This window comes from Helianthus annuus, chromosome 15, assembly GCF_002127325.2.
Source record: "Helianthus annuus cultivar XRQ/B chromosome 15, HanXRQr2.0-SUNRISE, whole genome shotgun sequence".
NCBI classification, from domain to species: Eukaryota; Viridiplantae; Streptophyta; class Magnoliopsida; order Asterales; family Asteraceae; genus Helianthus; species Helianthus annuus.
The window spans coordinates 30,334,088-30,405,856 of NC_035447.2; the positions used below are offsets into that span (position 1 = coordinate 30,334,088).

At 36.1% G+C, this 71,769-nt stretch overlaps 6 protein-coding genes across 9 annotated transcripts; 5 read left to right on the forward strand and 1 right to left on the reverse strand.

Moving 5' to 3' along the window:
- Positions 1-10,225: 10,225 nt before the first annotated feature.
- Positions 10,226-12,926, forward strand: LOC110913531. The gene is made up of 3 exons (XM_035984286.1): positions 10,226-10,452; positions 10,709-11,943; positions 12,052-12,926. Exons 1-3 carry the CDS (start codon positions 10,226-10,228, stop codon positions 12,924-12,926), a joined length of 2,337 nt encoding a protein of 778 aa, XP_035840179.1.
- Positions 12,927-29,194: 16,268 nt separating this feature from the next.
- Positions 29,195-35,113, forward strand: LOC110911268 (serine hydroxymethyltransferase 3, chloroplastic). The gene is made up of 12 exons (XM_022155872.2): positions 29,195-29,389; positions 30,440-30,654; positions 31,936-32,131; positions 32,213-32,387; positions 32,483-32,600; positions 32,683-32,795; positions 32,890-33,012; positions 33,084-33,188; positions 33,283-33,369; positions 33,450-33,557; positions 34,511-34,583; positions 34,673-35,113. Exons 2-12 carry the CDS (start codon positions 30,441-30,443, stop codon positions 34,948-34,950), a joined length of 1,590 nt encoding a protein of 529 aa, XP_022011564.1. The 5' UTR covers positions 29,195-29,389; position 30,440; the 3' UTR covers positions 34,951-35,113.
- A 2,285-nt stretch (positions 35,114-37,398) lies between these two features.
- Positions 37,399-39,989, reverse strand: LOC110911267 (pentatricopeptide repeat-containing protein At5g42450, mitochondrial). Its single transcript, XM_022155871.2, has one exon. It carries the CDS (start codon positions 39,659-39,661, stop codon positions 37,460-37,462), a length of 2,202 nt encoding a protein of 733 aa, XP_022011563.1. The 5' UTR covers positions 39,662-39,989; the 3' UTR covers positions 37,399-37,459.
- A 522-nt stretch (positions 39,990-40,511) lies between these two features.
- Positions 40,512-41,774, forward strand: LOC110913528. The gene is made up of 3 exons (XM_022158348.1): positions 40,512-41,067; positions 41,122-41,249; positions 41,391-41,774. The coding sequence occupies exons 1-3, from the start codon at positions 40,512-40,514 to the stop codon at positions 41,772-41,774; spliced, it is 1,068 nt and encodes a 355-aa protein (XP_022014040.1).
- Positions 41,775-44,600: 2,826 nt separating this feature from the next.
- Positions 44,601-47,532, forward strand: LOC110911266 (chaperone protein dnaJ C76, chloroplastic). 2 transcript variants are annotated; one of them, XM_022155870.2, is made up of 6 exons: positions 44,601-44,760; positions 44,859-45,030; positions 45,792-45,984; positions 46,625-46,731; positions 47,016-47,223; positions 47,297-47,532. In XM_022155870.2, the coding sequence occupies exons 1-6, from the start codon at positions 44,687-44,689 to the stop codon at positions 47,419-47,421; spliced, it is 879 nt and encodes a 292-aa protein (XP_022011562.1). In that variant the 5' UTR covers positions 44,601-44,686; the 3' UTR covers positions 47,422-47,532. The 2 variants fall into 2 exon arrangements, with proteins under 2 accessions (XP_022011562.1, XP_022011561.1); XM_022155869.2 differs by having other exon boundaries at positions 44,641-44,760; positions 44,841-45,030.
- Positions 47,533-51,361: 3,829 nt separating this feature from the next.
- On the forward strand, positions 51,362-56,269 carry LOC110911265 (glycosyltransferase BC10). Of its 3 annotated transcripts, none has more exons than XM_022155868.2 (12): positions 51,362-51,972; positions 52,671-52,787; positions 52,884-52,984; positions 53,101-53,172; positions 53,306-53,387; positions 53,490-53,570; positions 54,361-54,399; positions 54,614-54,679; positions 54,779-54,928; positions 55,056-55,184; positions 55,986-56,072; positions 56,117-56,269. In XM_022155868.2, exons 1-11 carry the CDS (start codon positions 51,739-51,741, stop codon positions 56,034-56,036), a joined length of 1,122 nt encoding a protein of 373 aa, XP_022011560.1. In that variant the 5' UTR covers positions 51,362-51,738; the 3' UTR covers positions 56,037-56,072; positions 56,117-56,269. The 3 variants fall into 3 exon arrangements, with proteins under 3 accessions (XP_022011560.1, XP_022011559.1, XP_035839910.1); XM_035984017.1 differs by having other exon boundaries at positions 51,374-51,665; positions 51,745-51,972; positions 55,986-56,267; XM_022155867.2 differs by having other exon boundaries at positions 55,986-56,267.
- The last annotated feature ends 15,500 nt before the right edge of the window (positions 56,270-71,769 follow it).

A 71,769-nucleotide genomic window follows, 5' to 3' on the forward strand; every position in this document is an offset into this window, starting at 1 on the left:
AAAAGTTACGCCGATAGAAGACGCAAGCCCCTTGAATTTGACGTTGGCGACTACGTACTCCTAAAGGTATCACCTTGGAAGGGTGTAGTCAGATTCGGCAAGAAGGGGAAACTAGCGCCTCGATATGTTGGACCTTTTAAGATTCTGGAAAAGATCGGAAAAGTCGCCTACAAACTCGAACTACCGGAGGAACTCAGTAACGTCCACCCGACTTTCCATGTGTCGAACCTCCGAAAATGCCTAGCTGACCATGATTTGATTGTACCTCTCGACGATCTTCAGGTCAACGAAACGCTACACTTCGTGGAAAAGCCTGTCGAAATCATGGATCGCCAAACCAAGCAACTCAGACGCTCACGCATCCCTATCTTGAAAGTTCGATGGGAAGGCAAACGAGGCGCGGAGTTCACTTGGGAACTCGAAAGCGACATGAAGGCCAAGTACCCGCAGTTGTTCAAATGAAGATCTGAAGCACCAAATTGGTAATTCACGGTGATGTGCAGCTTCGAGCCTAATTTCGGGACGAAATTCCCTAAACAAGGGGAGACTGTAACACCCCGTGTTTTCGAATGTCAAAGTCAAAGTCAAAGTCCAAGTCAACTTTGACTTTCTTTGACTGTAATTAGTCGATTTCATGTTTTAATTGTATTATGTGGAGTAAGTGTTGTAATCAAAAAAGAATCGAAGTAATCGAATGTTTGATCGACGCGAACCGATTTACGACTGTGAATAGTAGAAGTAACAATGCGATAAAGTTAACTAATCAGTAATCAAACCGATCTAACTATCATCGAACTCGAATCTCGCATTACGCGAACTTTGGTTGTTGTTATACGTGTGTGTGTGCCTTATGTGTTACCTGTGCGTGTTTACTTTATGTTTTGTAATTTATGTGGTGATCAATCGAAACTCAAACCGAATGCAATCGAAATCGAATTACGACAAATGGTAACGTAAGAATAGGGTGAAGCATAGGTGATTGTATGTTAGATATAGTAGTTGGGACTGAAAGTAATTTGAATAGGAAACTCTATCGTACTCGTATCGCCTTCAATCGAAATCGAAATATCGAAAATCGTCGCACCAAACACTCGAACCAGGCTGTTAACCGATCAGGCTGTCAGCCGATCGGACAGACTGTCCGATCGGGATGCCAGCCGACCGACCAGCTCTTTCCTCTTTTGGAGCCTATAAATAGGGTTGTCATTGTCATTATTTCCACTTTTGGAAAGCTCTGACCGACCAACTCGTGCCCCCCCTTCTTTTCTCAGATTTCTTCCGATTCCGGTAAGTTTTCATCCTAAATCTTTTACTTTCTTGATCAAAACATGCTCCTACACCTTTCTATCTTTCAATTTTTGATTTCTAACCGTGAAATCACCAAGATCTAAGCATTCTTGGATGATGTCATCATGGTGTTCTTCAAGAACATCATGTTTTGGCTTCAATCCACCATGAATAGCTCGGATCTAACCGATTTCCACATAAACAAGCTAAGATCTACCAAAGATCTAAACATTTACATTTTGTGAAGGATTGAAATAATGCCCCTTCATTTACTTAATTATGAATTACACACAATACCCCACTCATATGCACATAAAACTTTATCAAATATCAAGATCACACATCACATACCGATCACATCTACCAGATTACACTACTCGAACATCGATGTACAATCTATCTATTCAGGCAACATAGTTAACATAATTTACATATACTCACTACGGGTGAACATACTCACTAGTACAAATACATGCTAACAAGGTCAACGAGTAAAGATTTGCACAAACAAACCACTACCACAAGTTTGATCCGAAGGAAAGCTGCTTCGAAGAGAGGAGTTTCGCTATTGCCGTCGCACAATTAGAGAGCGTTTAGGTTTGGTTTGTTATGTCATGATAATGAGAGTATAGGAAAGTCACTACACATGAAATATAAGGCCAAGTTCCAACAAGTGGGCCGACCCTTACCTACTCAGTTAGATCACAGGCCACATTCGATCAAAGCACTCGGATGGAATGGTCGGTTCATTCACTTCGGGCCGAGGTGAAATTATCGCAAGGGTCACTAATGCGGCCCAATTGCTGGCAGCCCAAAGTGCTAACAATGCTCGCTCCTTGGGTTAGTTATTCGACACGTAGAAACGTTTTAAACGGTTTCTGCAGTTAAGCAGTTACACACAAGCAAACATGTCAATCACGTCATACATTTAGCAATTACATTCTATCGCAAGTGTTTACTAATTTTTATCATTGCAAAGAATATGAACGAGAATAACAATAAACAGGATTGCATGACTAAGAGACACTGACCTTGAATGTTCGGGTTGTCACAGATCGGCTAGCATATGACCCCACACTTAACAATTTCATGAGTATGGTATTGAACGAGTACTGTTGATCGAACAGCTGTCGTCAACATTACTCTCGGATCATGAGATACTATGCTTCAACACTAGTCGATTTTCAATTCGTTTGTCATACAGGAATGCCACCGATCGAGCATGCTATTCGATCGAGTAGCTGTTTGAACGAGTGACATCCTATGAGGATACTACTGAAGTTCCTAACCGATCGGTTATGCTGACGATCGAACGGATCGTTCGATCGATCGACCTGAAGTAAGAACACTTCAGTGTTCTCAAATACTACAACGACAACTTCAAAAGGACAAGCCATCATACACAAACACATCCTTCACAAAGAAGAAACATCCACTCGAACAGTCCAACCGAACGAGCCTACGGCGATCGGACAGGCTGCCCGAACGGATTGTCAGCCGAACGAACACCCACTCGATCGAACCAACTGTCGATCGACCAGCTGTCCAACCCACTTACACTTGTTTCCTTCTACGTGTTATTCATCGTTATGTTATCGAACTGTTCAGGCTAACCCTACTCCAGGCGCTCCTTCAATCCATCAAATCAATCGCTTGAGTAACTCGACCCCTTTGTTTTAGCACTTTTGGTGTTACATACGTTACTTATCAAAATCACTATCGAACACATTCTCAATTGTTGAACGCTAACCAAATCGCATGTATTACGTGACTAAATGAATGCTTGTTGATGTGTTTACACGTGGAATGCTGTCTACCTGCCTTAACGACGTATACTATATTTGACTTAGCACCCATTCACACGGGGTGTTAGGACAATTACTTGCATGGATTACGTGGTAATCATGGCGAACCGTCTCGGACGGTCAACCCGCAGTCATTGGTATCGATAGGTCCATGTCGATAATTAACATGCTTCGTTTTCCTCTGTGTACGTGCTGGTTATGCGTAAACTATTTCGAACTCTATATGCTATTATCAAACTTGTATGATCACCTTTACATTATATGTATTGACTTTATTTTAACGTATGTGACAGGTGTTTAAAAATGTTTGCTTGCTAGGAAAGCGAGGCTAGAATAAAGCTCTAGAGGCCCCCAACAAATAGTTGTCTGTCAGGAAAGAGCAACTAGAGCATAGTTGTCTGTAGATCTTGTCAGGCTGGGTCTTTAGGAGCATTTGAACAATATTTATTTGTCTTATTTAAATATGAGTTGTCGGAACAGAATATTTGACTAGTTGTTATCTGTAATAATTTGTTTGTTATTTGGGACACGGTATGGGACGTGTCAATTTAAACTGAATAGTGATGATAATTGTTATGGAAACTTCTGGACAATCTGTTTCGCTCAGTGCCATGCCCCGATGATTCCGCCATCGGTTGGGGTGTGACATATTCCTTAAGCCAAGTCATATTTTAGGGCTTTAACGTCATGATTTAAAATCACTTAAAATGAGATTAGATGAATAATCATCCTCATTAACCATGTCATGATTTCTCATGAATTTTGGTTATAATGGATGAAATTTATAAGTCTCATTTCCTTTTGTCAAATTCTCATTTGCATGATAACAAAAGTTGTGAAAATGTAAGGTATCATCTAGTTTTATTTTAGTAATGTTTCAATCCAGATATTTAGAACAAATAAAATGAGAGTTTAAGGTAAGTGTGACTTTATGTTGACTATGTAAACCTCCCAACCTTCATAACATTGCTTAATTATGATACTGTATTCTGATTAATCTTCAGAATATATAAGGTATCGAAAGGCGTTGTTAGAAGACTGCCTATTATGGTTCTTATAGTCTTAACATTTAATTTTATCACTAACTCTCATTGCTTAATTATGATACTGTATTCTGATTAATCTTCAGAATATATAAGGTATCGAAAGGCGTTGTTAGAAGACTGCCTATTATGGTTCTTATAGTCTTAACATTTAATTTTATCACTAACTCTCATGTTAGTTATTTGTTAACTTCTGGTAAGGAAACGTTTAAAACTAGAGTCAACGAATCATGTGTTAATAGGAATATTAAAGAATTATCAGACTTAAATATCATTAGTAAGTGACTGTCTAATTAATTTATCCAACTGTTCTTTATAATAATGGATAGTCTCGTTGCTTATGCCTAGTCTAATGACATAATTATGCATTGAGATTTTCCCTTGAAGAACCTTAAAGTTGGAATTAGCACTTGTAATTTGTCTATGGACCTTAGAATAATCCTCTTTTAAACTATTAGTGGTTGTAAGGTGAATAACATCTTATTTTCCAGTTTCAAACATTTATTTCTATGTACATATGTTGCTTATCAACACACTCATTATACTTTGGTATTTTTGAGTGTTATAATTGATTTATAAGGCATCAAATTGTGCAAATGGAAAACTTAGTATGTAATGTACTGGAAAAATGTACTTATTTCCATGCGTAAGCCCTTAACTTTATGGGTCATTGTATTGTACATTATTATGTATTCACATATACACTTATCTTTATAGTTTATAATTTTAAATGAAGGCATGCATCTTAGGAGCTCTTGTGATTATTCCACAATAATAGATTAGTCTTAGGAAAAACTTAATCTGGAATAACCTTTTAGTGATAACACTTATGTTAGAGAGTTCTTGATTATCATAAGAGACATCATGTTCGATCTATCCTAATCATCATGCTCTACTTTTCTTCTGTAGTGCTTTATCAGAATAGAGCAATAGGATTATCGTGTCTTAAGAGATAATCAATGATTTAATTTAAGAGTTAATTCTTATAGAAACTTTAAGCAAAACATATTAGATTTAGGAATTAGAGTGGATGAGATATAGACTTATAGAAGAAAATTATAGTGAGTAAAAATTATGGGTACTAAGAATAAGGCAGACGAAATGATCATAAAAATTAATTAAGGGATCATTAATATAAGGATCATTGTGTAAAGAGGTTGTGATATGTCTATTACTAACATCAAAATAATAGACTATTTAAAGTTCTACTTAAACGAAGACAAATCAGCTTTGGCCAGAAGTGTAATCATTTAAGCATGTGTGCAAAGTGGTTGTAACAAATCAGCTTTGGCCAGAAATTGAAACAATCACTTTAGTTATGCACTCGTTAAGTATGCCATCTATGAAGGAATTAAATCAGCTTTGGCCAGATATTAAGACATTCATGTTTATGATGCACACTTAACATAGCTTTCGTAATACTTGAACGATAAATAGATGCATCAAATCAGCTTTGGCCAGAAGTGATACATCAAAAGCTCATTCAAGTTAAGCCATTTTGGTTTTGTAAAACATTACTTGATCCTTATTAATTTGCTAAGTAATTACAAAAACCAATTATTTAGTAGCAAACCACATGGGGGTGTAGGGGGACAGCATGCCCCCGCACGGGGTTCGGGACGGAGCCCCGAGCTAAATCTTAGTTCACATTAAACAGCCTAAAATAATGAGGTTTCAAGTGAGATCTCGAGTCAGGTCTTGACTGAGTTATGAGATCTCGAGTCAGTTATGGGGTCTCGAGTGAGATCTCGAGTCAAGTCTCGACTCAACTTGTAAAAATTATGAGGTCTCGACTCATTAAGGTCTCGAGTCGTAACCTCAGTCTCGAGTCGTAATCATGGTCTCGACTACTGTGTTTTATGAGATCTCGAGTGCTTGATGAGATCTCGAGTCGCAACCATGGTCTCGAGTTGTGACCTTATGGTCTCGAGTTGTAGCTTTATGGTCTCGAGTCGCAACCTTATGGTCTCGAGTTGTGACCTTATGGTCTCGAGTCGAGACCTTTGTCTCGAGTTGTAAAGATTGAAGCCCTTAGTCGAAACCTCAGTGGTCTCGAGTCGAGACCTTATGATCTCAAGTCGAAATCGTTGTATCGAGTTATAAACATTTGAGAACACTTATGCTTTCGAGTAGAGTCCTTATGGTCTCGAGTAGAGACCTTTTGGTCTTGAGTCGTTATACAAATGATCTCGAAACTCCTGTTAACAGTTGTTAGGGTGATAAGTTTGAAATTAGAATTTTAAGGGATCTGGTATATTTTATTTCCTGTTTTAAAAGATATTTTATATTTATCCAATAATTTCGAAAATTATATCTAATAACATTAACATATTTTTCAAAATCTTAAGGGATAAAAATTAATCAAATACAGGAAAAACACCATCTAATCCTTAATTCATTCCAAAATAAGGGAATTTATTCGAATTTCACTAAGAACATGAAGAACCCTAATAAATAAAATAATAATTCTGGAACCCGAAACCTGAAATTTAAGGCTTTGTTTTATACAAATTTCGGACAGTTAAGATTTACCATTATGATTCCGAGTCATTAAAAAAACATTCTTTTCCCCGAAACTGAGGACTCGAGTTATGTGACTCGAAACCGGCTATGAATTTAATTAGGCTTTTAAAATTCCGTTTTCCAGATTTCAATCCCAGAATTAATGGATACGAAAACAGAACTGACTAATCAACATATGCTCTGATACCACATGTTGGTCATTTCTGTTTAGACATAATGGAAAACATATAAACATACCTTTGATTGCATCAGTACAGGCCAGCAGAGAATCCAGATGGAGATGCAGCAACAGTGTTTGACATGATTGTCAGATTGATCTGGTTCCTCCTTAGGGTGCAATCTATTGATGGTGATGAAGAAAACCGAATATGGGAGTTCGGTTATGGAGAGGAGGTCGAATATGATGTTATGAGTAATTAGGTTATATGTCTAACCCTAGAACCTCTACATAAGTCTCCTTATATATGCACCTAGAAGGAAACCCTAATTAGTTAATAAGGGTAATTAGGCCCATCAACAATTACCAACTAATTATTTAATATGATTGTTATATATTTTGATCCATATAATGTAAATGATTACAATGGCTACTAGATTAAATATAAAATAAATATATTTAATCTTACAAAAGAAAGAAAGTGGGTGTTGATTAATCAACAAAATTCGTAATTCAATAAGCCAGTGGGTGTTGAGATTATGAGCCACAGGTACAACATCCTATTTTGGCTTATGATTGAAGTTTCTAGGATTTTGAAATTTGGGGGGTTTTTGATTTGTGGGTTTTGAAATTAGGGAGAGGGTGTGGGGTGTGTGGTGTGGGGTGTGGGGTGCGGGTTGTGTTGTGCTGGTTGGGTGGTGGTGGTGAACCAGTGGTGGCTGGTTGTGAGGGGTGGGTGGATGGTGGTGGCAGGTGGGAATGGTGGTTGAGAGGGAGAGGAAGAGGGGAGAAAAGAGTGTTTTAGTTTTTGTTATATACTAGGTGTTGCCCCGCCCGCGTTGCGGGGCGATAGCCGAATAATTTTCAACCAACTAAAAAAACAGTACCATAGTTTTGCTAGAAAGAAAAAGTAAAAAGAGTGTTAGGCAGCTCCTTCACACGATTTTTAGCTGGGGGCAAAGTCATATTTTTATTTTTACTTGTGGGAAAAATTAAATTTTTTCCCAAGGATAAAATCCTAATTTTTAGCTTGGGGAAAACAATAATTTTATTTTGCATTAGGGGCAAAAAAAACGTAATTTTGAATTGAGTGTGTGATACGTGGTTGAAAACCGGTGATCGTTTATGCTTAAGTTGATGTTTTTACGTAGCTTTTAATCTTGAATAGCCTACTTTTAATGGGATTTGTATTTTACAGGTCTAAAAGAGTTTAAGGAGCTAAACGGAGCACCGGGACGCGAAACGGATCAACCGGGGATGTGAAATGAAGAAAACCGGGTTAATCACTAAGATTGGATGTATTTTGGGGAATGTTGATGGATTTAAAATGAATATATTAGAAGATGGCATGATAGAGGGCTGAATTACGAGAACGTGGGCGAAAACGGTGAGTAAAACGGAGCTATAACGAAGAAGTTATGAAGAAAACAGTTTTGGACCAAACCGACAAAACCAGGCAGCGTCGGGGACGCCCAAAAGGGCCGTCGGCGACGCCCTCTGGATTGTTCCGTCGGCCAGAAACCTCCGTAAACAGCTAATTAAGCCGTCGGGCGAAACTGAGACTTCCAAGGGCCGTCGGGGACGCCCTAAATGGCCGTCGGCGACGCCACCTGCATTCTCATATCGCGAAAAACTTGATTTTTGAGTTGGGGACGAGTTATAACATCAATTTTGACCAAGAAACGGGGGTTACACTCTATTTTTAAGTTAGAAACACATCTTGGAGCCATTACTCATCATCTATCACCTACCATTCAATCATCAACATCTCCTACCCGAATCAAGAATCATCCATCATCATTCAAGGCAATCTTGATTCCTAACCCTAGTTCACCCAATCATTCACCATTCCACCATCACCATCCATCACCAACCTTCATCATTCATCAATCATCCAATCAAGCTTCAAGATGACTCCATCCGCATTCCAAACATCCGGTGATCAAGCTTCGTCAACCATGAGCGGCTAATCATCTCGGTTTCACCCCGGTGTAGGTAGTTGTTGATTCTAAGGTTTCGAATTGTTCTTGTTTTAACTTAGTGACAATTTGTATTTGATTTTTGAAACTCTTGATAAATAGTGTTACATTTGTTGCGAATTCGTGAATTGTCGAGCGATGTTAAAAGCTATGACTTCGCGAAACGGTGATATGTAATTGTGCATTATCATTGTTAGGATTTACTTGTGTTGATTACAAAGTGTCTTTTTGTCCGTTCTTCGGGGCGTTGATAGTTAGTAGCACCTAAGTCACGGTACACTAAATCCGTTAATCGAATGCATTTGAGTTGAAACTAAAACTTGTAGAAATCCTAGATTAATAATTACCGAAACCGGGTGTGATTCCTTTTATTTATTATTGTTCTAGTAATCATTTTCTTGCAATCATTAATTAGTATTTGTCAATCATTCTCATCAATCCATTTAGTTAAAAAAAAATCATATCTTTCTATTAAACGAAAACCCAAAAATACTTTAGCAAGCTTCATAAATTGTGATAATTGTTTATAATTCATTCGAATCCATACACAAACCACATACTCTTCGTGGATCGACCCCTTACTACCACTAACACATTGTTAAGGGTAATTTGGGCTTATAAATATTATCTTTGACCGGAGCGCGACACTCCGATCAAATTTTGGCGCCGTTGCCGGGGAGTGCGTGCGCTTTGTGTTTGGATATTGTTTGAATTTTTTGTAATTAACTGTTTAATTTGTTTAGCTTTCTTTTTGTACTTGTCTTTTTTTTTGTTACGCGGGGTGTGTTACTTGTGCAGGTTACAGGTAGTGCATGCATACGCGAAACTCCAGGAGGACTTCACCTTTAGTCTACGAACCGGAAATCGAAAGAGTAGCAAGAAGAAACCGAACAAGCCGGTTAGAAGCAACCCTTGCTTCTAATCAAACCAACCAAACACCACAACTCACACCAACCATTGAAACCAATTCAATGGCAAACCAAAACTCCAACCAAAACCAGAACCAATATCAATACCGAAGTAACTTCAATCCCGCTCAAAACGCCCAACCTATACCTCAAGAGCAACCGGGTGGTAACGTCAACTCTAGACCACCCACACCACCTTTCAGAAACCAAAATCCCAATAACAACCAACGAACACCCCAACAACAAAACCTTCATCGACAAGCTTCTTTACCCATCAACCTTGATGATGGGTATGTCAATTCCGATCGTAGAGGTAATCGTGATCGTGGCAATCCCGCGGATGAAGACCCATTTTTCAATATTGATGACTTGAGGAATGCAATCCCCGATGACGAACCTTATAGTGTTCCCGGTTATCAATCGCCGGAACATGTAAGCATTCATACAGAAAACTCGGATGATGGGGGTTACTATGATGATCGAGTGGACGATGATGAAGATTGGGGATACATAAATCGGGGTAATGGCCATAATGCAAGAAGATATGAAGATGAAGAATTTGGCTATCAAAATGCCAACTACGTTGGGGATGACGATTATGGTTATGGGGAAGGAAGAAATGATGGTTACGAGAACAACCGTCAACCACGAAATGATTATCAACGAAACCGGAATGGTGGGGGTCGCAACAATAACAACAATGCTCACCATAACCGGATCCCTCATTTTGTGGGGGTGGCAATCAAAGAGGTAACCAAGGTAGGAATCAAGGAAGGGATGAGAGAAGGGATGATAGAAGGAATGAAAGAAGAGATGATAGAAGGGATAACCGAAGAGTGGGTGATCAAGAAGTTAACGGTCCCTATCGTCGTCAACAGCCTCCATGGGGAGTGAATGATCATTTTAGGCCGGTGGTCACCGAAAATGATTCACCAATCGTTTGTGAGAGGAGGATGTTTGATTGTAAACCACATTACATCAACATACTTCCTCATTTTAATGGAAGGTCTAACGACGAACCGTACACACATTTGGCGGAGTTTTCTTCCATTTGCAACACTATTGGGGGGCATAACTTCGCACTAGAGGAGGTCAAACTTCGCTTGTTCCAATTTTCATTGAAAGACAAAGCGAAGCAATGGTTCCTTACACTTCCGGCCAATAGCATTCGCACATGGGGAGAAATGCAACAAGCTTTTCTGGATGAGTATTATTCAATGGCAAAGACCGACGATGCTCGTGATGAAATTAGGTCTTTTTGCCAATTTTCGGGCGAACCGTTGCATGAAGCCTTCACAAGATTTAGGGAGTTGATGCGAAAGTGCCCACATCATCAAATAGAAAAGTGGGAATTGGTCAAATGCTTTGTACGGGGTTTGGACGACAACACATGGAACCGACTTGAATCAACGAGCAATGGGACCCTTCTAAGCAACCATGAAGATGATGATTGGGAGTTTTTGGAGCGGATGAGCAAACGGTCGAAGGAAAAGGAATCGGCCGACCGAGCCAAAAAGCACCCTACCTCAAGGTCATGGCCCGATCGTGATGCAAGTTCTAAGGATCGGATTGATATGTTGGAGCGGGAATTGGCCCGCATGAAGAAGAAGGAAGTGGGTGCGGTACACTATAGCGTATGTGAAGAATGTGGTGACATCGGTCACCGGACCGAGAATTGTCAAGCCACCGTGGAGGTGAATCAAGTGTATGGGGACCGAAGGCAATATGATATGAACTCTAACACTTACCACCCCGGGTTGAGGAACCATCCTAACTTTAGGTATGGTAATGCCTCTAACCAAATGAATCCGAATTTCCAATCTGGAAGTCAAGGCGGGTATTCGCACCAAACTCGCCAAAGAGGTTACAACCAAGATGGTCACGGGTTGACGAATAATCAAGGAGGTGGTGGTGATTTGAATGCAAAGATGGATGCAATGCTTTCGATGATGCAAGAGTCCAAGAAAGAGAATGAAATTCGGGACAAATCGCATGAAGCATTAGCAAAACAAGTGGGCCAACTTGCGGAGGAAATGGCACAAATGAGGGGGAGCATGGGAAAGCTCCCAAGTGACACCACGGTGAACCCTAAGCATCAAAGTTCAAGCACGGGCAATGTGAGGAATGTGCATATTAGCGCGGTAAGTCTTCTTTCAAATGATGAGGTTTGTAGTAGTGTTGAAAGCATTCCACCACAATGCGTTGATGGTGTAGTGGGAAATACAAGAGATGAGTTGGAAAGTAAAAATGAACAAGAAACGATTTCACAAATTAAAATTGAAAAAATGAATAAAAATTCTTTTTGTGAAAATTGTTTAAATCAAATTAAACCGATTAATGCATCAAAAGTTGAGGAACGGTACCCACCGAAGGATGAGAGGTGGGAAAATTTTAAACAAGCAAAAATTAATTTACCGTTACTTGATAACATTAAAAAGGTTCCGGCTCATGTGGAATGCTTAAAGGAGTTAAGCATCGAAAAACGGCACAACAAATTACCCGAACCGGTTGATTTGATATCACATGTTAGTGCCGTTCTATCGAGTGCCATTCCTCAAAAAGCTCAAGATCCGGGAGATCCACTTATTCCAATTCAAATTGGAACCTTCAAAATTGAGAGGGCGCTCCTCGATCTTGGAGCTTGTGTGAGCATTTTACCTGGGAGTTTGTATGACCAATACGATTTTGGTCCATTAAAAAATTTTGATATTCCCGTGGTATTGGCCGATCAGACTCCCACGCATCCAAGGGGGATGGTGGAGGATGTGATTGTTAAGGTGGATGATTGCTACTACCCAGTTGACTTTTTGGTAGTAGACTATGTTGGGTGTGTTGAGGATACCCAACCGGTAGTTATCTTGGGTAGACCGTTCTTGGCAACTGCTAATGCCATAATAAATTGTGCAACGGGAACGGTAAGCATGAAGTTTGGGGACCGGGAATTAAATTTAAATGTTTTTCCAAATTTCACTAACCCGCTCGGTGAGGATAAGTGTCTTAAAAAGGACATGAATCCAAACAAAAAGGTGTGTGCTATGGTTGGTAGGTTTGGAGAAACAAAGAAGAAGACGGTCAAGAAAAAGAAGGCGAAGAAGTCACCTCTAGAAAAGAAGAAGGAAGAGGAGGTGAGGAAGTTTGGACCGTTTGGCAACAAATGGTATGAATCACCGGTGGATGATTTCGAGGAGTTCGTAGGCGGCAAGCACGCCATTCGACCACCATGAGGTGGTAAGTCAGTTGTTGTTGTATATTTTCTTTCGCAATTAGTTTTAGTTTTTCTTTGTACTTTTGTTGTTGTATGACGTTGTTATTTCATTTTAGTAGTTAAATGAACGTTGTGGGTGTGTTCCCTATATAACCCTCACGAGACCTACTCGTCCTCCCAAGCTATTGGGGGGTTTAAAAGGGCTTGTTGCATACGCTAAATGCAACCGTGATTCCTACGAAAGTGAGTTAGGATTTGTTATTGTTGTACATTATTTTTCCACAAAAATCAAGGTAATTTAACGCATGATTTGGTAACACTTTCATAAAAATGGTAGAACTAAGTACCTAACAAATTTCAATGGTTGTGAGAAGCATGCTTCTACACAAGGGTTAAAATTTGTAGGTATATCATGTTCGAGGGATGACCTTTTTTGTGAAGAGAAGAAGAAGACAGGAGCATCTAGCGAAAAAAAAAATCAGGTGCATGCGTTTCCTTTTTACCTTGATTTTTTAGATTAGTAATAAGTGGATTGTAATTGTATATTATTTTTCGGGGTGGAATTTTTGGGAAGTTAGCCGTGTCACATCCCTTGTGCATTTTAAAACTCTGGTTCTTACACATTGAGGACAATGTTTACCTCAAGTGTGGGGATGGGGGAGTAGTAAAAGTTTTCGATTTTGACCCGTTCATTTAAACACTACACATTGAGGACAAAGTTTACCTCAAGTGTGGGGATGGGGGAAAATTTCAAAAAAATTTTCAAAAATGTCTTGTTTCGAAAGCGATCTTAAAGCACAAGTAACTAAGTCAACGAGGGATGTCACAACCCATTTGGTCTTTTGTCATGGTCAAGTTCAAATTAATAGCATGACGGGTATTTAGCGGGTGGTTATTTGGGAATAATCCGCCTAAGAAACTAGTATATCATGCATATCACATATCATACCCTTATACGTGAGGTTTGAGCCACTTTTATATCATAGAGCTACATTTACATGTTTCTTTGTTGAGTGGACCATTAGTCGCGTATTGTAGAACTTGCAACTTTTGATACGTTCGAGACCATAGACCGAATACAAGCAAGAGAATGATTAAGGCATTAGGTAAACCTTTTCCTTTTACACCATTTTTATATCCTTACCCAAAATTATCCCCTAGTAGCCAACTTTGAGCCTAAACCTTTCGTTTGACCACCTTATAGCCCATAACCTTAAACCTTTTTCTTTTAAACCCGTGTGATGGAAATTCGATTATAGGAGTCGAGTTTGTATAGTTGTATTTGATTGTTTGCATAAAAAAAGAGCAAAATCAGAAAATGTTATGAAAAAGAATTGAAAATCATTGAGAAAAGGACAAAAAAAAAAACGAAGTTAGTGGTTGTTGAATAAAAGGCTAAAGTTGTTGCCTCGTAGTGATGTTTATAGTTTAGTTTTGTCTAGAGTAGTCATTTGTAATAAAAATCGAATTTTCATCACCTTAGCCATTTTATAATATCCGATTTCCTACCCGTAGCCTAGCCCCATTACAACCCTTACAAAGACCTTTTGACTTGTGCTTAGTATTCGTGATCAATGGTGGAGAATGATTGAGTTGCAAGCCTATGCGGGTACGTGTTCTAATCGGTTTTGAACGATTAATTAGTGAAGTCCTAATACATTGTAAACATTAGCTAATTTATAAGCCGAGTGGAGAGAACATTGTGAGGGATATGCATGATTTGTTGGTTTCACGGACGGGTTAATCTTGGATAACCATTTTTATATGTGAATTCACTTTACCGTTAAATATGTTGAAAATTGTAAAGAGTCTGAACTTTAGTATGACAATTGACCTTAACCTTCGTCTCGAGAATGGGGAGTGTATTATTTGTTCGACCCACGTGAAAGTGAAAAACAGATTTGCTTGAGGGCAAGCAAACGACAAGTGTGGGGATGTGATACGTGGTTGAAAACCGGTGATCGTTTATGCTTAAGTTGATGTTTTTACGTAGCTTTTAATCTTGAATAGCCTACTTTTAATGGGATTTGTATTTTACAGGTCTAAAAGAGTTTAAGGAGCTAATCGGGAGCTAAACGGAGCACCGGGACGCGAAATGGATCAACCGGGGATGTGAAATGAAGAAAACCGGGTTAATCACTAAGATTGGATGTATTTTGGGGAATGTTGATGGATTTAAAATGAATATATTGGAAGATGGCATGATAGAGGGCTGAATTACGAGAACGTGGGCGAAAACAGTGAGTAAAACGGAGCTATAACGAAGAAGTTATGAAGAAAACAGTTTTGGACCAAACCGACAAAACCAGGCAGCGTCGGGGACGCCCAAAAGGGCCGTCGGCGACGCCCTCTGGATTGTTCCGTCGGCCAGAAACCTCCGTAAACAGCTAATTAAGCCGTCGGGCGAAACTGAGACTTCCAAGGGCCGTCGGGGACGCCCTAAATGGCCGTCGGCGACGCCACCTGCATTCTCATATCGCGAAAAACTTGATTTTTGAGTTGGGGACGAGTTATAACATCAATTTTGACCAAGAAACGGGGGTTACACTCTATTTTTAAGTTAGAAACACATCTTGGAGCCATTACTCATCATCTATCATCTACCAATCACCTACCATTCAATCATCAACATCTCCTACCCGAATCAAGAATCATCCATCATCATTCAAGGCAATCTTGATTCCTAACCCTAGTTCACCCAATCATTCACCATTCCACCATCACCATCCATCACCAACCTTCATCATTCATCAATCATCCAATCAAGCTTCAAGATGACTCCATCCGCATTCCAAACATCCGGTGATCAAGCTTCGTCAACCATGAGCGGCTAATCATCTCGGTTTCACCCCGGTGTAGGTAGTTGTTGATTCTAAGGTTTCGAATTGTTCTTGTTTTAACTTAGTGACAATTTGTATTTGATTTTTGAAACTCTTGATAAATAGTGTTACATTTGTTGCGAATTCGTGAATTGTCGAGCGATGTTAAAAGCTATGACTTCGCGAAACGGTGATATGTAATTGTGCATTATCATTGTTAGGATTTACTTGTGTTGATTACAAAGTGTCTTTTTGTCCGTTCTTCGGGGCGTTGATAGTTAGTAGCACCTAAGTCACGGTACACTAAATCCGTTAATCGAATGCATTTGAGTTGAAACTAAAACTTGTAGAAATCCTAGATTAATAATTACCGAAACCGGGTGTGATTCCTTTTATTTATTATTGTTCTAGTAATCATTTTCTTGCAATCATTAATTAGTATTTGTCAATCATTCTCATCAATCCATTTAGTTAAAAAAAATCATATCTTTCTATTAAATGAAAACCCAAAAATACTTTAGCAAGCTTCATAAATTGTGACAATTGTTTATAATTCATTCGAATCCATACACAAACCACATACTCTTCGTGGATCGACCCCTTACTACCACTAACACATTGTTAAGGGTAATTTGGGCTTATAAATATTATCTTTGACCGGAGCGCGACACTCCGATCAGTGTGATATCGTAATTTTGAACCGAGGGAAAAATCGTAAATTTTAGCTGGGGACAAAAGCATATTTTTATTTTGAATTGGGGGCAAAGACGTAATTTTAAACTGGGGGAAAAACCGTAATTTTAAAGTGAGTATAAAATAATAAACTGATGTAAAATCGTAATTTTGAGCCGGAGGAAAAACAAAATTTTATTAATTTTGGCTGAGGGTAAAAGCGTAATTTTTTTATCGAGGACGAAATCGTATTTTCGGTTTAGCTGGGTGTAAAGTCATTTTTTTTTATTTTGAACTGGGGGAAAATCATAATTTTGAACCGAGGGTAAAATCATAATTTTGAGCTGGGGGCAAAAGCATAATTTTATTTTGAACTGGGGGCGAAGACGTAATTTTAAACTGGACGCAAAAACGTAATTTTAAAGCGGGTATAAAATAAAAAGTTGAGAGTAAAATCATAATTTTTTAACCGATGGCAAAATCGTAAATTTGAGTTGGTGGCAAAAGGGTTATTATATTTTTTAGTTGGAAGAAAAGCGTAATTTTAAACTGGGGGCAAAACCGTAATTTTAAAGTGAACATAAAATAATAAAATGGTTTGTTCAATAGAGGAGGGGCGGCCGCCCATTTCGACCAATGGCAGGGAAACACTATTCCCTGCCATGCTTGATGTCCCGCCCGCGTTGCGGGGCGATGACCGAATAGTTCTCATTAAATTAAAAAAACACTACTATAATTTTGCTAGGAAAAAAACTAAAATGATGATAAGACCATAATTTTGGGCTCAGGGCAAAACTGTAATTTTCAGGACTATTAAACGAGTGTTAGGCAGCTCCTTTAGACGAAAAAAAAAAATAAATCGAGTCAACCAATTAAAACTAAAAACTTTTATAGTTTTGTTAGAAAAATTAAAACAATGGGAAAAACGTAACTTTGAGCTGAGGGGAAATCATAATTTTGTTTCAGGGATAAAATCGTAAATTAAATGGACCAATGGGGTTGAGGGCAAAATCGTAACTTGACTGTGTGAGAAAAAAAAACTAGTGGCAAAACTGTATATTTAAACAGGGCAAAATCGTAATTTTGAACCGATGGCAAAATTGAAATTTTTAGCTGAGAGCAAAAGCGTAAATTTATTTTTAAATGGGGTAAAAACATAATTTTCAACAAATGGCAAAATCGTTATTATAAGGAAAAAAACCTAATGGCAAAACTGTAAATTTAAACGGGACAAAATCGTAATGTTGAACCGATGGCAAAACTGAAAATTTTTAGCTGAGAGTAAAAGCGTAAATTTATTTTTAAGTGAGGGTAAAAGCATAATTTTGAACTGATGATAAAATCGTAGTTTAAAACGGGATAAAATCGTAAATTTGTTGAGCCAATAAGGGAGTGTCATGCATGAGTATAAATATAAACAGGGGAAAATCGTAATTTGGCAAAAAAAAATAATAATAATAAAAAAAATAATTGGGTGGCATGTGGCCGCCCAAGTCAGCCAATCCCAAACAAACACTATTGCCGGCGATGAGTTTTGTATAAGTTGAATAATATTAATATTAATTTTTAATTTTGATTTTTTATTTATTAACTTATTTTTAAAGTAATTGGTAAAAAGACTAAACTGCCCTTAAGTGATCAGATTTAACAGGAAAAATTAACTGGGTTTGGCTCAAAGAACATAACGTGCAAAATTAGAAAATATAAAGTACAAAACTTGAAATTCACTCTAAATATGTGATACCTTTGTTTTGGAAAGACATCCCAAAACTCCCACAAAATCCTGTAAATGTCTTCGTAAGTTCTTTGCAAAGTTAACTATGCAAGTTCTTCATAAAGAAATAAAGCTTTATTTGGTTACACTATCCTGTGTTCCGTATCTCATTTGTTAACATCATTGTCATAGTCGGGTAAAAGGCTGAACTTAGTATGTAACTAAGAGATAACTAGTAAATAGACCCCCGCGCGTTGCGGCGTTGGTATATTGCAAATATCGAATGGATTAGCGCAAGTGCTATGTAACGTGACCGGTGCGCCATTGGCGGGCGCCCCCTCCCACCCCAAGGAAGTTGCGCTCCTGCGGTGCGCAACAATCAAAAGGGGCTTATTATAGCTTTAAAAAATAGAGAACACACGAAATGTACAGTAATTCGAATTTATACGATTCGAATGAAAATATATTATATTTAACGACACTCAGTATGGTATATACAAAACATATTATACTTGCACTGACTCATTTCCCAAGATAAGTTTTCGTCAAAAAAGAGATCAACTCGAATTTATACTGATACATACATAAAAACCCGCACGTAAAAAGTTAAATTTTTTCAAGTAAAAGAATAAAGGGGCAAAATCGAAACTTTTGAAACTCAAAGAGGTTAATAACAAATTAGTTCTTTAAAGAAAAATTGGCAAACAAAAATCATTAAAAAGGTTAGATCTAAACGTAGATCAACTCGAATTTATACTGACACATACATAAAAATCCGTACCTAAAAACTTTTTTTTCAAGTAAAGGAATGAAAAAGGGTAAAGTCGAAACTTTTGAAATTCAAGGAGATTAACAACAAATTAGTTCTTAAAAAAAAAGAAATTAGCGAACGAAAATCATTAAAGAAAATAACATGTTAAAAACACATATTATATATGGTACATGAGTAAAGCTAGAATATTAGAAACATGAGGGATTAAACGTTGATGTTTGTAAAGCCAAGGGACTAAAGTTTCAATGTGGTGAAACTTTAAGAAAAAACATAAAACTAAGAGAAAAAGAGTTAAAAATGTAAACTTTGAAAGTATAGGGGGTGCCAGTAAAATGAAATAGGGGCTAAAAATATAATTTTGCAAAGTTGGGGTTGGATTTATTATATTGTTGATGTGTGTAAAATGCAACATATAAATTACATCAATTAAGACATAAAACTAACCCTTTTTAAGTACTAATGTTGGAAAAAGAGTGTTTTTGTCTTCCTTTTGTATTTTCAGGATGAAATGAGCTCAAATTCACAAAAGAAGCAAAAAGACAACTAATTCTAGCATAAATACAAGAAAAGGAATAAAAGTAGACTGCCCGAACCCTCAACGGCATCCTCCAAAGCAAAGAAGAGAAAACAGAAGCCTGAACACGCCCCGTGCTCAGCCAGCACGGGGCCGTGCCCAAGAAGCAGCAGAAAAGACAAACTTGTAGAAGCTTCTATTGCCCACCACGGGGCCGTGTCCAGTGAGCACGGGGGCGTGGTGAAAGTACAGCAGGCGCATTAATTGTAATTGCGAAATACAATTAATGAGGATAGAGAGTGTCAGACGGGCACGGGGGCGTGTCCAGCGGACACGGGGCCGTGCCCAGCCTTCTGTTCAGCCTATAAATAGGAGTGCTTGGTTTCATTCCATCTCATCCCTTGGCACACCACCTCTCTCACACTTCATCCACCACCCACCACCACCATAACACCATCATCCACCACCATCATCCATTGTCCATCGTAGAGTGTGTGAGTCGTCTCGGGATCCAAGATTGATAGTAAGAGCTCTTGACAATCAAGGCCATGTTTGCCTAAGTCTTTTACATCACTTGGTGAAGACAAGTGTTTAGTATAATACTTTTTATTTTTAATCTTTTGCACTTTTTATTTGGTTTTGTATTAATGACTTTAATAACTAGTTGCTTATGTTGAAGGTGATCTTTCCTTATCGTTTGTCCGTGGTGTCTTGGCATTATTTTACTGTCTATATAAAATAAAAGATTTTCACCATTCATATCTCCACGGTCTATATGGAGGTATGTTGGCTACCTGGTCGGGGGTTAAGGGAACGGTTTGGTAAGGGTCTTGCTGTCAACAACACGATATCGTAAATTCACAGCTTTTATTAAGGCACCAGTCGGCACGATTGACTTCAAACGAGTACAGAACTGACCAGCACGGTTACCGGTTTACAATCATAAACAGTCTAACTCAGATCAACTGAATGATCTGTTACAAACAGAAAAAAGGAACCGTGATCTCACAGCTCTTGAATAGACAAAAGAAAGAACCCAACAGATGGTTCTAGAGAAAGAGACAGACACTTCGATGAATGGGTGTATTTCTTGTGTATTAATCCCAAAGCCAGCATCTTCTATTTATACTGGAAAAGGGCTGAAGCCCAACTTGAAAAGATGAGGAGCCCAACTTGAATAGATGAGGCCCAACCGAGATCATAAGCAGCAGCAACGGTTACATCATACAAAAAAGGAAAAAGGTAATATGAAATATGGAAAGATATTGAATTGGTAATAATGTTTAAAAAGGGAATATGAAATATGGAAAGATATTGAATTGATAATAATGTCTAAAATATATAATTCAACACCCCCCCCCTCAATTCAATATGCGAAACAGTTAAATAAACCAAGTTTTTCACAAACCTTATCATGAGCTTGAACATGCAACCCTTTTGTAAAGCCATCTGCAGTTTGATCTTCAGACGAGACACCAACGGTCTTAATGACACCTTTTGAAATTTTTTCTCTTAAAAAGAAGAGATCAATTTCAAAATGTTTTGTTCGATCGTGAAACACAGGATTAGCAGCTATTGAAATAGCTGCTGTATTGTCACAGAAAAGAGAGACAGGAAGTTTAACATTAATTTTAAGTTCACTTAAAATGTTAAGAAGCCAAATGATTTCACATGTTGCAGCACACATAGCACGATATTCTGCCTCAGCAGAAGATCTAGAAATGGTAGACTGCTTTTTGCTTTTCCATGAAATAAGAGAGTTACCTAAGAAGATACAGAAACCAGTGATAGATTTTCTAGAGTTAACACATTTACCCCAGTCAGAATCAGCAAAGGCTTTAAGTTCTAAGGAATCCCCTTTTTTAAATAATATGCCTTTCCCAGGAGAACCCTTGAGATATCTTAAAAGCCTTAAAGCGATTTTGAAATGAGCATTAGTGGGACTGTGCATATATTGACTTAGATATTGAACTGAATAGGCAATATCAGGTCTAGTATGAGAAAGATATATTAACTTTCCCACTAATTTTTGATAAACAGATATATCACGTAAAGTTTGATTATCTTTTTCACACAAGTGGGTTAAAATATGATTAGGTTCAATGGGACTGTTGACTGGTTTACATCCAGTCAGACCAAATTCAGCAAGCAAGTCAAGACAATATTTCCTTTGTGATAGACATAAGCCATCTTTGGTTTTTAAAACCTCAATTCCAAGGAAATATTTTAGCATTCCCAAATCCTTGATCAGAAACTTAGATTTAAGAAGAGATTTAATTTTAGAAATCTCAGTAGAACAACTACCAGTTATGACTATATCATCCACATAAACAAGTAAGACAATAAACACGGATTTGCTTGTTTTGACAAACATGGAGTGGTCGCACTTACTTTGTTCAAACCCGAGTTCAAGCAAAACATTTACAAGCTTCTCATTCCACATCCGAGGGGCTTGTTTAAGACCATAAAGAGATTTTTTAAGTTTACAAACTTTATTACCATGATTAGGATTGTAACCATCAGGAAGGGTCATATAAACTTCTTCATTTAAATTTCCATATAAAAAGGCGTTATTTACATCAAGTTGATGTATATCCCAACCATTGTTAATAGCAATAGTTAGAACACATCTAACAGTTACCATTTTCACAACAGGTGAAAAGGTTTCAAAGAAGTCTATACCCTCCTTTTGACTGAAACCCTTAGCTACAAGTCTAGCCTTGTACCTTTCTATTTCGCCAGAGGCTTTATATTTTATTTTGTAAATCCATTTACAGCCTATAGCTTTCCTATTGGGAGGCAAATCAACTATTTCCCAAGTATCATTTCTATGCAAGGCTTCTAATTCATCATTCATAGCAATAACCCAATTGCTATCCGATTTAGCTTCAAAATAGGTTTTAGGTTCACTACTCTTATTAAGCATAGAAGCAAAGCACATACTTTCAGAATCAAGATTAGCATAATTCAAAACTTTTTCAAGACCATATTTAACTTTACCATCAATAATAAAGTCATCAAGTTTAGATGGAAACTTTATATTCCTAGAAGATTTCCTTAAAACACTGCTAGGTTGCCCTGTATTATCTCCCTCAGAATTGCTAATGTTTTCCTCAATGTCTAAATCATGCTCAGCCCTACCAGTTTCTAACTCAACACTACTTGGTTGCTGTGTGTCAGCCTTTCCTAAAGCATTGTCAGAGTCATTAACTGGTTGCTGAGAATGATTAAGGACTGTAGGATTCATGCTTGTGTTATCATCATTGGGAGTGGAGTCAGATTTAGTATTTTGGGTGTCATTTTGACCAAATAAGTCAAAAAAATTCAAGGTATCAACTTCAGAATCTGAATCAAGAGAGTTTTTCTTTTCTTTAAAAGGAAAAACAGATTCATAAAATCTGACATCCCTAGAATAAAACATAACTCTTTGATCTAGACTCCATAGTTTATACCCTTTTTTTCATTTGAATATCCAACAAGAACACATTTTTCAGCATGACTATTAAACTTATCAAAATTGTTTAAAACAGTGCTAAAACAAAGACACCCAACAATCCTTAGCTGACTCAACTCAGGAGCAAAACCAAACACAAGTTCATAAGGAGACCTACCATTTAAGACAGAAGATGGAGTCCTGTTAATCAAATAAGTAGCAGTTAGGATACACTCAGACCAGAATTTAAGAGGAAAACCAGCTTGGAACAATAAGGCTCTAGCAACATTTAACAAGTGCCTATGTTTCCGTTCAACTATCCCATTTTGTTGTGGAGTATAAACACACGAGGTTTGGTGAATAATACCATTATTGTAACAAAAATCTTTCATTTGTTTGTTTATAAACTCAGTACCATTATCACTTCTGAACATTTTAATGTGTTTATTGAATTGGGTTTTAAGCATGTTGAAGAACCCTTTTATATTGTAAAACACTTCATCTTTATTTTTCATAAGATAGACCCAAACAGCTCGTGTGTAATCATCAACCACTGTGAGGAAGTATCTAAAGCCATCCCTACTTTGAACCCTATAGGGACCCCATACATCAAGATGAACAAGATCTCCTAAAGACTTGGTCTTATGATCACTTAAAGGAAACGGTTCCCTATGTTGTTTTGCCCTATGACATGTTTCACAAGGTTCAAGTTTAACATTCTTTTTAATATCTAGTTTGTCTTTTAAAACATGCAACACAGGTTCAGCAGGGTGGCCTAATCTAGCATGCCAAAGATTAACATCAAGACTAGCATTACACACCTTATCAGACATAGTAGAATTACCACAGAAATATAGACCATCAAGTTGACTACCAGTCACCAGGACTTTCTTTGTTTGAGAGTCCTGAATATAACAATTATGTTCATCAAAAGAAACAGTCAGATTGCAATCTTTGGCAAGTTTATGAACAGAGACAAGATTAACACAATAATCAGGAATAACAAACACATCATATAAGATGACCTTATCACTTAATTTAACATCACCAATCTTAGTTACTAAAGCACTTGTCCCATTGGGATGTTTAACTTTGATGTTATATTCTGTAACATCCATTTGATTTATAAGATTAGTGTCATCTGTAATCATGTGTTGATTTGCCCCTGAATCAATTATCCACCCAGCCTTTTTCCCATTATTTCCAAAGTTGGAAAAACAATAAGCAGGTTTAAAATCACATGTAGGTTTAAGAACATCAGCGTAACTGTTAAAACAGACATAATTGGACCTACCAGCAAAGTTATTGCCTTGAGTTTCACTTCTGGACTTATCATTCAACAGGCTAAGTAATTGCGCAATCTGTTCATTTGTTAAACCATTCACAGTAGACGATGAAGTAGTTTCAGAAGCATCAACAACCACATTATTACTAGCCCTGCCTCCCTTATTACCACTTGTTTTAGATTTCATCCAAGAGGGGTAACCAACCAGTTCATAACATCTATCAACAGTATGTCCAGTCTTGTTACAATGTGAGCATTTAAGATTTGGGTTAGGGGGTCTAACATTTTTCTTTTTTGAATCAAATGATTGACTAGTTTTAACAGCAAAGCCGACAGGATTATTAGATATTTTTTCAGAAAAATTGTTTGAATTCCTGTGAGATTCTTCTCTGGAGACAACAGAGAAGGCTTCCTTAACAGACGGAAGAACTTCCCTAGTTAACAGAGTAGTTCTTACAGACTGGTAAACACTGTCAAGACCCATTAAGAACTGCATCAATTTAATCAAATGATTGAAATCATTAAATTGTTTGGAAGCATCACAAGTACACGTAGGTAGAGATAGAATTTGATCTAATTGTTTCCACATGCAGTTAAGTTTATGATAATACTCAGATACAGGCATGCCATTTTGAGAAAAGGAATTAATTTTTTGATACAAATTAAAGACTACCGACCCATCAACCTTATCATAAGTTTCTTTTAGCTCTTTCCACACAACAGAGGCAAGCTTAGAATAAACATGACCCAAATATAATTCTTCAGACACAGAATTCAAAATCCATGTAAGAACAATAGAATTACAACGATCCCACTGTTTTCCTAACACTTCATCCGTAGTAGATCTGGCACAGGAACCATCAATAAACCCTAATTTATTTTTAACTTGTAAAGCCAGGTTCATAGCATTAGCCCAAACATTGTAATTATCGGTGCCTTTCAATTTTATATTAACAATGGTCAGATTAGCGGAGTCACTAGGATGAAGGTAAAGTGGGTCACCAGCATCAATTTTACTAACAAGAGTGCCACTAGTGGAAACAAGAGAATCATTATTCTTATCAGGCATGATAACAGGCAATCAAAAAAACAGATCAACATAGATAATTAAAAAAAACAAATAATCAACAAGAATGCAACAGAGTGAACCCTCTCTGTGTCCCAAATCAAACCGGTCTTCACTAACCCGGTATCAATATGCCTAGACACACTGACACAGTGATGCAAAATAATAGAAAACAAAGGGAAAGGGTCAGAATACTCTCACAGTGGGTGCGAAAACCTTTAGCGGATCAGGCTTGTAACCTTCACTTAGGGTTACAAGTAACTGATTAGAAGACAAATATCACAGTCTGTTGGTTTGCCCTTAAAAGAGACCAACGAGACCCCTTCACAGCACAGTAAACCCTCGATGTTAGGGTTCTAATTTTTTAAGGAAACACCGAGCCTCCAAGCAGATGAACACCACACGGGAAACGGAATCGGCAGATTCACAGACACTACCAGGAGTCCGAGACAGAACAGTGGCCTTCAATGAACAAACGGTTCTGATCGGAAACCCTAGAACGCAGCGGCGGTCAACGGAAGAGGAACCCCAGGAGCACCTAGTGCTCTGATACCATGTCAACAACACGATATCGTAAATTCACAGCTTTTATTAAGGCACCAGTCGGCACGATTGACTTCAAACGAGTACAGAACTGACCGGCATGGTTACCGGTTTACAATCATAAACAGTCTAACTCAGATCAACTGAATGATCTGTTACAAACAGAAAAAAGGAACCGTGATCTGACAGCTCTTGAATAGACAAAAGAAAGAACCCAACAGATGGTTCTAGAGAAAGAGACAGACACTTCGATGAATGGGTGTATTTCTTGTGTATTAATCCCAAAGCCAGCATCTTCTATTTATACTGGAAAAGGGCTGAAGCCCAACTTGAAAAGATGAGGAGCCCAACTTGAATAGATGAGGCCCAACCGAGATCATAAGCAGCAGCAACGGTTACATCATACAAAAAAGGAAAAAGGTAATATGAAATATGGAAAGATATTGAATTGATAATAATGTCTAAAATATATAATTCAACACTTGCCCTTGTTCAGCGTTTAGAGGTCCTGCAAGGGACCTGGGTCAAATTTAGTAGGATCTCCTTCAAATCTTCAATACCCATAGGTATTGGATGGCGGGGATCCAAACTCTTTGATCCCCTCATAAGTTAACTACTATTAATACTATAACCCGGCTATTTAGGACTGTATCCCTGCTGACTCAGACTACTTAGCCGAGGGTAACGTCACCGCCAAAAGCGGGGCCTACCATAATTTGCATTAATAACTTAATTCATTATCTTCCAATAATCCAACCCTTTAGGATTGTATCCTTGCTGACTCAAACTACTGGGTTGAGGGTAACGTCGCCTTCAAAAGAGGGGCCTACTACAATAACTAAGATAATCTCTTAAACAAGTGCAAAAGTGCGAAAATAATCAAAGGTTATACTAATACACGAGTCGGAGCCAAGTGATTCATCTTGTCTATCTGTTTTTATTTTTATTTTATTTTTCAGCATTTAGTTAGTTTTTATTTTCTTAGTTTAAAAACATTTTTCTCACTTTTTGATTTGATTAGACGTTGAGGATAAACCGGTATTAAAAGCTCTTGTGTCCTTGGACGACCTCGGTATCTTACCAACACTATACTACGTCCACGATGGGTGCACTTGCCCATATGTGTGTTTAGTGTTAGTGAATATCGTGTTTTATAAATTTAAGACTTGGCTAAAGGTGTAAAAAGGGCTTAATTATACATCTAAATTATATATACACCGACACACATCAATTGTATAGCGTAAGGGCTAAAATATTATTTCTCAATGTTAAGGTGGCCTTGTATTTTATTGAAAAGTGGAAGGGGTGGCCTTGTATTTTAGTGAAAAGGGGAGGGTCGGTGGCGTAAAAGCCACCAACTTTGTGCTTTAAGATTATGTAGAATTCTGTGAGAGCAGACTCTAGGCCTAAATTACACTAAATAAATCATATTCTATCCTATGCGTGTAACACCCCAATCGCGTAATACAACAACACGTGACGGAAATATCGGGGAGTCACGTTACAAATTGCTCACAACCACTGGTACTATATTGTTTCATTATTGTTAACATTGTTTTACAATACAAAGAATACATGTAATTGTCTTTTGATTAAAGAAGTATAAGGCCCGGATACAATCCTGTGTTGCATGCTTGAATAATCGAAAACCTGAAACATATGTGAAAATGAGAGTCAACATAAAAGCTGGCGAGTACATAAGTTTTATTTAGCCAAATAAATGGCAAAACGTTTAGTATTGCAATATTTTGACAACTACGAGAGTTGTCAATTGAAAATGGACTCTTTGAAGCCAAGGAATGGGCAAAAAGGTTTAGTACTGCAATACATAACTTGATTGTGAAAACTTGTGACAAAAGAGTTTTGTATATGACAATATGATTATTACTAGGTAATTTTTATGCTTTTAAAAATTGTACTTTGGTCTTTGTAATCACATTGAAATCGGTCATAAAACTTGCGAGTGTATTATTATAAATCCAATCAAGGATTAATAATAAAAATATTGAAATCGGTCATAACTTGTGTGAGTGTTATTAGAAATCAAATCAATGATTTATAATAATACTTTGGATATCCTTCTAAGAATCTAACAAAATTTGAGCATAAGCTATGTAAAGTAGAACGAGGCAAACTTGAGTTTATGAGCTTATTTGGACTCGATTCTTTACATCCCTACTAATATGTCAGTATGGTTGCACATGATATAGATTACAAAGCATGCAAGTAGATTGCTTTGGGAGAATGGGCAAAGAAGGGCCAATGTTGCTCGGCACCACGAGATGACGTGGCACCAATGGGAACACAAGAACATTGTTCCCTTCTTTAAGTATTGCTTTATGTGACTATAACATATAGCCTTAAGAATAAACATACATTTAATAACGGTGTTAGACGTGAACGCAAACAATAGTGATACGCGAGTTCATCACCATCTAACATTATATGTATTTATGTAGTATCAATTTGCAACTTTTCTATGCATAATGGTGCTGTACCTCATGTTAGGGTGTTTTAATTTATTTTTATTACTTTTAATCTAAACTTTTTGTCTTTTACAATTTAACATCACAAAATTTGATTTTTTTACTTTTAACTCAAAAATTTTCATCTTTTCCAATTTAACTTCACAACTTTTCACTTTCAACCTGGTTTCATATACTTTTCATCTTTCGCAATTTAACCTCATAACTTTTCAGTTTCAATTGTGGTTTCATATACTTTTTCTCTTTCGCAAATTTTCGTTTTACGTTTCGTTCCAAATTTTGCAAGTTAACACAACGCAACGTGGGTGTTGGGTTCAACATTTTTATGTTTCGCTTTATGTTTCGTTCTAAATTTTGCGAGTTAACACGACGTAACGTGAGTGTGGGGGGTTCAACGTTTTTACGTTTCGTTCTAAATTTTGCGAGTTAACACGATGCAACGTGCGTGTGGGGTTCAACGTTTTTATGTTTCGCTTTACGTTTCTTTCTAAATTTTGTGATTTAATACGACACAATGTGCGTGTGTAAGTTAACTTTTTTATGTCTATATTTTCCTGTTTGACAGATTTGTCACAATGTGCGGGTAGTTGTTTTTTCTATATTTTACGTTTCGGTCTAATTTTTTTCGCGTTAATACGCCTCGACTTGAGTTTTGATATTCATTGTCGATAGATAATATGACATTGGTGCTATTTGATATGTTTTTTTTCCCAGCAATTCTATTCTCGTTAACTAAAACTTGTTAACATTACTGCGGAAGTTTCATAATCTAAAAATAATTCATTTTCTAAACTACTGAGGCTTCATAATCTAAAAATAATAATTCATTTTCTGTTAACATTACTGCGGAAGTTTCATAATCTAAAAATAATTCATTTTCTAAACTACAGAGGCTTCATTATCTAAAAAATAATAATTCATTTTCTAATTTATTTATATTATTTGAACTTAAAATAAATAAATTTTGTTACAAACTTTTTAATGGACCAGAGGGCAGAATAAATTCTTAAATAAAGGGTCCGATATTTTCACCATTATTTATTGCTCACCTTCTCCACTCAGCGCCGCTACAGCAGCAGCAGCAGCGAACCCTCTGCCCCTTTTCCGCCGAAGCAAAAGTTTCAATCGGTTATCGAATCGAAGTTTACTCGATAACTTATACACATATATACCAACAGGTACCCCTATTCTCCATCTATTTTAATTCGATTATTAGTTACATGCATACATATATCTATTACACCAACACACTTTTCTCAACCACTGTGCTTGTTTCTCATTGAATTGAAGGATGTAATTTCTGCAAAAACTTTGCATTTCTTAGCTTATTGCATGCACTAGTGTTGTTTTGTGACATGATTATGTCTCTGTTTCTTAGCATTAGACTGAATTTGATTTGTATGCTTCGTTATTTGTAGAAAGATTCTGAGGTTTTGTGTTATTGTGACGGGGAATTATATGTTAGGATTGAGTTTGCGTTTTTCTGACGCCTCTAATTTTGGATTTTGGGGCTTGTGTGACTGCTTAGTATTAATGACCTAATTTGCAGATTTTTAGCTGTTGAGTATTGGATAAGGAATGTACGGGTGTAAACGAGCCAAGCAGCTCATGATCGGCTCATAAATAGCTCGAATTGAGCCGAGCTTAAACGAGAATCTAGCTTGTATACTACACGCTCGCGTTTCTAAACGAGCCTGTTATATATATATATATATATATGTGTATAACTTTTATTTAATATATATTTTTATAATAACTTTTACTCTTTATAAAGTTATGACAAAAATAACTAAATAAAATATCGTATGTTATATATAAAAGTTATAAATAAAATACATATGATATAGTAATATATGCTTAAAATTAATTGATAAAAAACAAAAACGAGCCGAGCTCTTGAGCTTTAGAAATAGAGCTCGAAGCTCGAACTGAGCCGAGTTTGAGATTTGGAAATCGAGCGCGAAATGAGCCAAGTTTTCGAGCTTGGGCTTGGCTCGGCTAAAGTGGTGAAAGTTAAAATTAGGTTATGGATGTCAGAATTTGCAATTGTATGGACATATAGGCTGTGTTTTACACTTCTGCATGTGTTTCATAAGATGAAAACGTTTGTAAACTTTGGTGTTTATTGATTTTACACATGCTATATGATATAGTTCTTTGAATCGAGTGACTGGTTCTAATTCTGTATTCGTTTATTGTGACTAATATATTATGAATGTGTTAAGCAGTATGCATACCTGTACTGGAGTTATCATGGGTTCACTTCAACAGCCTGTGTCGATTAAGGAATCTAATTTCCTTCCAAAAGGACCCGGTGTCAGTGGGCTTCTCCGTCAACTGAATATTAGATCATTTAAGCCGTGTAGATCTTTAAAAATCGAAGGTAGCTTGGCTACCGGAAGGTCATCCACCCCTTCTGTGCCTGTCACAATTCCCGAAGGAGGTAATTTCTTAGAAATCCATACACCTTTTGGTATGACACCGATAAAAGTATCGCGACTTTGCTATTTAATAGGGCTGTAATCGAGCTGAACCAGGTTGAGCTCGAGCTCGAACTTAAAGGAGCTAGCTTGGCTCGGCTCCTTTACTTTATTGAGCCGAAAAGTCGAGCTCGAGCCAGCTTTTTTTATTTTTAAATTATTTTTACAGATATTGATATAACATAAAAAGCAAAAAGAGATAAAAAAAATTACAAAGATATTTGTATTATTTTTGTTTTTTTAATATTATAAATACCGAAAGGCTTATTAAAAGTAGGGGTGTGAATTTCTGACACGACCCGAAAACACGACACAAACCTAACACGAAATTTGTGGGTTTGGGTTTAGTCTAAACGGGTTCGGGTCAGTTTTAGGTTGAACCCGCAAACCCATTTAGCTAAACGGGTCAGGTTCGGATCAACCCAGTCGGGTTAGCAGGTTGACTGGTTTAACCCATTTCTATTATATTATATTTTTTAAAATATTTTTTATGTCATAAATTAAATTAGGTGTGTATTTTATGCTATAAATATAACTTAAAAATGGAAGTTGACATAATTTTTTATGATTTTAATGTAATTTTATTATATAAATTTGTGTGTTTTTTGTAGTAGTGTCAATTTTAATATATTAATTTGCTGAAAAATATTAAAAATAAAAAAAAAAAACGGGTTGAACGGGTCGGATTCGGGTCAGTATGCAAATATTCGGGTCAGGTTCGGGTTCATATGTATAACACGATTTTCGGGTTTGGGTCGGGTTGAACCCGTCAACCTGCGAACACGACCCGTCTAGCACCCCTAATTAAAAGTATTATATGCATAGTTTTTGTTTATTTTCCCATATTTTTATTGATCAAGTAAACTTAAAATGTTAACACTTCAACACCTTCTCATATATATATTTTTTTTATTTTAATACATTTAAAATTAAAATTAATCTATATAAATTAAAATAACTCGTGCCGGAACGCGAGCTGACGAGCCGAGCCAGGCCTAGCTCGAGCTTGGCTCGTTTACAACCTAGCTTTTTTCTAGCTTTTTCCGAGCGAGCTGTGAGCTTTTTGAACAGCCCTAATTATCAACAGTTCATGTTATTACCAATAAGAAATGTGTAAGTTTGCTAGATATACTTCTAAATTTTTAATTATATTTTTGTGTGTGGAGAATATTTGTTTACAATTCATGGAAGATATTCACGACAAACAACGAATTGATCCCCTTAAATCTTTTATACTTTCATAGGTAATGGAAGCAATTTCGTAGATCAAGAACTGAGTAATGCTGACCCTGAAGTTAGTGAAATAATATACAATGAGAAGCAACGGCAGTTTAGAAGTTTAGAGCTTATTGCATCGGAGAATTTCACGTCCCGAGCTGTTATGGAAGCAGTTGGTTCATGTCTTACTAACAAATATTCTGAAGGACTTCCTGGCAAAAGGTGATAATTGTCATTATAATTTATAAATTTTATTGATGTAATCATGTAATATGCCTTTTGAATTGTTATACTTTTTTGTAGATATTATGGTGGAAACGAGCACATCGATGAACTGGAAACACTTTGTCAAAAGAGGGCCTTAGCAGCGTTTCACTTGGATGAAAATAAGTGGGGTGTGAATGTACAACCGTTATCTGGTTCACCGGCTAATTTTGAGGTTTATACGGCTATTCTTAAACCCCATGACCGCATAATGGTGAGTTGTCTTTAGGTTCTGTTTTGAGCAATCCAAATTGTCTATGTTATATTGCATCTATATATGTATTATATATTTTACTGTGTTTAATTCAGGGACTTGACTTGCCTCATGGAGGACACTTGTCTCATGGATTCATGACACCTAAACGAAGGGTTTCGGGAACATCCATATATTTTGAATCGATGCCTTATCGTCTTGATGAAGCTACAGGTGCAATGGTTTATCTTTGTTTTAATGTATAATTGTATATACGTTTGTCTTATACAAATATGTACTTGTCACGTCTATACAGGCCTCGTTGATTATGACATGCTTGAGAAAACTGCTACTTTATTTCGACCGAAACTTATAATAGCCGGTGCAAGTGCTTATCCCCGTGATTTTGACTATCCTCGTATGAGAAAGGTATAGCTTTTCAATTCCGCCAAATTAATTATTTTTTTTAAATTGTTTATTATGCTAAAACTCACCAAGTGTTGATGACATTTGGCTGTTACAGATTGCTGATTCTGTTGGTGCTTTTCTGATGATGGATATGGCTCATATTAGTGGACTTGTGGCTGCTTCCGTTGTTGGCAATCCTTTTGAATACTGCGATATTGTCACAACTACAACACACAAGGTATCGTGTGAGTTAATGAAAATTGTGATAACTTACTAAATCGATATCTACGATCTGACTTCTGTTTACAGTCTCTCAGAGGACCGAGAGGGGGAATGATATTCTTCAAAAAAGATCCTGTTTTGGGACTCGAGTTAGAATCCGCCATCAACAATGCGGTTTTCCCAGGTTTACAGGTTAGTTCTAAGTTACTTTTAATGATCATGGCTAGGGGCAAGGTGGTCTTTTGTTAATCTTATCTGTACGTTATTTAAAAATATACCTTAACAGGGTGGTCCACATAACCATACAATAGGAGGACTTGCGGTTTGCTTGAAGCATGCTCAGTCTCCTGAATTCAAAGCTTACCAGAACCAGGTTTTTTGAGTCTCCTTTTGTTAGCGTCATATGATGCATTGTTTTGACTTTTTTGACTGGTTTACGTGTTGTTCTTGCAGGTTGTTTCTAATTGTCGAGCTCTTGCTAAACGATTGTTGGAGCTTGGATACACGTTGGTTTCGGGAGGGAGTGATAACCACTTGGTTCTTGTGGATCTCAGGCCATTGGTACTTTTTTCGTACTTGCAACTTATGAGTGCGTATATTTGGATATGTTCGTTCTCAAATGGGTCATAGTTCAAGTAAAATTTTTAGCTATGATAGAAATTGGTCAAATGGGTTGAAGGTCGCTTTTAAAGTTCAATCGTTTCATTCAAGGATGTAGATTATGATAAATAATAGTTAGGCCTGTAAATGAACCGGACATTCATGAACTATTCGTGAACTTGTTTGGCGGGAAGTTTGTTTATGTTCGTTTATTAACATATGTTTACGCTCGTTCGTTTATGTTCGTTTCAATTTAAATACATAAGTAGTTTTATTTATATAAATACTAAACATAAAAGGAACTTTCTAACTACTTGTATTAATATAACTAATTGGTAATTGGGCTTTCTAGTAATAAAAATGGGTTTTTCCAATGGAATTTATCGTAATTAATTACTAATTTATATAAAAATTTACTTTATGTTCGTTTATGTTTAGTCAGTTATGTACATTTGTGTTTATTCAATTATATTCGTTTGTGTTGTTTATTTTTTGTTAAATTATGTTCATTTACGTTCGTGAACTCTGTTCGTTTAGGTTCCAAACGAACGAACATAAACGAAAACGAACATGCCCGTTTTCTTAATAAACGAACATGCACAAAAAATATGTTCGATTATATGTCCGTGTTCGTTCGGTTCAGCCTAACAATAGCGTTTTATAATTACAATAAGCTCATTAGTTATGTACAGAAAAGTTAAAAAGGACAAAAAAGCGCGTGCAAGTCAACTTGTCCCGTTTTGACCCGATACTAAAGTATAACCCGTTTCTTTGCATAGCGGGCTTCGGTTGTCATTTAAATATTGTATTTTGTAGATTGTTAGGCTGTCAAGTTGTGCCAATATTCAGTTAATTTTATACATTAGTAGTTGAATCATGGTTACCACAGTTAATTATATATTCTTTCAACGCAGGGTCTTGACGGTGCTAGGGTTGAGAAAATCCTTGACCTGGCGTCAATAACGTTAAACAAAAATTCAGTACCAGGTACACTTTGGGTTATTTATTTCAACTAGAAAAAAACTGAGCCACTAAATAAATTCACGCGACCTGATATCTTGTTTTAAATGTGCCAGGCGACAAAAGTGCACTTGTGCCAGGTGGCATACGTATCGGCTCACCGGCCATGACAACTCGTGGGTTCACTGAACAGGAGTTCATTTATATTGCCGAGTTTATTCACGAAGGGGTGCAGCTGACACGTGAGGTCAAACAAGCCGTCTCCGGGTCAAAGCTCCAAGATTTCATGAAGTTTGTAGCGTCTTCGGACTTCAACAGCTTCAGCGATAAAGTTTCAGATCTGAGAAAAAGAGTTGAGGCGTTGACAACCCAGTTTCCGATCCCCGGTTTGTGAAGAGCAGAGTGAAATCTTTACATGTTTATGATAACTGATGTGTGAAGTCATCACTAGCTGTTGCATGTTGGGTTTTTTTTAAGAATCTTGAGATGCTTTGATCAACGATTTTGTAACTTAAATAATCTTGAGATCCTGAAGTTTTAATCTCCAAGAGGTAAAATTAGGGGTGTGGACGGTTCGGTTTGGTTTTTGGGCAAAACCGAAACCGAAATGTCGGTTTTCGGTTTTTTTAAACCGTTCGGTTTCGGTTTTTATGTTGGTTCGGTTTTTCGGTTTTTGGAACAAAATTATGTAAGATTTATAAAATAAAAGGTATAATTTAAAATATAAGAATCTTTCTTATATGTTTACGTTTAAATTATTATAGTTAACATCTTTAATTAATATTGTTTACATAAACTTAACATTCTAATATACTTTTTATGTTTTTTTAAAAAGTTTATTAATACATTTTCTTTTACAATAATTTGAAGATCATTTAATTTTTATATTAAATTTTGTTATATCTAGTAGGTAGTAAATAAATCATTAGAATTATAAATAAACATGTAATGTTTTTGTTATAAGCACTTAACATTCAAGAATAAAATTAATAATTTCTAATAGCATTAGATTAAACGCTTAAAAAACTTTAACTTAAAAATAAAAATATATGGATTGTAATTTATCGGTTCGGTTGTTTTCGGTTATTGAAAATGGTTTTTCGAAAACCGAACCGAAATTTTCGGTTATTAAAAATCCGAAAACCGAACCGTCGGTTTTTGTTTCGGTTCAGTTTCTTTGGTTATTTCAGTTACGGTTTGGTTATTTCGGTTTTCTGCTCACCCCCTAGATAAAATGGACAGGTGAGATGGGTTGGGTAACATGTTATCTAGAGAGAATTATGTGTGTGGATTTTCTTTTCAATAATCTTCTACTATGTTGTTTAGGTAAAAACATAGTATTAGAACACCCATTAGAAGTTGAGTGCCCTAGTTAGGACAATAAAAATTATGAGTTAAACAATTTTTTTTTCTTTCAAATTTTAGTTGTAACCTATCTGATCAAAGCCAAGTAATTGGTCTTAGATTACTTGGTCTCCACAAGAAATATGTTACCTAGATCAATATCCAGTCTACCCACTTTGAAGAGTGAACTGTTCGCTGGATGGATGTCTAACGACGGATACATAGAACATAGACAGGGAGGAGCCCGATTCGGGTGAAAGAGGGGAGACAACTAGGGGTGGCAATTATTGACATGACCCAAACCCGACACGAGATAAAACAGGTTTGGGTCGATAACCCGCTTAAAACCCAAATAATAATATGGGTCGGGTTTCATTTCAGTCCACCAACCCGCCAACCTATCGACCCAACATGATTGACACCCGAGTTGGGAGGAAAATTGCCGACGTGGCTGCGCGTGACCTTCGCACGATTCCATGCTGTTGCTCGTAACTGATACCATAGTTATATAAAAGAAAAGACTAAGAAAATAGACATTCTTGAGTTTGTTATAGATAATATCAGAATGATTCCATACATATGCTTATGATATGTTAGTAAAGAAGAATAATAACACAAAAAGGTTTTACATGAATCACACTCGAGTATCTAATTTTTTTTCTCATATCTTTTAAAAACATCTTTTTCTTTGCGTGATAGACTATAAATTATGAAATGCGACTGTGAGTTGCACTCCTATTTTCACTTGTGTATCCTATTTTCGTTTTTCGTATATGTTAATTATAATTTTAACATTCTCGAAAGCTTTTTGTTAGATGTTACATTAAGGGTGAAACTTACTACAGTAAGCCGATGCTCAATATTTATTGCCCTTTTCTCGTATGCTCTTAACGCAGTTCTCTATCTTCAAGACTTCATGATTTATTACAATCATAATCGGTGTAACATGAGACCAAAGATACACATATAAAAGTAGATACACGACTATAAATAACGTATCTAATATCATAGGTTCCCTCTATGTTGTTCGTTTATTAAATAAACGGGCATAAACAAACTTTCCGCAAAACCGCTCCCATACACTTTACAAACAAAGACGATTACAGACTAACGGCAGGTAGACGAGTAACAAGTTGCGCCGTTACCCCCTTCTGAATAGCAAACCCTACCCTGCTAAACACAAAATTCTGCCCCTTAACATGTGCGGTGTTACTGCTTACCACCTGCTGAACCCGCTTGAGGAACTGCACCGCGTCAGGGGCGAGAGCGCCAAAAGTATCGAAAGCGAACGGGACGAACACGTGCTGATTCTCGATGCAAGCTTTTCCATGCTTAGCTACTTTGGCCGCCTCTGCCTTAGTTATTGCTTGGCCCGCCACAAACCCGTGGTCCCTTAATTATCATAGGTGTAAACTTATTATCAAATAATTCATTTCCACTCACAATTCTAGATATGAACTTGGTGTTGCTATTTATCAATTAAATTCACTAATTTACATAAAAAAATGGGTATAATCAAAGTTTAAATCAAACAAAGTCTACAGAAAAGGGTACAAAAACTAGTTATGCTCATAAAGGACCAACATATGATACTTCAATTGTTCTAAAACACCACATATCTCATTCAACTCATTGCCACTTGCATCTTGAGCATAAAACAAATGCAACTCATTCCTCACTTCAATCCAACTACACCCTCCACTTTTCTTCAACCCTCTTTCCTTCATCAATTTTCTAGTTTTCAAAACTTCCCGCCATTTTCCCGCCGATGCGTAAACGTTCGACAACAAAACATACCCGCCCGATTTCTGTTCCGCCAGTTCCTGAATCGTTGCGGCCGTTCTTTCCGCTATCTCATCTTCACCATACGTTTTACACCCGCTCAAAAGAGCAGCCCACGCGTTGACTTCTGGCTCACACGGCATTGACTTGATCAAATCCTCTGCTTCACGCACCCGCCCTGATCGCGATAACATGTCAACCACACATGTATAGTGTCTCTCGTTCGGTTTTATTTTGTAAACTGTCTCCATTAAGTTGAAGTAGTGAAGACCCTTGTCAACAAGCCCGCAATGAGAACACGCAAACAAGATTGCTAAAAGAATGAGCTCGTTTGGTTTTATACACGTCGTTTTCTCCATTTGTTGAAATAATTCGAGGCTTTCTTCTGCGTAACCGTTTTCGGCTAGTCCTTGAATCATGGCGGTCCACGAAACCTCGTTTTTTTCAGTCATTTTGTTGAAAACGCGTTTAGAGTTCTCGATGTCGCCGGATTTTGCGTACATATCAACGAGAGAAGTGCCTACAAAAACATTGTGTTGAAACCCGAGCTTGAATGTCTTTCCGTGGATATCTTTCCCCTTTTGTAGCGACGTTAGGTTTGCACACGCGCATAAAACACTGGATAAGGTGGATATATCTGGTGTTTGCCCCGAAAGTAGCATGTCGTTAAAAACTTCGAAAACCTTATCATACTGCTCGTTTTCTAAGTAACCTGTTACCATCGAGTTCCACGAGCCTATACTTTTAACGGCTATTTGATCAAATAACTTCTTAGCTTCTTCGTGTTGCCCGTTTGAGCTATACGCGCTAATCAACGTGTTCCAACATACTACGTTCTTGTTCTGGACCGTGTCAAACACTAGACGCCCATCGTTAGGGCTTCCACACGAACCGTATAAGTCGATAAGTGAGCTGCTAATGAACACATCATTTGCCAATCCTATTTTCGTGACATGGGCATGAATGGTTTTACCTGGCTGCAACAACTTAAGGTTTGCTAATGCATTAATCGCACTCGATAGACAAGATGAGTTCGGATTAATCCTGTTTTCGATCATCTGGCGAAAAAGTTCGATAGCATCTTTCGAGTAACCTTTTTGGGTGTACCTTGAAATCATAGCACTCCAAGAAACTTCATTTCGTTCAGGCATTTCATCAAACACCTTCCGAGCTTCTCGCAAATCGCCCATCTCAACGTACATGTCGAGAATCGCGGTCCAAGAAATCACATCTCGTTTACCCATTCGTTTGAAAATCGCGCTAGCCATATCCATTTCACCCAACCTCAAACTAAACGTAATCAACGAATTGCAAACCGAAACATCCTCTTCAAAACCGAGCTTAACAACCAAACTTACAACACTCACTCCCAACGCCAACTCCTCCATTTCAGTACACGCTCTCACAACCGAAACAAACGTAACATTGTTCGGCCACACCCCATCCCTCAACATCTCCAAAAACAACTCTAACGACTCCAAACGCATCCCATTCGACAACAACCCGCTAATCGCAGCCGTCCAAGATATCACATTCTGAAACGGGTTTCGCCGAAACAACTCCATCGATTCATCCACCCTCCCACACTTCAAATACCCAGAAATTAACGCGGTCCAAGACACTTCATTTCGTTGAGGCATTTCATCGAACAACTTGCGTGCTTCATCTACATTGGCCCAATTAACATTTGCAGATATCAAACAGTTGTGGACAATCATGTCAAAGGTGTTGTAATCTTTAAGAAGTTGATCAACCTCTGATGATTTTTTAAAATCTAGATACATGATTAGTAATTTGACTGCTATGTGTCTGTGAGAAGAAATGCCCAGTTTGTATAAATGGGTATGGATCACTTGGCCTTGTGTTATTAAACGATGATTAGTGCAGTGTTTTAGAAGTGAAATGCTTGATTCAGTGAATCCAATGAAGCTTTTTATAGGGCTTTTGATGATCAAAAGACTTTTGTAAATACTCCCCATCGTTTCTTTTCTGATATGAAAAACCTAAAAAGATTTAGTGGTTGCGATCTGAATTTTGGCGTCGTCAATTGTGAAAATAGGTTGGGGAGTGAAAAGCTGCGGATGTAGAAAATCCGCGTAGGGGTAACGTTTCGAAAAAAGAAAAATGAAATCGAAAAACATCATTTTTTTCTAACATTTACACAACATATTCGGAGTGTCAAGGGGCAACGGGGTTACCCTTGTAACACTATATGTCTGCCCTAGGTGTGAATAACCAAAAGCATTAGATTTTGTGTGGTAGTTGACAAATCTAAGGTTATCTTTGATTTTCATTAGTCGCAAAATACAATCTACACATACCCATGCTTCTACCCTTCACACGATTATACCACTTATACAACACCCTTTGAGGGCGGTGTTTGACACCCCTTTAGGTGATATTTGTTTGACATCATTTTAAGTTCATGTTGTGTTCAGATTTCTGTAATTTTTATTGTTACGTTGAATAGGACCCTGTTAATCCATGAGCATAAGAGTGGAGGGTATCGTTCAATCACTTAGGATGTATGGTGTGGGACTCGGCAACACGCGGCAAACAAGTTTGCCGATCGGCAAACACCGGCGCCGATCTTTTGGCGAGGCGGCAAAGCAAAGGAATCGGGGACAGGTTACCGAGTCGGGAAAGAAGGAAATTTGGAAGGTGGGCCATGTATTAACGGTAATATTACCGTTCAAATAAAAAAAATTAATTTTTCTTTAAAAAATTATACTATAAATATCAAACCAAACTATAACCAAATACCCTCAAATACATACCCAACCAAACCAAAAAATACCACTAATTCTTCCCAAACATTTACAAAATAAAATGGCGGATGAACTCCCGTTATGGTTCCCCCCCATGAGTAGCGACGATTCATCCGATAGTAGCATTCTTTTTTTTCAAAATCTCATCGAAGAAGCCGAACTTCAAGACACGGGCACATCTAACCGAAGGAGATATATTGAACGTCAACGTGAGGAGGGGCATGAGACACTCATGGCGGATTATTTTGTCGAAGACCCGAAGTACAACGAAGATATCTTTCGGCATAGGTTCCGTATGTCGAAACGTTTGTTTCTAAAAATTGTGGCCGATGTGGAAGAGAACGACCCGTGGTTTGTAGAGGCCCCCGATGCGCGAGGTAAGAAGGGCTTTACGCCATTGCAAAAGGTGACATCGGCTATTAAACAGCTCGCAACTGGTAACACTCCAGACGAGAACGACGAGTACTTGCATATGGTCGAAAGAACTTCCCGCGAGTGCCTAGAATATTTTTGTGACACGGTTTGCAAAATATACGGTCCAGAGTTCTTACGTAGACCGACAAGCCACGACATGACACTTTTATACCAAGCTCATGAGGAAAAACATCACCTTCCAGGTATGTTCGGTAGCCTTGATTGCACCCATTTCGTTTGGCGTTTTTGTCCGATAGAGTATCGAGGCCAATATATGCGAGGAGATCATCAATACCCGACGGTTATGCTCGAAGCGGTTGCTTCTCAAGACTTATGGTTTTGGCATGCTTTTGCCGGTTCACCGGGTTCTCAAAACGATATCAATGTTCTACAACAATCTCCGTTATTTTTAACGGAACGAAATGGAACCGCGCCAAAATGTCCATTTTACGTTAACAACCATTTATACAAACGTGGTTATTTGCTCGTGGATGGAATCTACCCTTCGTGGTCCGTGTTTGTGAAGTCGATCCCTTACCCTCACGAAATAGACCAAAAGAAATTCAAGAGGCAACATGAGGCGGCAAGAAAGGACGTCGAACGGGCTTTTGGTGTTTTGAAGGCGAAATGGGGTGTATTGAGTCGACCGATGCGAGCAAGATCCGTTAAAAAAATTAGGAGTGTCGTGTACACGTGTATTATTTTACACAACATGATTTTGAAAGATGAAGGAAAGGCGATAGCACCGGTGCACATTCGGGATCCTCCGGTCGAGCCCGCTCTAGACGATACGGTGTTGGGCGAGTTGATGGATGAAGACACGCATTGGAGACTCAAACACGATCTCATATCATCTCGCAAGTCAAGATTTACCCCACCTTTTGGTCGATTCCGACGAAGACTAGTTTAAATTGTTTCAAGTTAATATAATTTTATTGTTTTTTAATTTAGTGTAACTTTGATGTTTTTAATTTAATTTATGAAAGTTTATTGTTTTTTAATTTAATGTATCTATTCTACATTTATTAATATTAAATAAAATAGTGCACAAAAAAAATAATAAAAGTTTACCACTTCAGCAAGTGTTTAAACCATTGCCAACACTTTTCAGCAAAGTTTAAACATTTTTGTCTGATTGACATGGCGCGCTCTGATTGGTCGGTTTTTTAGTTTACCACTCCAAAGAGTTTAACCACTCCTTACACCCTTAGGGTGTTTGAGTTATTCTCTAGCAAATAATATCATGTCATGTCAAGTCCCTGTTCCACTCCTCATTTTGCACTCAATTGTTGGCAATGGTTCAAACACCTAGAGAGTGGTAAATTTTTTTTTTAAAATGTGATTGGTTAAAAGGGGTTGAGACCCACTATTAAACCCCCCTCTCTCCTCCTTCCCTTCTCTTTCCGCATCGGTGAGTCGTCACTGAAATCACCACTCCCCACTCACCGATTTGTAGCCGGCAATCGTTCCCCGTACGGCAAATTTGGTCCCCACCATGATACCGTGTACCCTGATATACAACACCGTTAACTTAAACTATGTCATTACATGAAAACTAAATGTAAAATAAATAAATATATATTTTTACAATAAATCAATTGTTCGTATATTCAATAATAGATCATCTTATCTTATCTTACTATATAATAAAAGAAATCAATGAAAGGACACTTGTCATTATTCTAGACCATCGTTAATTATAGCTAATTATTATTTAATTCAAATTATTAAATATTAAATAAATTAATATAAATCTTACCAACTCTAAATTATTACCATAAACTTAATTTCAAATTGTAAGGTCTTATCCAAACTAAAAAAGATTGTTTCACTTAATAGTAGATAAACATGCATATTATTTATTGTTAATGTTATTATTGTTAACTATGAGAAATTAAATTAAACAACTTATTAATCAAACCAAAAATTTAAAATAATGTTAACCTAATTTAAAAAATAATAAAAAAAATCCATTTTGATTTAGAAAGATTTTTTTTTAACAATAGATAAACCCGTGTAGTACACCAGGTTTTTAAAAATATTACATTTTTTTATTATCTATACTATATAATAAAAGAAACCATTTTTGGGACACTTGTCATCATATTACGCCATGTTTTATAGATAAATATTATTTTACTTTAATCTTTTCTAATTAATTTTATATAATCCCCCTACTAAATATTATTTAGTTTAATTTCTTATGGATAAATATTATTTAGTTTAATCTCCTTCTCATTTATAATATTATTTATTTAACTAATAGAGTAAATTACGATTTTGGCCCCTGTGGTTATATCACTTTTACTCTTTTAGCCCAAAAAGAATTTTTAACATCTGAACCCCCAACGTTTTTTTTTCTAATCTTTTTGGCCCCTAACATCTTTTTTCTAACCCTTTTGGCCCCTAACATTTAATGGGGGCTCAGATGTTAAAAAAATCTTTTTTGGGATAAAATGGTAAAAGTGATATAACCACATGGGCCAAAATCGTAATTTACTCGAACTAATATTATTTATCATTTATACATTTACGAAGTTTTAAATAATGGGTCAAATTTATTGAGACTTCGTTAACAAATTTTGCTACAACAAAATAATCTATTTATATCAATCTAAATTTTTATCTATACTATACTATATAATAAAACATTAATGTGTGACATATGTCGTTCATTGTAGGTATTTATTTTATGATTTTCTCGCCTCACTTCCAAACTTATCTTATATTAACTAAATAAATAAATGAATGATGAGCTAATATTAAATTTTATCCTACTTTAAATTTTGAATACCATTCGTCTATTTTTCTAACAACCGAAATTGTAAATTATTAATTTAAAACATTTTAAATAAAACAAATTATTTATCACGAAAACCAAACTTTGTATTAATATATTAAATATTTTTATTTTCACTATACAAAATTACATTTACTAACTTTTTTATTATTTGGTATATAAAATTACATTTATTTAACTCGTATAATAAAGGAGGTTTTTTAAAGATGTATTATTTTATTATTTGGTAAACAATATTACATTTATTCAACACGTGTAATACATGTGGTTTTAAAGATATGATTTTTTTTATTTGTTATATAAAATTACATTAAATCAATCCGTACAATATGGTTCTTATATATATAACTTTTTATTATTTAATATATAAAATTATATTTATTCAATCCGTGCAATAAAGAAAGTTTTTAAAGATATAATGTTATATTATTTAGTATATAAATTTATTTACTCAATCCGTGTAAGGTTATAACCTAGTTATGTTATATAAAACCTATGCTAACATGTAAAAACCTTTTTTTATAGCTTTCAGGATTCGAATGCAAGACGTCTTATAATAGTTTTTGCCAACTTAAAATTCATTTAATAGTTCTTCGTTATTTTGTTCTCATGTAAATACTAAATAGTATTTATATTTTATGTGCTTAAATATTTTTCGAAATTAGTTATGATATTATCCGGTTCAGTTGTTCATTCTAGTGAAACCGATCCGATAATTGAAGCATCCATAACCACACAAAACTACACGTCGTCACCCATTTTTCACTTGCCACGTGGAGTATCATTCTTCATGAATATCTAATCCACAAAGACCTGCTGCATTTGTAGTTTTGTAATAATACGAACGCTTTATCAGTTATGCAATTGAAAATGGCCGTTAAAAACAAAAAATTGAAAATGACCAAATAAAATCCACGTCAGCAAGAAAAAAGTGCATTACAAAATATCTAAAACAAAATATCTTAAGGAGGTTGAATATTCATAAAACCATATATTTATTTCCTACCAAAAATAACAGAGAAATGGCATCATCATTTGCAGTTTTCCGGCTGCCGGAAGTGTTTAACCACCGTGCCAGAATTGATAATCTATCAAGGTACGGTTATAACAACTTAATTTGTTCACTAATATCATATCATATCATGTGTCATGTATATATATATAATTACTTGATAGCACTTTGCTAATTGGTAGACCGACATCAAAATCTATTGCTGCCACGTGTTGTATGCGAAATCCTGATCAGAAAGGGGGCCGAAACTATTACGATCTGCTTGGGGTTACTGTCAACTCCAATCCTCAAGAAATAAAAGAATCTTATCGAAGGCTACAAAAGAAGTACCACCCAGATATCATGGGCCAAGAGGTCCAAATCTTTCTCTTTGCATCAATATAAACTGGACCGGTTGGAGGAGTACTTGAGTAACCGGTTCATATCAATGTGTTAAAGTGGATTAGATCGGGTTGTGTTGGGTTGAGTTGACTTAAAATATTTTTTCTCAAAAGTAAATGTCTTATAAATAGTAATTTTTGAACGAAAAGTATTGTTTTGACCCCGGCCCGTTTCCTTTTAAGATTTGTATAAACTGAGAATGATTTTTTTTTTTTTTTTTTTTTTTTTTATAAACCGTAATTTTGTTATGTTTTTAGTGGATTAAGTTGGGCTGGGTTGGATTTACCCAAAAACATTTTTCTCTATTAGTTAGTTTTCTTTTATCTATTTATTAATAATATTTTTTTTTAACGAAAATGTTTTATTTCCACCCATATAGCCTGTTTTTGTATGTATTGAATTGAAGTGAATCAAGTTGGGCTGGGTTGGATTGGGTTGGGTTGGATTGACCCAAACAGTATTATCTCCAATTTTTTTTTAATGGTAGTTTTTGATAAAAGAAATGATTTGTTTTGAACCGTATAGCTAGTTTCCTCTTAGGCTTGTTTTTTTTAACAAAATAAATGATCTTTTATTGATAGTATTTTTTTTTTTTTAGAGAAAGTGATTTGTTTTGACCCATTCAGCCCGGTTTTTTATCATGTATCGAAGTGGATTAGTCGGGTTACGTTGCGTTGACCCAAAACATTTTTTCTCCAGAGAAATAACTTAACATGAGTCGATCTTCTATTCAGGGTCATGAACATACAATTCTGCTAAACGAGGCGTACACTGTGCTAATGAAAGACGATTTAAGAAAAGATTATGATGCTTCGATCGGCCATGTAAGAGTTGGGTTCGGAGGTGATGAACTGAACATGGGTTACAGCTCGTGGAACGGCCCGTTTCGACCCCAAGCACTCTTTGTTGATGAGAAAGCTTGCATAGGTAGTGTTACAACTGAAGCAACTTTTGTATAACATTTTTTTAATTTTTTATTTTGTGGGACCTAAGTAAAAGATAAAGTGGCATAACTGAACACATCATAAGATGGTTTTATTCATTTCCTACTCTAAGCTATGATCAGACTATAACAGATCAAAATTTGAGGTTACAATTTCAAATATATATTTAGATATTAGAAGTTACTTAAAAGCTACTTTCAAAATAACAATCAAATACAAAATTAGGTTTTGGGTCAACCCATAGACATGTTTAGCTAAACAGGTCGTGTTCAGGTCGATGTGGCGAGTTTGCAGGTGGACACGTTTAACCAGCTTATTTTTTATTTTATTTTTTTTTATAAAAAATGTGTTTTGTGTCATAATTTTTTTACCAATGAGGTACTTTATGCCACACTTCAAGAGCATAAAGTTTTATAAAATAAACTTAATTGTATACTTGTATAGATTATTATAATAATTTTTAATTTTAGAGTATTAATATACGATAAAAATTAAATTCGGGTTAAACGGGTAGTGTTAGGGTTCGTGTCAAACTTTTTGAGTTCGACATGCCAACCCGCAAACATTACATGACCCATTTAACACCCCTAGATGACCCGTTACGCTGTATGAAATTGTTACAGGCTGCAGAGAGTGTGTGCACAATGCCAGCAAAACATTCGTAATGGAAGAGACTACCGGATGTGCTCGAGTCAAAGTTCAATTCGGAGATGATGACACTAGCATAGAGGTATCTAAAGTATTATGTTTATTTAGAGGTTAAATAATAAGTTTTATACGGGTTACAACACGACCGTTTATCAAAGTGTACGTAAAAATAACCTATTTACCCGTTCTTTTAAGCTAACTCGAGCAACATTGATATGTTATTTCTTTAAATAAGTATTAACCCATCCAAACATCATTTTCGGGGTTCCGGGCATTTTTCTGATTATTTGATACGACACAAGAGTTTCAAATCGAGCACCCATACACATTGTAAGATAGTAAAATGAAAAGACTTGCATGTAACAGGTGGCGGTTGAATCATGCCCATTGGACTGTATCCATTGGGTAGAGAGAGAAGATTTAGCCGTGTTGGAGTACCTTAACACGCCACGACCCAAACAAGGGTATGGCGTGTTTAACCAAGGCTGGGAAAGACCGCAAAACGTATTCATGGCAGCCAAAACCTTCCAGAAGTATCAAAAGCAGCAACAAGCCGAATCACTGCGAAAAAATGGTAACTAATTTGCATAAAAAGAGTTAATAGAATGCTGAACTTAATCTCTTATGAATTATGCACAAATTTGCAGTTAAACATGATGTTGAACCAGAAACCGAAGCGCAAGCACAGGCTCGAGAAAGTGCAAGCTTAAAACTGAAGATGGAGAGATTTTCAGTGGTCTGGGAATGGATGAAGAAAGTTTCATTCAAGTAAAATATAAACTGAAATCATGGTGCAGCAGACACTAGTTTATATTGCTGATTAATATAAATGTATATAAACTTATACAAGTCTTTAGTCTATAAAATCAACATTTACATGATCTTCTTTTTGTTTGTAAGCCTTGTGGTTTACACCAAACTGAAACAAAACTCATGTTTTTTTTATTTCCTTTTTGACTATGATGACCCGTTAGGGGAAACTCACGTGACCCCGCCTAGGGGCAGAGCCCCTTGGACCCAATCGGGGCGGTACCCTTTGGAACCCCCATAGTCTAGGGGCTTCGCCCTAAGAACCATTAAGGTTCCATGGTGTTCGAAACCATAACAATTTTGATTAAGTGTGTACTTCACACCTTGTAACTTGTATTAGTGTTTATTACGATTTCTTATTTGGTATTAAGCAAATCCAAGTATATTAATGTGTTCTTCCGATCGCCATACTTCTTCCTTTGTGTATCAACTTTCTTTTAAAAAATATATGCGTCGAGACCTTGAGCTGCGAGGTGGATCGAATTTTATCGGAGGCGAGTTCAAGCGAACGTTTTAGCTTGTTAGAGTATTTTCAAGCCAAGCCAAACTGAGCTTGTATAAATTCAATCTTAAACTTAAACTTAAGCTAGCTCGACTTGACTCGACACTTCGTATACTCAGACACTTCGTATATACATAATACAATCCCTTCTCAACTCCTTTAATTTATAAACTGCCTCCTTATGATAGTAAATGGGGTTGACTGTATGTTTTGTTGACGCCTAGCTATTTAATTATCAACTTTATATTTACTTGTATCATTATGGTATACTATGTAACATTTTAATATATATTATAAAAGTATTTTTTTCTTATTTTTGTAGACTACCCAAAGGTTATATTTGATTTTTTTTTTTGAACGGTGAACAGAATTAATCCTAAGCACTATCGGGCTACTCACTGGATCAAACGGAATACTCCGAAAGTAACCCGAGTCCACCACCAATTCGAGGAAAACCCGGTAACCCACCCGCCCGTAGGTACGACGGTGAAATTACCAGTAAAACCCGTTTGACTCAAGGATCAAACCCAAGTTTCCCTGTGTCTCCTATCATTGCCACCAGTACCTCACTCTAAAGTGAGAGTTGAACCTGCAAGAGAAATGCAAGGCTTAAACCACTTGATCTAGAAATCATAGCGTTAGATTTGATCTAAACTAATTTAGGGCATCACACTTGTAAAACAAATGTCTTGGTGAAAAGGAAAAAATGATGTTTGACATGGAATTTGCATGAAGCATCTAATTCCAAATGATAAGAAGTTATCTTTTCAAGGTACCAACCTGTTATCTGCTCTTGTTACATAAATATCAACATGCATTTATTCCAAAGCGATGCTATTTACATCCTCCCATCACATTATATTCTAGTGGCATCTTAGCATAGAATAAGGTTTAGACCATGTGTAGTAGGCAATTTGATACCCTTGGGTATTTTACGTCATGTGACAGCCCAGTCAGCAATGGGACATTATGGAGCGTTTTCTAAAATGAGTGTAGTGGGGATGAAACATTATTGGGCAATATGTTTTGTAGTAAAATAAAATTAAAAAAAAAACATCTAAAAATCTTATTGGCCAAGCAAATGGAATCTCTAATATAATTGGCCAACCTTTTCCCCATTCGGCGTTTTTCAAACCACGTCAAGGAGCATTTTTTGCAAGATAACGCCCAGGCGTAGTGGGGAAGGGGCGTTATTGGGCGTGATTGGGCAATTTAAAAAAAAAACGCCTCACTACGCATGGTCTTAGGAACTATTAGGTCCTGGGTTCGAATCGGAGGTCTTTTCCCAATAAAAATTGGGTTTCCTCCTGAATTGATGTATGAGCATTATAGCATAGTGGAGATAGATATGATCGGTGGTTCCGCTGGTTGATCGATATTATTGAAAATAATATATAATAATAATAATGCAAATTCTCAACTATTCAAAAAATTATAAAATTTTATGCTATTACTGAAAATAATCTTATATACATTTATTGTATTAATAATAATAATAATAATAATAATAATAATAATAATAATAATAATAATAATATGATAAATAATAATAAAGAAGTCATCTTGACTTTCTTAGAAAACAGATAATTAAAAAAAAAACAAAAATAAAATTGAACTGTGATTTGTAATTACAATAAATAAATGAATACATGGCTTCAAATAAATTTATTATTATATTTTTAGGCAAAAGATTAAATACAAATAAAGTTAACGTACAAAACGTATGAACTGAAGGAAAAGATAAAAACACGCGGTGGCATTTTCGTAATTATCAGTAACTATCAAAATTACTCTACAAATGATCTTGTAGAGTAATTTTGATCTTGAAGGGTAATTATCAAAATTACTCTACAAGTGTATTAAAATAAGTCTGTATCAAAATTACTTTACAAGTGAATCAAAATTACCCTGCAAGTTTATCAAACAACATATAATTCAAATTACTATACAAATGATCCTGTAGAGTAATTTTGATCTTGTAGAGTAATTTTGTAAACAGATCTTGTAGAGTAATTTTGTAAACTGATTCTGTAGAGTAATTTTGATCTTATAGGGTAATTTACATGTAGAGTAATCTACAAAAACATTTTACAAAATTACTCTATAAAAGATCAAAATTACTCTACAAGAACATTTTACAAAATTACTTTATAAATGATACTGTAGAGTAATTTTGATCTTGTAGAGTAATTTTGTAAACTGATCCTGTAGAGTAATTTTGATCTTGTAGAGTAATTTTGTAAATTACTCAACAAGAACATTTTACATAATTACTCTACAAAAGATCAAAATTACTCTACAAGAACATTTTACAAAATTACTCTACAAAAGATCAAAATTATTCTACAGTATCATTTGCAGTGGCGGATCTACCTATTGAAAAGGGGTAACCCCCGTTGCCCCTTAACGCTCCGACGGTAGTCTAAATTTTGGAAAAAATTGACGTTTTTCTATTTCGTTACCCCTTTTTCTTGAAACGTTGCCTCTATAAAGTTCTTCTAGATCCGCCACTAATCATTTATAGAGTAATTTTGATAATTACCCTACAAGCAGATAATTACAAAAATGTCATCGCGTGTTTTTCTCTTTTCCTTCAGTTTGTACGTTTAGTACGTTAACTTTATTTGTACAATAACTTTCCCCTATATTTTCAATCATTTGCATTTTGCAATTATATTATAATGTTATAATTTACGCAAAAGATCAAATAAAAATAGCCTTATCGTATAAAATGTACGAAAGACATAAAAAGGTAACCCGATTCCACCACCAATTCCGGGGAAAACCCGGTAACCCACCCGCCCATAGGCACGACGGTGAAATTAACGGTAAAACCCGTTTGGCTCAAGGATCCAACCCAGGTTTTCCTGGATCTCCTATCATTGCCCACCAGTGCCTCACTCTGCATCAAGTGAAAGTTGAACCTGCATCTCTCAAAAGAAATGGAAATGTTCCACCACTTGATCTAGAGATCAGTTGTACATGAACTTTACCTTATAATTTAGTCAAGAGTTAAATGTCATTTTAGTCCATGTGGTTTGGGTCATTTTGACAGTTTAGTCCAAAGGTTTATTTTTCACCTGTGGGTGCAAAAAAGGTTTCACTCTTGCCATTTTAGTCCACTGGGTTAACTTCATCCATTATTTCTAATAACGAGAAGGGCGATTCGGTCATTTTGTATGACCGAATTGCCTTTCTAGTTAACAGAAATGCATATAAAATGACCGAATTGCCCTTCTGGTTAACATAAAAAATGAATGAAGTTAACCCAGAGGACTAAAATGGTAACGGTGAAATCTTTTTAGACACACAGAAGAAAAATGAAACATTTGAATTAAACTGACAAAATGGCTAAAAACACGTTGCTTAAAATAGCATTTAACTCTTTAATCAAACACTTGTACCTAAAAGTACCCGCTACACCTATCACTCGTTAACGCACACTTAAAAGCAACTTCGGGTGACCCGATTAAGACGGGTCACGACTCACGAACAACCCATGACCTTGCTTGGCTGCCATTAATGGCGTCTGGTGGTCTCCACTAAGCTCCACCAATTTCTTCACTGACTCCACTCACAAGCATCTCGGCGGAGCTTCCGATCTCATATTCCACCACCACATTTTCACCGATTTTAACCGTCAAACCCAACATGAACAACTTCTAGATCTCAATCTCGTTAAATCTCGAAACCGCTAGATGAAAGTATGAAACAGTGTATTCTATCTGTAATTCTGTTAACATGCTGATTGAATTAACTATTTGAAGCTGTTGTTCGATGAAGCGGAAGCCTGTTTCTGCTAGGTTACGAAACAAATGGAAGACGAAGGTGTTTGCAGTGGTTTTAGTAGGTTTTTGTATCTCTACGGTTTTGTTAATGGAGGCACAGTACAGACAAATCGGTGCGTCTTCTTCCAGATTTTCTCTGTTCGATCGAAAACCTAAAATCGCCTTCTTATTTCTCGCTCGAAATCGGCTTCCGCTTGACCTCCTTTGGCATGAATTCTTCGAGGTAGTTATGACTTCTTACTTCATTCATATAGTTCTGTAATTGCATGCTACAATCACCTGTTTGTAGATAATTATTTTAAATTGTATACTATACATGTAGTTGTGTGTACTGGTAGTATCCGATGAATGTTTTGGATTGGATTTTGAGATTTTAGGAATTGAATTTTATGAGCAAAAGGACATCTGTACTTTGTGAACACAAGGTGTACATCACTTTGCCCTTGGATTCTTACACTATGTGTCAAATCAGTTAAATAGATGTGCTTGCGGGTTTCTATTTTTAGTATATTAATTGCGGATTTGTCTCGGTTGGATCAATTTTAGATGTGCATGTCCATGGGAACAGCCTAGATGGTTTTGAGCTAAAATGATCTATTTCTAGTTTTCTACATGATGTACTGATACGAGCTGCTGATGGTAATCGCTATTGGTCCATTGAAGGGTATTTTGACAACATGTTTTGTGAAAATTCGATGGTACTATGGTGGTTTAAAATTTGATCACCCAAATGCTATATATGAAAGGAATTCTAGACCTATTAGATCAAGGTTTGTGCATAAGAAAAATCTAAACATCGGGTCAGGAGTCTTGTATTGTGTTGTCATTGAGATTTGACTAAGTATACTTGAATACTCTTGATAACGTCATTGTGACTGAAATCTATGTTCTTACAATAACAAAAATTTTCCTTGTATTCAGGGAGGGAATGAAAATCGTTTTTCGATTTACGTTCATTCTAGGCCCGGTTTCCTACTTAACAAATTGACAACAAGATCTACTTATTTTTTGGACCGGCAAGTTAATAATAGCATACAGGTTAGTCATATCTTCTCCCTGAATTCAATGCTTGAGGGCTTGAGGAACTTAGTCCCTAATACTATATTCATATGTAATCAATATGCCTCTTTTTAGATATATTGGGGAGAAGCAAGCATGATACAAGCTGAGATTATTTTGCTTCAACATGCACTTATGGATCCTTCTAATGAACGATTTGCTTTCCTTTCAGACAGGTGAAATATTATCTCTATAAAGAACTTGAATAACTCCATTTATGTTATTCATAGTCATTTGACTTTTAGTTGACTAACCTATTACCATGCTAACAGTTCCTTAATCTTTTTTCCAGTTGTATTCCTTTGTACAACTTTAGCTACACATACGATTACATAATGTCAACATCAACTAGCTTCGTAGACAGGTAATTCTTATGCTTATGCTGCATGGTTTCAGGCTTTCAGCTACTTGTTTTTGGTAACAAACATGAATGTCAAGAAAATATTTTCTTTTAGAATTGTAGCATACCGTTACTATTAACTTAAAATTGAGTGCAGCTTTGCTGATACAAAGGAAGGTCGTTACAATCCTAAAATGGATCCGGTTATTCCTGCTAACCACTGGAGGAAAGGCTCTCAGGTATCACTGCTGCCCATAAAACCATCCCACATTATGTTTTTGTGATGGTAGTTAACTTGCAATCTGAGTAACCTTTTATTTACTCGTATTATTTTATTTCAGTGGGTGATTCTGACCAGAAAGCATGCAGAGATTATTGTAAAAGATGATGTTGTCTTTCCTATGTTTCAGCAGCATTGCCAGGCAAGTGGTACCATAAAAATATCTTTGCAATTTGTTTTGTGTTACTAACCATAGTAACCAAAGATATGAAAGTTGCTAGGCTTGTAAATGAACCGAACGTTCATAAACTGTTCGTGAACTTGTTCGGTGGAAAGTTCGTTTATTTAATAAACGAACAAACATGAACACGAATTTTTGTTAATTTAATTAAATGCCCGGACATGAACACACGTTTTGTTCGTTCATATATGTTCGTGGACGTCCATTTATGTTCGTTTATCTACATTTGTTTATGCTCATTCGTTTATGTTCGTTATATTTATATAAATATCAAACATAAAGGGAACTTTCTAACTAGTTATATAAATATAATTAATTGGTAATTGGGCTTTCTACGAATAAAAATGTGTTTTCCAATGGAAGTTATCATAATTAATCAATAATTTATATAAAAAAATACTTTATGTTCGTTTATGTTTAGTAAATTATGCTCATTTGTGTTTCTTCAATTATGTTCGTTTGTGTCGTTTATTCTTTGTTAATTATGTTCCTTTACGTTCGTGAACTGTTTGTTTAGGCTTTAAATGAACGAACATAAACGAACAAGAACATGGCCATTTTCTTAATCAATGAACGTGAACAAAAAAATGTATTTGATTATATGTTCGTGTTCGTGTTTGGTTAAAATTAAATGAACGAACACGAAGATGCATCTGTTCGTGTTCGTTTGTTTCATTTACAGGCCTAAAAGTTGCATATGTGTTTACCTTTGATTTACTTGGTTAATCAGTGTATTCTTTCTTGTCTACAGAGGAAATCGTTACCTGAGTTTTGGCGGGATCGTCCTGTTGTGAGTATATATTTTAGTTTATCGGTTTTATTAATTTATTTCATGATTCTATCCTATTTATGGCCTTTTTATGTATTTACGGTTAACCATATTATCAACAGCAAAGAGAGCTTCTTTGATGAATTTTTAAATGAATAACAAATGACAATAAAACTTGGTTTCCGTGCCATCTCAAAGAAGATTATCATTAACAGATCTTTTCATTTCTTTGCAGCCGGCTGACAATTCGAAGGAGCATAATTGCATACCTGATGAACATTATGTGGCAACATTACTTGCAGTATGTTGATGTTATATCATTATATCCAATTATCCGTAGCTTCTCTCTATAAGAAACAAAAATGTTCATAATTTCTAAATATGGATTTACATTAATCAGCAAAAAGGCCTTGAAGGAGAACTCACAAGGAGGAGTTTAACTCACACTTCATGGGATATCTCATCAAGCAAAGGCCGTGAAAGGCAAGGGTGGCATCCCGTCACCTACAAATTGGCTGATGCTACTCCCATGCTTGTTCAATCTATTAAGGTAAACGCTACATTAGGGACCCGTAAAGAGGTTATATACTGTAAACGAATAAGTCTTTGGTATAAGATCATAGCTTTTGGTATGTATGCTTTGACGCCGTATATCTTTCTTGCATTCTAAATTTCAGGATATCGACAATATCTACTATGAGACAGAATACCGAAGAGAATGGTGTACCAGCAAGGGAAAACCGGCCCCTTGCTTTCTTTTTGCTAGGAAATTTACTCGGCCTGCTGCCATGCGTCTTCTTAAAATGGTAACTATAAATAAAAACCTTCCATATCTTCCGGTTCAAATTAGAGGTGGCAATTTCGGCTCATCAAGTTATAAGTCGATTTGACTTATGTTTAATCTCAAATGAGCTAAATAAAAAACTCCGCTATACTAGAAATGGATCAAAAGGTGCCAAAATTTAGTTATTAATGCAGACAACCTCCTATATATTTTTACGAGTAAAATGTCATTTTTCTTCCCGAGGTTTGGCCAGTTTTGCGACTTTCGTCCAAAGGTTTGTTTTTCCGAATCTGGATCCAAAAGGTTTAAAATCTTGTCATTTTCATCCGGCTCGTTAACTCCATTTTTCTCTGTTAAGTCAGGGGTATTTCCGTCTTTTTTTTAACTTAAAACAAAAGGCAATTCAGTCTGTTTCAGGGGTATTCGGTTTTTTTACATAAAGTGAAAAGACCGAATTTCCCTTTAAGTTAACAAAAAAGACGGAAATACCCCTGACTTAATGGAGAAAATTTGATGGAGTTAATGAGCCGGATGAAAATGACAAGATTTCAAACCTATTGGATCCAGATGCGGAAAAACAATCATTTGGACGGAAGTCACAAAACTGGCCAAACCTCTTGGACAAAAATGGCATTTTACTCGTATTTTTATCAGCAATTTAGATTATTACTGTAATTAATCAATAACATAGTGGGTTGACCCGATCCAACCTGTTTCAACCCATACTAACACGTATCTGTTTTGACCTTACCTAACCCGCCTAATTTGCCACCTGTAATTCAAATGATACATGTATCTGACAAGCGGTTTTTATTTTATCTAGTCGGCATTAGGTGTTTCTAAGGAAGGAAGCAGTTACTCTTTCATGAGGTAAAGTGTACAGAAATTGATACGTTTGAAGACAGCCTGGTAGGTTTTTGTTACTACTTTGTTGTGTGCAACTTGTATGAAAATAAATGTGTTGTAGAAAAGAAAAGCTAAAGGGAACCTACAACTGCTGAGTTAGTTTGATATGTGCTTTGTGTATATACATAGCTTGAAATCTTAATCACATGGATTGGTGAGTTTTGATTCATTCTATCATTTTTCTGGTCGGGTTTTCATTTCTAAGCTGTTTATTTAAACCGTTGGTATTTAGAAAACCGATTATCTATAATCACAGTCCCATACTCGATTAGAAAACCGGGCAGTATAAGTCTCAAACCTATCGTTTACTAGTTACTCAATACCCATTATCAGGCTTACGAATGTATCTGTGGTTATCATGTATGCGCGTTTATAATGATACATATGATTGTAGAAATGTCTATTACCCATAATCACAATCCATGCACTTCCAGTATTTAGAGAATAGCCCTAGAACTAACACACCACCAGCAGCCTCTTATCTCTCAACATGAAACACTAACCGAACTAACATTACAACAAATACAGATATAGACCCATTGGTTGACTAGTGTTGAATTGACCTTTCAACATACTCGACTATCGATGATTAATAATCTACTTTTGACCTTTCAACATACTCGACTATCGATGATTTAATAATCTACTTTAAGATATCTTCCTATACTAATAAACAAAAATCCTTTTTGGACACGTGTCATTTTCTGGTAATTTCTCACCTTTATTTTTTTATTTATCTCTTTTATTAAATACTAATAATAATAATATTAAACATCAATTTAACTAAAATCTATTTATCTCTTTTGTTTTCATAATCTGAAATTGATTTCTTTTTTAATTCTAAAGTTTCAATCTTTGGCAATTTAAGTCTAAAGTTTCAATCTTTGGTATTTTAACCCTTTGATTAATTTGATTTTTCACTTCTAATTCAAAAGTTTTCATCTTTTTGCAATTTAACTCTAATTTTTTTTTACTTTCAATTATATACACATATATTTATAACTAGGGTTGTAGTTACGCGGTTGAAATTCAGAACATATAGCACACCATGAAAACTGATAAACAAATTCCTAAAAATAAATAAAACGATATCTAAATGTGTTATGCTATTTTCGTCGTAATCAAAATAATAAAAAGGGGAAATAGATTTTATCACCCTAAACTAAGCAACATTGGCCAATGTCACTCCCAGCTTTCATTTTGGCTCCCACCACCCTCTACTTAACATTTAGGTGGCAGTGTCACCCCTTCGTTAAATTGTCACTAACTCTGTTTGTTTTTTAATCCACCGTGACATAATAATGTGATGTGGCTTGCCTACGCGGCTCACCCCTTATAACCCTTATCTAAACTTACCTTTTCTTCGAAAACCTACTCAGTAGGGTGAGCCACCACTCCGGCTATCTCGGTGAGCCACCAACATTGGCCATCTAATCTATCTCCCACTTCCTCTGCATCGATCTCCTTCACACCACACAACTTTGGCGAGTTCTGCCACCACCACCACCAAACCCTTTCTATAACCAAAATTTGATGATAATGTAAATTATCATATGGCTTTTAATCCTTGAACCAAAACTAACAAAACACACCAAAATACTTACGGGTTGCGGAGACAATCAAGTGAAACGGAGGACTGATCGGAGATGGAAGCTCTGGAAAGTAGATTAAAAACCTTATCGGAAACCTCCTACCACCATCACAACCTTCTGCCGCCGCCGCCACCGCCACCTCCACCTCCTACCACCAGCACCATCACAACCTCTTGCCTCCAACCACCACCACCATCCCCAACCTTCATCCACAAATTTCCCTTTTTTGTCAACGTAAGTGACCACAAACCCTAGAATTCAGATTTCACTTAATTCGTTGTTGTTTTATTGAATTGATTGGGTATTTAGTCGTAAATTCGATTGCTGTTGTAGTTTATTGTTGCTAATCGCACGAATTTAGTGTTGAAAGACGGAATTTGGGGAATCACTGATCAGTCCTCTTTTGTTGAAGTTTGGTGTTGTCGATCGGACGAATTTAGGGATTAGAATTGGAATTTGGGGGAATCACTAGTTTATATCAATTATAATTAAAAAAGCCACGCCACATTAGATAAAAAGCCACATCAGATAAAAAGCCACATCAGCAAAATAAACAAACAGAGTTAGTGTTTGGTTAACGCTGGGGTGACAGGTACACCAAAGTGTTAAGTTGGTGGTGGTGGCAACCAAAATGAAAGTTGGGGGGTGGCAGCGACCAAACTGATGTGGCAGGTGACGTGGCATGCCACATCAGCAATTTTTTAACCTAGTTAGTGTTTTTTTAACTGGAGTATTTTACAAACAAAAGTGAATAGTTCGGATTATTATTGGTGATTAAATGAGTTGGGATTATTATTGGCCAATAACAGTGAGTTGGGATTATTTAAATCCAATTTGCCATTAGTTTAGGGTGATAAGATCCATTTCCCCTAATAAAAAAAGTAAAATAATCTAAAAAATAACAAAGGTAAAAAAGGTAAACGAAAAAGAAAACGAGAGAAACTCGGTCATTTTTGGTGCACTCGTTATAACAAAGACAAAGAAAAGTTAAATATGTTCAAAAGAGTATCGGCACGTTCGTTAAAAAAATAAACTAAAACAACATTTGCCACACTCGTTAAAAAATATGTCTAAAACGGTATTAACGTGTTCGTTAAAAAAACTATTTAGGGGTAGAAACATAATTTAGTTAAAGTGAAAGAAAAGGAATATAATGATTAAACTACATATGTTACAAATAAAAGTTCACACTAAATGACGAAATGAACTAAAGAACAAAAAAAAGTCACTATTTATGTTCTTTTAATTTATATATAGATAATTATCACAAATATACATACAAAAGTAATTATTATATAAATGTATATATTTATTTTATTTTATTTAAATTGTGCATCTATTTAATAAAAATTATGTAAATAATAATTATATAGATAATAAGGTAGTGTTTGGTAAAAATTATGTAAATAATAATTATATAGATAATAAGGTAGTGTTTGGTATGCAGGAATGAGAGGTGGAATGGAATGAACTATTGCGAGTGAATGAAAAAAAGTGTGTTTGGTTGGTCAACGTAATGGAATCCCATTACATAAGTCATTCCATTCCCTCAAATTCATTCCATCCACTCCCCGTGTTTTTTTTTTTCATTTCATTCCCTCTCTCAGTCTACGTCACAAACACCGCCCATCACCTCCACCATTTGCCACCACCACCACCTGCCTCGTCACCACCCGCTACCAACCAGCACATAGACACATAGAGCACAGAGACACATAAACACAGAAGCACATACACATTTTAAACACAGAAGCAGTCAGAATACAGAAACCTATTATTCAAAGCTCGCTTGTCGTATAGTATATCGAGAGTTTCGTATGCTCGTATAGCATGTCGAGGATAGTATAGCGTATATCGCATTATAGTATCTTCTAGAATTGCAACGACTTGTTAGCGATGTGTAGTGTGTTGTGTGATTTGCGGAAACAGAAGACGTTAGATCAAAACCCAAGGTACCTCAAAACGCTAACAATTTAAACACACAACAGGTAATTACATATAAGGCACATAAAAATTGACGAAGCATCGAAATCGGGAACTGGATTGTCTGCGGCTACTAGACATCGACTACCCAAAGCGATTCGACTATTCATACTAGACTTGTCGTCACATTTCGACTTTCCGGCTCGTGCTTCTGCCATGATTCTTGGGCATTCAACACGCATTCCTTAGGTCATACTTGTGAGTTCAGGTCGTTGGAGTCCGTCGAGGCTTTGGTGAGATGAGTAAAGGTTGGAATAAGTTGCCAAAGTTCGGGTTCCACCCCTGGCTTAGCAATTTCTTCCTGGCTTTAGTAAAAATTGAGGAGATTATGCATTAAAATAGGGATTTCACTCCTGATTTGGTATAATTCTCCTCGTTTGTTGTTCGAAAATCGTGAGAAAATCATAGGTAAATTGGTGAAATCGGCATTAGTCAAGTAATCTAGCCGGGAGTTTGCGGCTTTCACACCTAATCCTGACTAAATCGCTCGACCTTAATCAAAAGTTCGAGTGCAGTGCTAGCGAGGGTATCTGGTTATAACACCTAACTGAGTCTTGCTGGTTCCTAACTATAGTCTAGGTCTCTAAGACAGCGACCCGGACTAGGTCGTGTCTTGCCTAATTCCCTATAGTTATGGCTCTGATACCAATCTGTCACACCCCAACCGATGGCGGAATCATCGGGGCATGGCACTGAGCGAAACAGATTGTTCAGAAGTTTCCATAACAACTATCTATATAATTCAGTTAAAGATATATCCCATACCGTATCCCGAATAAACAAATACCTTATTACAGATAATCATCCAAACAAGTAATTCCGTTTCGACAACTCAGATTTAATTTAATACAAAACATGAATATTGTTCAAATGCTCCTAAAGACCCAGCCTGACAAGATCTATAGACAACTATGCTCTAGTTGCTCTTTCATGACAGACAACTATTTGTTGGGGGCCTCTAGAGCTTTATTCTAGCCTCGCTTTCCTAGCAAGCAAACAGCTTAAACACCTGTCACATACGTCAAAATACAGTCAATACATAAATGTAAAGGTGAGCATACAATTTTGATACAACATATAGAGTTCGAATAGTTTACGCATAACCAGCACGTACACAGAGGAAAACGAAGCATGTTAATTATCGACATGGATCTATCGATACCAATGACTGCGGGTTGACCGTCCGAGACGGTTCGCAATACATGATTACCACCATAATCCATGCAAGTAATTGTCCTTAACAACCCCCGTGTGAACGGGTGCTGAGTCCAAACTATAGTACTACGTCGTTAAGGCAGGTAGACAGCATTCCACGTGTAAACACAATCAACAAGCATTCATTTAGTCACGTAATACATGCGAATCAGTTAGCGTTCAAATAGTTTGAGTAGTGTGATCGTTTGTGTTTTAATATAAGTAACATATGTAACACCCAAAAGTGCTAAAAGCAGAAAGGGATCGAGTATACTCACAGCGGTTGATTGATGGATTGAAGAGAGCGCTTGAGAGTAGGTTTAGCCTGAATATTTTGATAGCATAACGATGAATACACGAATAATGGAAACAAGTGTAAGTGGGTCGAACAGCCTGGTCGATCGAACAGCAGGTTCGATCGAGTGGGTTGTTCGTTCGGCTGGACAATCCGTTCGGACAGCCTGCTCGATCGGCCGGCAGGCTCGATCGGCTGGACTGTTCGAGTGGATTGTTTCTTCCCTTGGGTGGGATGTGTTTGTGTATGATGGTTTGAACTTTTGAAGTTTTTGTTGCAGCATTTGAGAACACTGAAGTGTTCTTACCTTTCAGGTCGATCAATCGAATGGTCTGTTCGATCGGTCGGCTTAACCGATCGGTTAGAAACTTCAGTAGTAGTCCTTATCAGGTTGTCACTCGATCGAGCAGCATATCCGATCGAACAGCCTGTTCGTTCTGATAGCCTGTTCGATCGGGTGGCACCCCAATGCGTCGAACGAGTTGAAAATCGATTAAGTGTTGAAGCATAGTATCTCATGATCCGAAGAGTAATGTTACCAAACAGCTCGTCCGATCGAACATCACCTCGTTCAATACCATACTTCATGAATTTGTCAAAGTGTGGGTCCACATGCTAGCCGATCGGCTGGCCTGGTCGATCGGCTGACATGTCCGATCGGTTGGGCTGTTCGTTCGAACAGCCTAACCGTTCGGTCAGCATCCTGACCTGGTCGGCCTATTCGTCTAACACTTGGCTGTTCTGATTATTTGACGCTATATTGTGGTAGTTTAACAACGAGTTGAACTATGACACTTTAGTTCTTACTTGTTTCTCCTGCTCGGACAGGAATCACCCAAGTCCGGCCGGTGAACGGTTCGGAACGTTGGTTTAACGTTTAGCCCGAAGTCGGTGAACCTCGTAGATAGAACCCGAATCTTGAACCACACAACCATTGGATTGATCAGTGAGTTGGCTCAAGCTCCGTTTCTACCGGGTTGAAGGCATTGAGTGTAAAAGAGTTGAAAGAAAGTTGGAAATCCACCTTTCAATCCTTTACGTCGTGTAAATGTTTAGATCTCTGATAGATCTTGACTTGTTTATGTGGAAATCGGCTAGATCCGAGCTATTCATGGTGGATTGAGGCCAAAACATGGTGTTCTTGAAGAACACCATGATGACATCATCCTAGAATGCTTAGATCTTGATGATTTCGCGGTTAGAAACCAAGATTTGAAAGATAGAAAGGTGTAGGATTACGTTTTGATTAAGAAAGTACAAGATTTAGGTTGGAAACTTACCGAAATCGGAAGAAATCTGAGGATAAAGGGGGAGCACGAGCTGGTCGGTCAGAACTTTCCAAAAGTGGTAAAGAGTGACAATGACAGCCCTATTTATAGGCTCCAAAAGAGGAAAGGGCTGGCCGATCGACCAGGCTTCCCCGATCGGACAGCCTGCTCGATCGGACAGTCCGTCCGATCGGCTGGTGTCACACCCCAACCGATGGCGGAAACATCGGGATGAGACGTACAAACTGTTCAAAGACATCATAACACTAAATGTGACAATATAATTAAATTCCATTTATTAATAATTCAAAGTTTCATACAAAGTCTCAAAAAGAAATAACATAACATTAAACAAGTTTATTTCGTAGGTGGGTTTCTAAGCCATCCTATTTATTTCTTCAATCTTGATTCCTCATCCTGCAGTATGCATTTAAAATAAAGTCAACAAAACATGTTGGCGAGTATACAAGTTTGTACATAGCATAATAGAGTTAAAATAGTTTAACAGGATCTAGTCCACGTGAATACTTGAATTCATATTAACAGTTATACTCGTAACGATGAAACTATGTGTTCAAACCATAGTTTAACGCAATTAACATAGCCTAACCCTCGAAAGGGTGGTAACATAGAGTTAAAAATCCTAACAATACCCATAATATTACGGGAGGGGCGTTACAACCTACAGCGCTGCCATTGTTAGGGGAGGCTTGCAAAGTTAATGAACACACAGCCATAAATGTTTAACATTAGCATAACATGATTAACATGAGTCAAATAGATTCACAAGAAATGTGGATAGATAGTGCAAAAATGTTTAACATAGTGTTTTTGATATAGGAAATGCATACTACACCCAAAAGTGTAAAATCGAAAATGGGTCATGTATACTCACCTTAGAGTGCGTTGCGTTTATTGGTATAAGATAGAATAATAGACTGATAGAATCCCAAGAGATGTGCACAAGAGAATTACCCTATTAATTTTGAGGTTTGTTAAATATTGGGAATTTTGGAAATTATTAGATAACAAGGCATTCATGAAAATAAAATAAGATTAACATTTCTAATTATTAATCGTATGCCTTATATTTTATATTTAATAAGATATGACAAATAAACGAGTAAAATAAATATTGATTTTACCAAAGTATTATAAATATAATACCAAAATGTTGGGTTAGATAAGTAACACTTCTGATATGTATATAATTATTTTAGATTAATAATCTTGAATAAATAATCTATTTGTAAATATAAAATAACAATTCTATAAATAATAAGTCTATTTATAAAATTATGATTATATAAAATAAAATAATAAATCTGAACATAATTCTGATTTTAATATTATAATAATTCTGATTAAATAAAAATATAATTTCTGAAAATATAAATTCTGATATAATAACAATAAAATTCTGATTTTATAAAATAAAGTTCTGACTTTAGAATAAAGTATTAAATCTGATTTTAAATATAAATTCTGATTTTATAAATAAAGTAAAATAATAATTCTGTTTTAATAAAATTAAATCTCTGATTTTAAAATATGAATTCTGTTATAATATTAACAAATCTGAAAAAATAATATTTCTGAAAAATAGTAAATTCTGATTTAATAAAAAATACAATTTCTGATATAATACAATAATAATTCTGATCTAAGTAATATATTAAATCTGAAAATAACAATTCAATAAATCTGAAAATAAATAATAATTCAGCTTGTTTAAATATTAATTTAATAGTAATAATTCTGGAAATATAAATAAATCCTGATTTAAATATAAAAATCTGATTTAAAATTTTGAATAAATCAATAAATCTGAATAATTCTATTATTAAAATTCAGATTTAAAAGTATATTTCAATAGATCTGATTTTATTATTATCTAATAATTTTAATAATATTAATAATAATAACAATAAACATAATAATAATAATAATAATAATAAAAATAAACTGTAACTAATAAATAAAATAAACAAAAAAAAGAAGAAGAAAAGAGATCGCAAACGTTACCGGACGGTGGCGGCACGGCGGTGGTCGGAGATGGTCAGCGGCGGTGAAGTTCCGGCGAGGAGGTGGTTCCGGCGACGAAGTCGGAGTCGGCTCGGGTTTGTTTCGGTTTCGGTTGATTTCGGTTTGTAAAGGAAAGGAACGAGAATGAGGGGTTTGGCTCGGGTTTTTATAAGGGTTGTCTGGTCGTCAGTTACGGATAATGAACGGGTTCCGGTAAACAAAAAGGCCGAGGAAGACGATCAGAACAGGCTGGGCGGTTTCTTTTGTTTGAATTTAAATTCGCAATTAATGTAAGTTTAAATAGAAAGCAGATCCAAATCATTCACATGTTCTGGTGTAGACCAGTTGGTTTGTGCGCTGTTTTAGTTGTTGTTGGTCGCGGGTTCGAAACCCCGGTCACGCCTTTTCTTGGGATTTAATCCCTTTTTTGATACAATTAGTTTTAACTAACTGGGTTAGCCACTAACTGAGTTAGTGCTGCCCTTTAATAAAACTAACCAGGTTAGGTTATTTAACCGGGTTTTCACTAACGGGGTTAGTTTAGTTAACGAAAATGCTTAAAATCAAAGAAAATTCAGAAAATAATTATTTATTTAATTTAAATTGTTATTTTATTTATCTAAAATATTAATAAAATAATATAAAAATCAAATTTAACCCAAACTTCAATATTTTTACCGAATTAGCGTATAAATTCCCAATTTTTGCACGGTTTAGGGTAATCTCTTGGCAACGATAAATTTAAGAGTCGAAATTAAGATGTGATTCCACTGTTTTTACGTGTTTAACATAGTTTCAACGTGTTTCAATTGTTTCAACAATACACAGCATTCAAACACAAATATGGATAAAATCATGCATTTTCATTATGATTTCAAGTCTCGAGTACAATTTGGAATTTGAAACAAATACCACGAAGGTACAACTTACAAAAATAGAAAGTACAAGTAGACTTGCCAAAAATGGAAAGATTGAAAATACGAGATGTCACAGTCTCCCCTACTTTAGGAGATCTCGTCCTCGAAATCTAAGAGGAAAACTTTTGAAAAGATGACATCTAATGATTCAAAAAGAGGGAAATAAATGAGACTTTGATCATAATGTTTTTGTTTAGGAAAATTGATTTCATGTATGCATCACATAGCACATTGTTTTTCACATGAATTGCCAAATAGTTTCACATAGAATAGCATAGTATTGCACATAGAATAACATAGTGTTACACATAGAATATCATGTATAATGAAAGCAAGATAAATTTAGTTTGTTCACGAAGGAGTAATTATTAATTGTTTTAGATTGCGATAATAACGTGCTTCGTGTTCCCAAACTTGAAATGAAGATAACGCTCAAAATGTAAATCACATGATAATTGAGATAACATAAAAAGAGATTCATCATAAAAACATGGAGTGTCACGGAACGTAACATAGACTATTCCAAAGTGAATCGAAATCCTTTTCGAATTAAGGAGACGTGCTTTGACCTAATAGACAAACACTCTCATCGAGGAGCGACTAACGATGTTTGTCCTTCCAGTTACTACACGTCCTTAATCGATTGGGAAAATCGAAACTTTGGCGAGATCGAAAATCAAGGAATGGGACTAGTTAACAAGATGCGAGTTTCACCTCTAACTTGATAACATCGTACCCTAATGTGGTTGGTACTCATCCAAAGATGAGGGTCCACTAGAATATGAAATGGAAAACTCCCAACAAGGTTTGGATATCACTCCTAACTTGAGGGTAGATTTCGTGCAAAAATCAAAGTATAGCTGAGTGAAAATCATCACCAAGTGTGGGAATCACCCCTATCTTGATGAATCATTTCGATTGTGTTGTAAGAGTGTCTTCAAAGCTTCCAGGTGTGTATTGTGTTAGCCTTAGGAAAGGCTTGTATATTAGAAGTCCAAAAGAATAGAGGGAAGCAAGGAAGAGAGAAAGGAATAATGTCTTAAACAGCACATCAATGAGAAAGCTCCTAAACTATAGACTAGGCAAAGCAAGGCATTCCTAATTCCCTATAGTTATGGCTCTGATACCAATCTGGTATCAGAGTACTCCTACTATAGACTGGGGAAAGGTATAGGAATTCTACCTAATTCCCTATAGTTATGGCTCTGATACCAATCTGTCACACCCCAACCGATGGCGGAAACATCGGGATGAGACGTACAAACTGTTCAAAGACATCATAACACTAAATGTGACAATATAATTAAATTCCATTTATTAATAATTCAAAGTTTCATACAAAGTCTCAAAAAGAAATAACATAACATTAAACAAGTTTATTTCGTAGGTGGGTTTCTAAGCCATCCTATTTATTTCTTCAATCTTGATTCCTCATCCTGCAGTATGCATTTAAAATAAAGTCAACAAAACATGTTGGCGAGTATACAAGTTTGTACATAGCATAATAGAGTTAAAATAGTTTAACAGGATCTAGTCCACGTGAATACTTGAATTCATATTAACAGTTATACTCGTAACGATGAAACTATGTGTTCAAACCATAGTTTAACGCAATTAACATAGCCTAACCCTCGAAAGGGTGGTAACATAGAGTTAAAAATCCTAACAATACCCATAATATTACGGGAGGGGCGTTACAACCTACAGCGCTGCCATTGTTAGGGGAGGCTTGCAAAGTTAATGAACACACAGCCATAAATGTTTAACATTAGCATAACATGATTAACATGAGTCAAATAGATTCACAAGAAATGTGGATAGATAGTGCAAAAATGTTTAACATAGTGTTTTTGATATAGGAAATGCATACTACACCCAAAAGTGTAAAATCGAAAATGGGTCATGTATACTCACCTTAGAGTGCGTTGCGTTTATTGGTATAAGATAGAATAATAGACTGATAGAATCCCAAGAGATGTGCACAAGAGAATTACCCTATTAATTTTGAGGTTTGTTAAATATTGGGAATTTTGGAAATTATTAGATAACAAGGCATTCATGAAAATAAAATAAGATTAACATTTCTAATTATTAATCGTATGCCTTATATTTTATATTTAATAAGATATGACAAATAAACGAGTAAAATAAATATTGATTTTACCAAAGTACTATAAATATAATACCAAAATGTTGGGTTAGATAAGTAACACTTCTGATATGTATATAATTATTTTAGATTAATAATCTTGAATAAATAATCTATTTGTAAATATAAAATAACAATTCTATAAATAATAAGTCTATTTATAAAATTATGATTATATAAAATAAAATAATAAATCTGAACATAATTCTGATTTTAATATTATAATAATTCTGATTAAATAAAAATATAATTTCTGAAAATATAAATTCTGATATAATAACAATAAAATTCTGATTTTATAAAATAAAGTTCTGACTTTAGAATAAAGTATTAAATCTGATTTTAAATATAAATTCTGATTTTATAAATAAAGTAAAATAATAATTCTGTTTTAATAAAATTAAATCTCTGATTTTAAAATATGAATTCTGTTATAATATTAACAAATCTGAAAAAATAATATTTCTGAAAAATAGTAAATTCTGATTTAATAAAAAATACAATTTCTGATATAATACAATAATAATTCTGATCTAAGTAATATATTAAATCTGAAAATAACAATTCAATAAATCTGAAAATAAATAATAATTCAGCTTGTTTAAATATTAATTTAATAGTAATAATTCTGGAAATATAAATAAATCCTGATTTAAATATAAAAATCTGATTTAAAATTTTGAATAAATCAATAAATCTGAATAATTCAATTATTAAAATTCAGATTTAAAAGTATATTTCAATAGATCTGATTTTATTATTATCTAATAATTTTAATAATATTAATAATAATAACAATAAACATAATAATAATAATAATAATAATAAAAATAAACTGTAACTAATAAATAAAATAAACAAAAAAAAGAAGAAGAAAAGAGATCGCAAACGTTACCGGACGGCGGCGGCACGGCGGTGGTCGGAGATGGTCAGCGGCGGTGAAGTTCCGGCGAGGAGGTGGTTCCGGCGACGAAGTCGGAGTCGGCTCGGGTTTGTTTCGGTTTCGGTTGATTTCGGTTTGTAAAGGAAAGGAACGAGAATGAGGGGTTTGGGTCGGGTTTTTATAAGGGTTGTCTGGTCGTCAGTTACGGATAATGAACGGGTTCCGGTAAACAAAAAAGGCCGAGGAAGACGATCAGAACAGGCTGGGCGGTTTCTTTTGTTTGAATTTAAATTCGCAATTAATGTAAGTTTAAATAGAAAGCAGATCCAAATCATTCACATGTTCTGGTGTAGACCAGTTGGTTTGTGCGCTGTTTTAGTTGTTGTTGGTCGCGGGTTCGAAACCCCGGTCACGCCTTTTCTTGGGATTTAATCCCTTTTTTGATACAGTTAGTTTTAACTAACTGGGTTAGCCACTAACTGAGTTTTCCAACTGCTGCCCTTTAATAAAACTAACCAGGTTAGGTTATTTAACCGGGTTTTCACTAACGGGGTTAGTTTAGTTAACGAAAATGCTTAAAATCAAAGAAAATTCAGAAAATAATTATTTATTTAATTTAAATTGTTATTTTATTTATCTAAAATATTAATAAAATAATATAAATATCAAATTTAACCCAAACTTCAATATTTTTACCAAATTAGCGTATAAATTCCCAATTTTTGCACGGTTTAGGGTAATCTCTTGGCAACGATGAATTTAAGAGTCGAAATTAAGATGTGATTCCACTGTTTTTACGTGTTTAACATAGTTTCAACGTGTTTCAATTGTTTCAACAATACACAGCATTCAAACACAAATATGGATAAAATCATGCATTTTCATTATGATTTCAAGTCTCGAGTACAATTTGGAATTTGAAACAAATACCACGAAGGTACAACTTACAAAAATAGAAAGTACAAGTAGACTTGCCAAAAATGGAAAGATTGAAAATACGAGATGTCACAGCTGGGCTGTTCGATCGGCTGACAGCCTGATCGGTCAACAGCTTGGTTCGAGGGTTCGGGCGACGGTTTGCGATATTTCGGTTTCGATCGAGTACGATAGAGTTTCCCATTCAAATTACTTTTAATCCCAACCACTATATCTAACATACAATCATCTATATTTTACCTTATCCTTACGTTACCATTCGTCGCAGTTCGATTTTGATTGTATTTGATTTGAGTTTCGAGTTTCGATTCGAGTTTCGATTAAGTAACACACCAAACATGAATTAAACACGCACAGGTAACACATAAGGCACACACACAAGTATTATAACACCAAATTCGCATATTTCGAGTCTCGAGTTCGATGGTGGTTAGATCGGTTTGAATGTAGATTAGTTAACTTTATCGCATTGTTACTTCCTACTATTTACAGTCGTAAATCGATTCGTGTTGATAAAACATTCGATTACTTCGATTCTTTCTTGATTACAACACTTACTCCACATAACTAAAACTGAAAATAGACTATCTACAGTCAAAGAAAGTTAAAGTTGACTTGGACTTTGACTTTGACATTCGAAAACATAGGGTGTTACAGCCTCCCCTTGTCTAGGGAATTTCGTCCCGAAATTAGGCTCGAAGCTGCACAGCACCGTGGATTACCAATTTGACGCTTCAGATCTTCATTTGAACAACTGCGGGTACTTGGCCTTCATGTCGCTTTCGAGTTCCCAAGTGAACTTCGCGCCTCGTTTGCCTTCCCATCGGACTTTCACGATAGGGATGCGAGAGCGTCTGAGTTGCTTGGTCTGGCGGTCCATGATTTCGACAGGCTTTTCCACGAAGTGTAGCGTTTCGTTGACCTGAAGATCGTTGAGAGGTACAATCAAATCATGGTCAGCTAGGCACTTTCGGAGGTTTGACACATGGAAAGTCGGGTGGACGTTACTGAGTTCCTCCGGTAGTTCGAGTTTGTAGGCGACTTTTCCGATCCTTTCCAGAATCTTAAAAGGTCCAACATATCGAGGCGCTAGTTTCCCTTTCTTGCCGAATCTGACTACACCCTTCCAAGGGGATACCTTTAGGAGTACGTAGTCGCCAACGTCAAATTCCAGGGGCTTGCGTCTTCTATCGGCGTAACTTTTCTGTCTATCCCTGGCCTTTGCCAAGTTGTCGCGGATCTGGAGGATTTTGTCAGTCGTTTCTTGTAGTATCTCGGGACCGGTTATTGCGAATGACCGATCTCGTGCCACACAATAGGTGAACGACATCTTCTTCCATACAGTGCCTCAAATGGTGCCATTTGTATGCTGGCATGATAGCTGTTGTTGTACGAGAATTCGACTAGTGGCAGATGTTTGTTCCAACTACCACCGAAATCTATAACACACGCGCGGAGCATGTCTTCAAGAGTACGGATCGTTCTTTCAGTCTGTCCGTCAGTTTGAGGATGAAACGCAGTACTCAGATTAAGCGACGTACCAAGGGCCGCTTGAAACGTTTCCCACAATCCCGAAGTAAACCGAGCGTCACGGTCTGAAATGATGTCACGAGGCGTACCATGATTACAAATGATCTCGTCGGTGTAGATTTGGGCTAGTCTTCTACCTTGTAGTCTTCCCGTATCGGTAGAAAATGGGCTGATTTGGTCAGACGATCTACTATAACCCAAATCCTGTCGTGACCTGAAGGCGTGGGTGGGAGTTTGGTTATGAAATCCATAGCTATACTCTCCCACTTCCATATGGGAATTGGAGGTTGTTCGAGTAAGCCGGAAGGTCGTTGATGTTCAGCCTTGACTCTTGCACAAGTCAGGCAACCTCCAACATAGAGAGCAATATCCCGTTTCATACCCGGCCACCAGTACTTGTAACGAAGGTCCTGGTACATTTTATCGGCACCGGGATGAATAGAGTATCGGGACTTGTGGGCTTCGTTCATTATAATCTTTCGTAAATCGGTCCGCTTGGGGATCCAGATTCGGTCCAGGTAATAGAAAATCCCATCTGCTTTGCTTACAAGCTGAGCTCCATCATGATAGATTCTCTCCTTCTTCAAGGTGCGTTCGTTGAAACAAGCATGCTGAGCTTCGCGGATAAGAGCTTCGAGGTTGTGCTGGGCTTGGGTATTGCGAATACTAAGCAAATAACTCCGTCTGCTGAGTGCGTCGGCAACAACATTTGCCTTGTCTGGGTGATAACGAATCTCACAGTCGTAATCGTTAAGAAGTTCTACCCATCGGCGTTGACGCATGTTAAGTTCTTTCTGATTAAAGATGTGTTGTAAACTCCTGTGATCGGTGAAGATCGTACACTTGGTACCATACAGGTAGTGTCGCCAAATCTTCAGTGCAAAAACAACTGCGCCTAGCTCGAGATCGTGGGTTGTATAGTTCTTCTC

Excerpts from the sequence above, each read along its gene's own strand:
- LOC110911266 (XM_022155869.2), top strand. The coding sequence starts at position 44,687 with ATGGCATCATCATTTGCAGTTTTCCGGCTGCCGGAAGTGTTTAACCAC. Across the intron at positions 45,031-45,791 it reads CAGATATCATGGGCCAAGAG|GGTCATGAACATACAATTCT; the intron begins GTCCAAATCTTT and ends TCTTCTATTCAG. Across the intron at positions 46,732-47,015 it reads ATGATGACACTAGCATAGAG|GTGGCGGTTGAATCATGCCC; the intron begins GTATCTAAAGTA and ends TGCATGTAACAG.
- LOC110911265 (XM_022155868.2), top strand. The coding sequence starts at position 51,739 with ATGAAGCGGAAGCCTGTTTCTGCTAGGTTACGAAACAAATGGAAGACG. Across the intron at positions 52,788-52,883 it reads AAGTTAATAATAGCATACAG|ATATATTGGGGAGAAGCAAG; the intron begins GTTAGTCATATC and ends GCCTCTTTTTAG. Across the intron at positions 54,680-54,778 it reads ATGTGGCAACATTACTTGCA|CAAAAAGGCCTTGAAGGAGA; the intron begins GTATGTTGATGT and ends TACATTAATCAG.
- LOC110913528 (XM_022158348.1), top strand. The coding sequence starts at position 40,512 with ATGGCGGATGAACTCCCGTTATGGTTCCCCCCCATGAGTAGCGACGAT. Across the intron at positions 41,068-41,121 it reads GGAAAAACATCACCTTCCAG|AGTATCGAGGCCAATATATG; the intron begins GTATGTTCGGTA and ends TTTGTCCGATAG. Across the intron at positions 41,250-41,390 it reads GTTCTCAAAACGATATCAAT|TCGATCCCTTACCCTCACGA; the intron begins GTTCTACAACAA and ends GTGTTTGTGAAG.
- LOC110911268 (XM_022155872.2), top strand. The coding sequence starts at position 30,441 with ATGCATACCTGTACTGGAGTTATCATGGGTTCACTTCAACAGCCTGTG. Across the intron at positions 33,013-33,083 it reads TCACAACTACAACACACAAG|TCTCTCAGAGGACCGAGAGG; the intron begins GTATCGTGTGAG and ends TTCTGTTTACAG. Across the intron at positions 34,584-34,672 it reads AAACAAAAATTCAGTACCAG|GCGACAAAAGTGCACTTGTG; the intron begins GTACACTTTGGG and ends TAAATGTGCCAG.
- LOC110913531 (XM_035984286.1), top strand. The coding sequence starts at position 10,226 with ATGGCCATAATGCAAGAAGATATGAAGATGAAGAATTTGGCTATCAAA. Across the intron at positions 10,453-10,708 it reads TGGGGGTGGCAATCAAAGAG|GTCTAACGACGAACCGTACA; the intron begins GTAACCAAGGTA and ends TTTTAATGGAAG. Across the intron at positions 11,944-12,051 it reads TACAAGAGATGAGTTGGAAA|TTGAGGAACGGTACCCACCG; the intron begins GTAAAAATGAAC and ends ATGCATCAAAAG.
- LOC110911267 (XM_022155871.2), bottom strand. The coding sequence starts at position 39,661 with ATGGGGAGTATTTACAAAAGTCTTTTGATCATCAAAAGCCCTATAAAA.